The sequence below is a fragment of the Bombina bombina genome, chromosome 2 (genome assembly GCF_027579735.1).
Source record: "Bombina bombina isolate aBomBom1 chromosome 2, aBomBom1.pri, whole genome shotgun sequence".
NCBI lineage: Eukaryota > Metazoa > Chordata > Amphibia > Anura > Bombinatoridae > Bombina > Bombina bombina.
In genome coordinates, this window is record NC_069500.1 from 1125952759 (window position 1) to 1126024847 (window position 72089).

Consider the following 72089-nt stretch of genomic DNA (forward strand, 5'->3'; position numbering starts at 1 on the left):
CTCCGCTGATGGCATATCACTAATAACTGAAATTAAGGGGCCCAAGACAAACAATATCCCAGCTGACGGGCGCAATCTGCATATCGAGTAGCCTGCACCAGTACCGGAGCTTTTCAGGTGAAACCGCAACCGCTCTCTGCAGCAATCACGGAGGCTGGGGCTTAACAGGCTAGAACAACTCAGTAACATCTTATTTTAATACAACAGAGCAAATCACTCAGAGTGAAAATGCGATGTCAGGGACTGACCCCATGCACACAGAAGTATCTTTGGAAGCAGAACAGCTCATACAGGATTTAATACAGATTCCAGCAGATGTACTCTCATCCCTCCCATGTAAACAGGATATTGCAGACATTGTCCGGGCATGTGTGAGGGAAGAGTTAGCTGACTTAAAACAAAATGTCCACGCACTAGGATTTAGGGTGGGAGCATTGGAGGATGGTAATGATACCATGAGAGAGGAGTTTGACCAACTACAACTCAAATATGACGGCCAACAACACTCCATGGAAATGCTGTATGATAAAGTGGATGATTTAGAAAACAGGAGCCGCAGGAAAAACCTGCGCATCCGCAGTATCCCTGAATCTGTATTGCCAAAGGATCTACCTACTTACCTACCAGCCCTATTCCAACATTTGAAAGGGACTAACTCTTCAGAAATTATCCCTTGGGACAGGGCTCACAGAGCGCTGCGCCCAAAACCACCTGATTCAGCCCCTCCGAGGGACATCATTATTAAATTTAAAAACATTCGTGACAAGGAAGAAATATTGGGTCTCTCGTGGAAGAACCAGCCAATCAGATTCAGAGGCACAGTACTGCAGTTCTTTGCAAATCTTTCCCAGAGAACACTTCAACAAAGGAGATAATTTAGTCCCCTGACACAACTTTTTAGGCTTAAAAGGATCCCGTATCGATGGGGCTTCCCAACCCAACTTTTGGTTATACATGAAGACAGGAGACACACCTGCAGAGACGTCTTGGAGATAGGAGCCTTCTGCAAGATCCTAAATATAAAGACCCCCAGTTGCCACAGGGAGAAAGCGATCTACAACCCTCACAAGACATTGAATCCTCCAACAATACCCCACATAAATGGAAGCAAGTGAGCAACCAACAGAAAAGATCACTTCCATCTCAACAAACCCAGGATCCAAAGACTCAAAGGATAACACAACCTTGGTTCCTGAGACTGAGAACTGGACGCTGATTCCCGGAGACAATTTGGGCCTCCCAAACCACACTTGGAGCTACAGTGTGGTGCTGGTTAGTTAAACCATTTAAATTTATATAATTTGTATTGTTCTTTCTTACTCAGTTTACTATTTCAAGATAGATAATGTGCACTGATCTGCTGTATTTGAACTGCAGGGGTATTTGAACTGCAGGGTGGTGCTGGTCCGTTTAAATGTTTGAATATATACAATTGGTATTGTAATTCTTTACCCTGGTTACTATTCCCAGATAGATAGTGTGCACTGATCTGCTGTATTACTAATAACTTAAGCAAAGTTCGTATATGGGCCCCCGATATCATTGGCACTTAACTGTATTCAAATATGCTGCCATCATGTATTCCCCATTCCCCACGTGGTTGTGTCTGCCCACAATGCCACTACAGATCTTGAGGATCTGGTTCTGAAATGTTTGATTGTTTTTCATATACTAATGTTTATTGTTATGTTATGTTATATTCATGATTCCACATTCACTCCACATACAAGATTATTACAGAGATTTTGTAGTTTACATACTTATTATGAATTCAAAGGCTTGTACACTAACCTTAATTACACAAAATATTAAGGGTTTTAACTCTCCCAGTAAGCGTCACAAAGCAATGTCTGATTTGGCCAAGCGGGGGGGTGGATATCCTTTTTCTACAGGAAACCCATTTTAAAAAAAATAAAGAACCGGCATACTTCGGGTCCCAATATACTCAGCATTACCATAGTTCAGCGGATGTCAAGAAAAGGGGAGTTAGCATCCTTATTTGTAAAAATATAACAATTTATACTCCAAAAACTAGATAGAGATACGGATGGCAGATATGTGGGACTTTCAGGGCTACTGTTTGGTAGACAGGTAACTCTTTTAAACATATATGCCCCAAACTCCCAACATATCCCTTTCTTTAAATCACTTTTTCACAAATACCTAGATTTGTCACAGGGTGTAGTTTTTTTTAGGAAGTGACTTCAATTTCCCACTGGAACCAAAACTTGACACTTCTAACACAAAATCCATGACTTTTAGGAAAACCGCCAGTTTCCTTTGGAAAGCCCTTAAGGATAATAACTTATATGACATATGGAGATTTGTACACCCCACTAAAAGGGATTATACCTTCTTTTCAAATCCCAACCTTACCTATAGCAGAATAGATTACATTTTAACTAACCAGGAAGGTCTCTCACTAGTTACTACCTCTACTATTTTACCATGCTTCTGGTCAGACCACTCTATGGTGGAGGTAAGATTTAGATGGCCCGATACCCGACAAACTCCTTATATTTGGAGATTGGAAGATACCCTCCTAAATAACCCCCTAAATTTAGAAAAGATAACTAAATCCCTGACTGAATACTTTGAGAAGAATATACACTCTGTAGACACCAGCAATATTTTGTGGGAAGCTCACAAACGCACAATAAGGGGGAAATTCATTACATTAAAGTCTCACATTCGAAAAATAGCCAAACTACTTTATAATTCTCTCACCTCTAAATTGGCCCAAGCTGAATATGACCACAAACAAGACCCTTCCAACACTCAAATTCTAACAGATATTTAGACCCTCCGCACCCAGCTCAATGACTTTTTGTCAATTGAGCAACAGACATCCCACCTCCGCACCAAACAATTATTTTTTTGCGAAGGGCAGGCAAACCTTTAACTTGAGCCCTTAAACGGAAAAGACTGAAAGCTTACATACATAACCTCAAACTACCAGACAACACAAAGTTTCAGACAACACCTGAAATCTTACAACAATTCCATAATTATTACTCTACCTTATATAACATTAATACGCAAAAAAGAGGTAGATGTGGAAGATAGTAATTTGTCAGCATATATAGACACCTGTAAACTTCCTCAACTTACTGAGGATCAAATTGAAGATTTGAGCTCTCTGATAACACCTTCAGAGATTACTTTAGCTATAAAAAATTTGAACGCAGGGAAATGCCCTGGTCCTGATGGATTGACGTCCAGATATTATCAAGCTTTCCAACCAATTTTACTCCCACATATGCTGCATATGTTTAACCATGCAGAACATACTGCCTCTTTCCCTGAGTCCATGTTAGAGGCTCATATAATAGTTCTCCCCAAACCGGGGAAACCCCCGGACTGCAAATCTAACTTTACCTCCTATCTCACTCTTGAATGTAGATGTCAAGATTTATGTAAACATTCTAGCACATCGTCTGAATAAATTTCTCCCATCTTTGATTAATATAAATCAGGCTGGGTTCACCCCAGGCCGAGAGGCCCGAGATAATACCACTAAAATACCCACCCTGATAGACTATGCATTCACACACCACATCCCCATATTTGCGTCCATGGACGCGGAAAAGGCCTTTGATAGGCTACATTGGGCTTTTCTTAGACAGGCCCTTAAAAAATTTGGATTCCCAACCACATTCACCAACAAAATATTCGCTCTCTACAGTTACCCCAGTGCCAACATTATATTAAATAATGACATTTCCCCTTCACTCCCCATACGGAATGGTACGAGACAGGGGTTCCCGCTGTCAGTGCTACTATATGTACTAGCGATGGAGATTTTGGCCACCAGAGTTAGACAAAATACAAAAATCAAAGGCATTCGCATAGGCCCCCAAGAATATAAGATTACTTTATATGCAGACAACATATTCTTAACATTGTTAACCCCAAAATGCTCTGTCCAAACTTTTATGGATGAGCTCACACTTTATGGCTCATACTCTAACTTTAAAGTAAATGTCAACAAGTCAGAGTTCTTAAGTATTGGTCTCACACAGGCTGATATTAAAACCATAGTGGGGATCCACAAATTCAAATATCAAAAAACATCTACAAAATATTTAGGGATTCACTTAACTACAATACCGTACTCCCTGGTTACACTTAAATACTCCCCTTTAATTAAAAGTATACAGCAGGAATTACGCTCCTGGCAAAACAAAGTACTTTCTTAGATAGGCAGAATAAATGCGATCAAAATGTCCATATTACCAAAGATACTATACATACTCCAAGCACTTCCTATAAATATCCTGGCTCTACAATTACATATACTGGAAAACACTATCAACGCATTTATCTAGCAAAACAAAAGACAGTGAATAGCTAAGGCCACTATGTACCGTACAAAGGAAAATGGAGGGCTGGGTGTTCCATGCTTGCAATTTTATAGATGGGCGGTGTATCTCACATGCATAACCGATTGGTGTAAAAACTTCCAAAGTAAAGAATGGGTCTCTCTAGAACACACCCTAGCAGGTGTTCTACAGTTAGGTAGCCATTGCTGGCTCACTCCCCAGAATAGACAGCTCACCCAAAACACTTCTAAATTAACTCTGGAGACATACAAACTATGGGATAAATACTTTACGAAAATACCCTACATCTTTTCTACTACCTCACCACTGACCCCCCTGCTAAATAATCCGAGTTTACCATTGCAGCTTATTTCCCCTCCGAATACAGTTACAACTTTACCTAATGTAGTCTTGTGTTACGATGTACTGCAAAATAGGGTAATAAAACCAAGGCAAGACCTTCAAGATATCAAGGGGGGATATTCTACCACTGGTTCTGTTATCAACGACTCACACACTATATTAAGAGTCATAAAGAGAGGGAAAATATTCTTAGACCCCTTACACCCTGTGAAACCCTATGTTACAAGGATCTCCCTAGAAGAGGTTTATTATCTTTGACCTACAAACTACTACTGACGCACCATTCCAGGAAACTTCGCTCCTACATAAATAGGTGGGAAGAGGATTTACACCATCCCCTTCCACAGAAAGAGTGGTTACAGATATTCCAAAATATGAACAGATACACCTCCTCGGTATTAATACAAGAGATGGATGTTAAGCTTCAATGTAGATGGTACTTTACACCAGCCTGACTAGCTACAATATTTAAGAATACTTCATCAGAGTGTTGGAGGGAGTGTGGGAATCCGGGCACCTTTATACACATTTGGTAGCAATGTCCTAAAATTGACCCTTTTTGGACCAATATTATAGGGTAAATCAACAAACTCATTGAAATCAAAATGCCCTTAGACCCGTTGATAATATTGTTTAATAAATTCCCAAAGGTTAGATGTAAACTTAGACTCCAATTACTGTATATAATGATTAATAGTGCCAAAAGACTAATACCGCAACATTGGAAGCAAATAAATCCACCCACGGCAGAGAAATGGAGAGCTTTAGTATCCACTACAATACTGTTAGAAAAATATAATTTGGTTATCTCCAAAAGATTGGATGATTACCTGTCCATTTCCTTTTTGTGGGAGGAGTATAGGTCATTACTTACCCATTAGTATTACATTTTAATTGAATAGAGCCAATTTACTGCTGGAATGGTGGGGATTCTATCCTGGGAGTGTGCGTTTGTGAGAAGATATGTCAAAAGAGCATTTATTTTGAGTCATAGAATGTCTTGTGGAGATAAATAATGCTGTGTATTAACTGTTCCCAGAGATTATACATGAATGTGGAGTCTCTGATCCAAGTTTTCCCCTTCCCTTTATTTGTGTACAATGAGCATATTTGCTCTGTGAAGCAATTGACGGAATAATGTAATATCAATTATGTTGTATAAGTTTATCACTCAATAAAAAACATTATTTAAAAAAAAAATACTTTAACTTGCTATTGTGCTTTTTAATAGTTTTGAAAGTGCTATAGAAATTAAGGCCTAGATTTGGAGTTTGGCGGTAGATGGGCTGTTAACGCTCCGCGGGCTTTTTTCTGGCCGCAGCATAAAATTAACTCTGGTATCGAGAGTTCAAAAAAATGCTGCGTTAGGCTCCAAAAAAGGAGCGTAGAGCATTTTTACCGCAAATGCAACTCTCGATACCAGAGTTGCTTACGGACGCGGCCAGCCTCAAAAACGTGCTTGTGCACGATTCTCCCATAGGAAACAATGGGGCTGTTTGAGCTGAAAAAAAAACCTAACACCTGCAAAAAAGCAGCGTTCAGCTCCTAACGCAGCCCCATTGTTTCCTATGGGCAAACACTTCCTACGTCTGCACCTAACACCCTAACATGTACCCCGAGTCTAAACACCCCTAACCTTACACTTATTAACCCCTAATCTGCCGCCCCCGCTATCGCTGACCCCTGCATATTATTTTTAACCCCTAATCTTCCGCTCCGTACACCGCCGCAACCTACGTTATCCCTATGTACCCCTAATCTGCTGCCCCTAACACCGCCGACCCCTATATTATATTTATTAACCCCTAATCTGCCCCCCTCAACGTCGCCGACACCTGCCTACACTTATTAACCCCTAATCTGCCGAGCGGACCTGAGCGCTACTATAATAAAGTTATTAACCCCTAATCCGCCTCACTAACCCTATAATAAATAGTATTAACCCCTAATCTGCCCTCCCTAACATCGCCGACACCTAACTTCAATTATTAACCCCTAATCTGACGACCGGAGCTCATCGCTACTATAATAAATGGATTAACCCCTAAAGCTAAGTCTAACCCTAACACTAACACCCCCCCTAAGTTAAATATAATTTAAATCTAACGAAATTAATTAACTCTTATTAAATAAATTATTCCTATTTAAAGCTAAATACTTACCTGTAAAATAAACCCTAATATAGCTACAATATAAATTATAATTATATTATAGCTATTTTAGGATTAATATTTATTTTACAGGCAACTTTGTATTTATTTTAACCAGGTACAATAGCTATGAAATAGTTAAGAACTATTTAATAGTTACCTAGTTAAAATAATAACAAAATTACCTGTAAAATAAGTCCTAACCTAAGTTATAATTAAACCTAACACTACCCTATCAATAAATTAATTAAATAAAATACCTACAATTACCTACAATAAAACCTAACACTACACTATCAATAAATAAATTAAATACAATTTCTACAAATAACTACAATTACATAAACTAACTAAAGTACAAAAAATAAAAAAGAACTAAGTTACAAAAAATAAAAAAATATTTACAAACATAAGAAAAATATTACAACAATTTTAAACTAATTACACCTACTCTAAGCCCCCTAATAAAATAACAAAGACCCCCAAAATAAAAAATTCCCTACCCTATTCTAAATTAATAAATGTAAAAGCTCTTTTACCTTACCAGCCCTGAACAGGGCCCTTTGCGGGGCATGCCCCAAGAAAATCAGCTCTTTTGCCTGTAAAAAAAACATACAATACCCCCCCCAACATTACAACCCACCACCCACATACCCCTAATCTAACCCAAACCCCCCTTAAATAAACCTAACACTAAGCCCCTGAAGATCTTCCTACCTTGTCTTCACCATCCAGGTATCACCAATCCGTCCTGGCATCCGGTGCTGAAGAGGTCCAGAAGAGGATCCAAAGTCTTCCTCCTATCCGGCAAGAAGAGGACATCCGGACCGGCAAACACCTTCTCCAAGCGGCATCTTCGATCTTCTTCCATCCGGTGCGGAGCGGGTCCATCTTGAATCAGCCGACGCGGATCCATCCTCTTCTTTCTGTGTCTCCCGACGAATGACGGTTCCTTTAAGGGACGTCATCCAAGATGGCGTCCCTCGAATTCCGATTGGCTGATAGGATTCTATCAGCCAATCGGAATTAAGGTAGGAATATTCTGATTGGCTGATGGAATCAGCCAATCAGAATCAAGTTCAATCCGATTGGCTGATCCAATCAGCCAATCAGATTGAGCTCGCATTCTATTGGCTGATTTGAAAACGCTGGTTTTCACGGCTACCGCCGAACTCTAAATCTGGCCGAAAGTAAATTAGATATAATTGAGTATTAATAAAGGGGCAATAACTGATAAAAAGAAAACTAAAAAGTTGAGGTGTTGGGGAAGAGGTATGGGGAAAAAGGTATGTGACAAGTGGAGGGTGGGAAGGTAAAGGGTCAAGGGTGAGATATTTGTGAACTGTGCCTTAACTCTATGATTGTGAACCTAGTGCATATCTATGTGCGCTAAATCTAATTTATACAAGTAAACTATTATGGAAAGCATAGCAGAGAAATAAGCTAAAAATATAATCACTCGAGGAGAAATAGCATTCTATAACAGCTTAGTATACAGGCCAGAATGGATTTATTTTAGCACTCCCAAAAAAGAAATCTTACTGCATAATACCAAGTGCATCATAAACTCTTACAACTTACATTTGAGTACATGGTTGTTGTGGATAATACTAAAGTCACTTACATTTGAGTGACAAATGCAACTGTTATGGATAATGCTAAAGCCTTAGTAGCTCACCTTGTATTCTTGTATTTTTACTCTTATCTTGAAATTTGTTCCTTAATGTTTCACCTCCAAAATAGTTTTACCAGGTAACATACTCTGTGGAGCTTTGTTTGGTCTATAAAACTACAAAGTCATACCATTTTGGCTGCCCTTTACAGTTCTGTGGATAAATCTTGAATTATTAATTTAAACACAAATATATATATATATATATATATATATATATATATATATATATATATATATTTATATATATATATATATATATATAATTATATATAGGTATATATGTATAAAGATATATGTAGGAATATCTATTGAGATGTGAAAATATGTGAAATATTTACAGTACACACACAGTTAAATACTTTATTAAAGGGACAGTCTATTTTTTTCAGAATTTTTATTGGTTTAAAAGATAATCCCTTTATTACCCATTTCCCAGTTTTGCATAACTAACACATTTATAATAATATACTTTTAACCTCTGTGATTATCTTGTATCTAAGCCTCTGCAAACTGCCCCTTTTTTCAGTTCTTTTGACAGACTTGCAGTCTAGCCAATCAGTGCCTGCTCCCAGATAACTTCTCGTGCACGAGCACAGTGTTATCTATATGAAATACGTGAACTAACACCCTCTAGTGGTGAAAACCTGTTAAAATGCAATCTGAAAGAGGTGGGCTTCAAGGTCTAATAAATTAGCATATGAACCTCCTAAGTTAAGCTTTCAACTAAGAATACCAAGAGAACAAAGCAAAATTGGTGATAAAAGTAAATTGGAAAATTGTTTAAAATTACATGCTCTATCTGAATCATGAAAGTTTATTTTGGCCTAGACTGTCCCTTTAAATATGAATATTGCATAAATGTGATTTAAAATGTTTTCAGCTACTTAACTGCAAAGGGCTCTAATGCACTTATATATATGTCTAGATTTGTATACATATGTATTTATGTATCACATATATAGAAATATATATTTAATAATAAAAAGTACATTATTTTCTATGCAATGAACATTGGAATGTAAAATATGTGTTTTGCACATTACGTTCCTCAATTTAGATTTTAATGCAGTTGGGTTATTGCACATGAAAAAAGGATTCTGAAGGCGCATTATTGAAATATTACATATAAAACATTGAATACAAATTAATATAAATTATTAAAAATGAATAAACATGCTGTAAAATAGTCTAAATAATTTATAGAATATATCTAAATATTTTACAGTATGCAATATAATAATTCATATTCATTTTTATTAATATTTTATATATATAAAATTTCAATAATGCACCTTAAGAATCCTAAATTCTGATGTGCGCTAATCCGACCGAGTTGCAATCTAAATTGAGAAATGTGCAAAACACATATTTATTATTAAATATATATTTCTATATCTATCTGATACATAAATGCATTTGTGCACACATGTATACATATATATATATATATATATATATATATATAAAACACGGAAGGGGACTGCACTCTCAAGCTACACTAGGTACACATCCTATGACTGTGCAACATGCTCAGCCCTGGGTGCTCAATGGCACTCACAGGAAGCTGTGCTGTCACCAGAGTAACAGGCAGTTAACCCCAGACAGGTCTGGGTGCAAGCCCCATAGGGAAAATTACAAAACAAATTAATACAACACACAGAGAAAGTCCAGCCCTAACTTACAAGCTCTCAGCTAAGATAAAAAAAATGGAAGGGTTAGTTACCACATCTGGCCAAATGGGGCAAGCCCAGGTACCACATCAAGTTCCCTTCCAAAACCTGGGTCCCTAAACCAGCCAAACAATGCAAGTTCTTAAGCAAACAAACTGGGAACAAGTGAAGGGTGCACAGGCTTATGTTATCACCCTAGACATTTACAAAACACGGAAGGGGACTGCACTCTCAGAGTGGACTGGGTATACATCCCATGACTGTGCAACATGCTCAGCCCTGGGTTCTCAGTGGTACTCACAGGAAGCTGTGCTGTCCCCATAGTCACAGGCAGTAAGCCCCAAACAGGTCTGAGTGCAAGGCCCATAGGGAAAGTTACAAAACAAATTAATACAACACACAGAGAAAGTCCAGTACTCACTTACAAGCTCTCAGCAAAGATAAAAAGCAAAAATGGAAGGGTTAGTTACCGCATCTGGCCAAATGGGACAAGCCCAGGTACCACGTCAAGGTCCCTTCCAAACACTGGGTCCCTAAACCAGCCATACAATGCAAGCTCTCAATCAAACACACTGAGAAAAAGTGAAGAATGCACAGCCTTATGTAATCACCCTAGACATATACGAAACACAGAAGGGGACTGCACTCTCAGACTGAACTGGGTACACATCCCATGACCGTGCAAGATGCTCAGCCCTGGGTGCTCAATGGCACTCACAGGAAGCTGTGCTGTGCCCAGAGTCACAGGCAGTAAACCCCATAAAGGTCTGGGTTCAATACTCATAGGGAAAATTACAAAACAAATTAATACAACACACAGAGAAAGTCCAGCACTCACTTACAAGCTCTCAGCTAAGATAAAAAGCAAACATGGAAGGGTTATTTACTGCATCTGTCCAAATGGGACAAGCCCAGGTACCACGCCAAGGTCCCTTCCAAAACCTGGGTCCCTAAAACAGACTGCACTCTCAGACTGGACTGGGTACACATCCCATGATCCTGCAACATGCCCAGCTCTGGATGTTCAATGTCACTCACAGGAAGCTGTGCTGTCTCCAGAATCACAGGCAGTTAACCCCAGACAGGTCTGGATGCAATGCCCATAGTGAAAATGACAAAACAAATTAATACCACACACAGAGAAAGTCCAGCACTAACATACAAGCTCTCAGCTAAGATTTTCTTAGCTGAGAGCTTGCAAGTATATGCTGGACTTTCTCTCTGAAACGTTCCATTAAAGATTTTTTCTGTCTCAAAAAGACCTGAGAGTGCATCCGTTTATCCAGGAGTATATATATATATATATATATATATATATATATATATATATATATATATACTGTACATATACATATATCTTCAGACATGTATTTCTATGTATCTCTATGTTAAGCACTTTGCATGCCTTTTTTTCCCCTAACAACTGAGACCTCATATCTTTAAGCCCTTATAACTTTTTATTGCAAGTTTTTTAAAATAATTTTTATTGTGAGTGTAATGTTAAATGTATTTTTGTCAGTTTTTTGTGACACTTTGTATTCAAGTGCAACAGTTAACTAGAGCTCTGTGGTTGCGATAACCCACGCGCGTATAATGCAATTGCACTCGAGCGAACAAGATTACTTTCAACTTGTAATACACGTGCTACTTCAGATGTGTGCAAACACCCGTGATAAACCCCTTAACGATCATGTAGCGCTCCACTTGTAATCTGACCATAAATGTATAATATCTGTTCGATTTCTAAAACACTTTTGCAGAATAATATCCTTACAGAAGCACAAAGATATATACAGAACATTACAAAAATACAAATGCAGAGTATGCAATCCTCTTATCTTGTAATATTTTTTTGTTCTGTTCATAATATTTTCCATGAGTTGAAACTGTTCTAATCTATTTCAAACATCTCTCTAATTAAATGAATTCTCATTCTACTTGCTATAAAGTATGATTAGTGTCCTAATCCAGTCATATCTCTCTGCAGGTTTAACACCATATTTTAATGTGAAATCACTTCTCAACACATCTGCTGACAATTATTAATATCAAGAGAAAATCTGTCACATAGTTAAGATATCCCTTGATTCTTTGAGGCAGGCATTAAAGTCTTAGGCTAGGACTTTTATATAATAAAGGTGCCCTGTGTGATGACAGTGTGTAGTAAGTTCTCTGTACAATTTATGCTTTTGTTTTAATAGAAGAAAATATTTTTTATTGTTAAAAGGCATTTTTTTGTTTCCTAAAAAAAAGTAAAATAAAACTTTCTCAAAAATGTAAACAAATGAATTGGAGATCTGAAATTATGAAAACTAACTTGATTTATTTTTATTTAAGGTAATATCTGTAGAATATACTTCAACAAAAGCTAATATACAGCTAATTTTTGGCTTAATTGACACTGAACATTTGTAGTACCGTAATGGAAAATCTTTAATTATATGTAGTAAAACAACTTTGCAATGTATTCTTAAAATGTTGGGCTTTCCAATTCCTGTTAAAAGTGCAGGAATTAACAATTCTATTTTCCACAGTCTGGCTGCACCTTTATTTAGAGAAACCTATTTGGCCCAAGCAGAGAAGGAAACCTAGCTTGCAATATGGTGGCTACGTTGCTTTATGGAAACATTAAAAAAATATATATATTTTTTAAATATTAAAATAATTAATATATAATTTGTTTTTGATTAATATATAAAAACAATTTATTTTACTAAGTCAAAGCAAGCAGTTCTTGATAACTCCCTTGATATGCAATCTCTATTTCCCCACAAAAGCAGCGTTAATAATTGATAATGGTTGTCGATCACCCAAAGTGAAATGATACAGCTGTCCTCCAGACTGCTGCTTTCACCAACTGACCAGGCCACTTCTCCTTCTGCTGGTTCAGCATTTTGTCCTCCTCTGACAGTCTCCTCTCTTTGCATGTCACATCTGTCATTGTCTTGTAGATATGATAAATATCCCTTTAATAAAAAGTCATATTCAAATGTGTATCCAAATAAAATGTTTATTGTAGTTTTAAAGGGTATTTTTATGGTATTGAAAATAAACAGCATTTGTTACATGTAACATTAGAACCATTTTTGCAACATTCCTATTTTGCACATGTGCATCAACTCTTCTTCAGATACCTACATTAGCTTCCATAATGGCAGCACCCATGATTAGAGGGAGGTGCATGAAATGTATTTAGTGTCCCTTTATAAAACATTTAAATAATAAAAACATTACTTGCCAGTATCAATGACAAATGGAACTGCTAGCCAAAATTGCCTGCAACATAATATTTTTGATACCAGCTCCAAGGTGCTGCTTTCTTACAAATGCTATGTTAATGTACAGTGATGTAACCTTAGAAGCAGATATTTCTATGTAAACATCATGGGTAGCAACTTGAGATGTTTAAGAAACATCTTATAGGATGCTAGATTACAAGTGAAGTGTAATTTATAGTGCAGGGTGTCTTTTGTGCAACCTCACACAAAGAATAACACAGAATCTGTTAATGCAAGTGGCAGGTTAAATATTTTAACCAAAGCATCTTTGTGGCTGAATCATTTTTAGCACGCCCTATACTTTTAACAGTAGGGTCAGAGAGTGCTGTTAGCATACTTATTGTGCTTGTATTACAATTGGTAAGACTACTACAGTTTTTCACAGCTAGACAGTGCTAGTTCACGTATGCCATATATATATATAACATTGTGCTAACTTGTCAGCAATGATTGGCAAAAATGCAAGTCTGTCAAAAGAACTGAAATAAGGGGGCAGTCTGCAGAGGCTTAGATACAAGGTTTATCACAGAGGTAAAACGTATATTAATATAACTGTATTGGTTATGCAAAACAGGGGAATGGGTAATAAAGGGATTATAAATATTTTTAAACAATAAAAATTCTGGAGTTAACTGTCCCTTTAAGAATTACTCTTGAGTACAATCCAAAATACTGATGTATAATTTAGTGCCGTTTCAACCTGATTTATTTAGTATTAATAGTATAGCACAGAGTTTCTTGAAGAACTACACTAATTACACATCATCGACTGACAGCACTGTGATATCCGATATGAATTTTACTACTTACCACTATAGTTGTCAATTATGTGAAGAATTAGCACACTCATACTATCTGACATGGAGATTTTAGTCTGCCATAGCTATCGCATGGGCATTAAAAAGTTACTTTGGACTTGTACAAAAATAGAAGTGATGTTAATGCACAATGGTGCTAATATGTTTGCTCTCTTATTGAATTGTAGTTCAGAATGCTTACAATGATTGGTTTCGTGGTGCGCGTTAAATTTATATTGGGTAGTCATTGATTGATTAAAATATTGAGATCTTTTATTATGATTCAAATCAGTTAAATTTAGATTATCTATAACAGTGCTATGGAACTTCAATGGTGATTTTGATTCTGAGACAAATTCTGGAATATTTTGTCAGTGTTATTCTCTGAGCCAGTCTGTCACATTCTTGTTCAAGGTTTACATTGTTTTCAAGATCAGGTGCATTTTTATGGAAGTATTCTTACATTACATATGTGTCTTTCTAAAATAGGAACAGAACCTCTTTTTACTTGTGTATAGTGATCTTATGTGTTGACAATACCTTTTAAATTACTAGTATGGTAAAACTACAGATGTTTTCTTTCATAAAGGGGGTGAGAGCCCATGACTCATTACTCCTGGGAATTCTACTCCTGACCACTAGAAGGAGGCAAAGATTTAAAAAACTACAAGAGCATTTAAACCCTCCCACCTCACTGGAAATCCAGTCTTACCTTTGTCTCCACATGAGGAATGTGGAAAATTTAGATGCTCCAGATTCTCCATTGAGAGGGGTCAGCTGACCAATTGAAGGGCCATTTCCCCCTCTCAGAGAGCTACTGTTTGAGACAGAGGGGGATTTTAGTATTGGATTGTTACAGAATCACTCCCAGTGAGGAATTAGTCACAGGCCCTGCTACAGGTGTGGCAGAGACTTAGTCTCCTCCTGTTGGTTTGTCAGTATACTCTAAACTTGGATCCTCAGCTGTTTTTGCAAACAGCACTGGATGGACTTTACTGGGAACAGTTTTTCACTGCAGCTGGTAAGCTCAGTAGAGTGGGTGCTTTCAGGTAAGAGGATATTTCTCTTGCTCTCATATAGCCCACAGGCTATTAGCAGGTACACTCATCTTAAAGTAAATCATAGCTAGGGGACATCTTCTAATTTATTTTTTGTGTTCTGTTTGAGTTGAGGATTTGTGAAAACAATATGTTTGTTCTTTTCTTGTCCATTTGTATTCATTTTTCGGGGACAGTTTAGATTGTGGACTCTCACCACCATGAATTTTGTTAATGTATCAGATAAGGAAAAAATGTATTTTCATCCAAAATTTTCATTTTGTTAAAATTAACATAATTTATGCTTCCATGATAAATTCATTTATTTCATGGTGGTGAGAGTCCATGATAATTCACCCTGTGTGTTTTTTTGTGTTGGATATTTTTTTGGTAGCACATCTTTCTTCCCAGCACCTATTATTTTGTACTATTCTAATTATGCATACTATTTGACACATGCTGTGGAGAAATAGAAACAATAATAAAAAAAAACATTTTTTGAAAGATTTTTAAGACTCGAATGCTGGTATTTATTGATTTATTATTAGTTTGGAGTAAGGGACCAGACTCTATCCCGTACATGAGCATATTATTAGTAAGGTCCCTTCTGCAAGGTAGTGCGGTCACTTGCTGTTAATATTGATTATTATTATTGGTCTGTGATGTGCCCACCATTATTGGATCACTAGAATTGAGGGTTCTAAAATGTTTGCCTATTCAGATTTGGATGCCTCACGAATAGCCACATTATGTGTAGGAAATAGAGATTTTTTAAATACAGAATCTGACAATGAGGAACCCATGAGTTTAGAACAAATGATTAAACAAAAGATTGTATATGACCTTCACTCTGTCACTTTGGCTGAATATTTCAGACAGAAACGTATCCCAAAGGGCCTCAGAAGTCACCTACATCCTACATTATTTAGAGACAATACAGAGTATTGTGACAAATTTGAGGGCATATTAGATAAGTGTTCATATGATATCATAATTCTAACGATTGAGTATATACAGAAGGAGCTACCTAGAATGCAAAAAGAAATTGACACAGTGGAATTGTCCATTAAAGAATTGAAAACAGAAACAGAATTCTTAAACTATAAATCCAAATTAGATAATGATTTAGCGACATTTAGAAAGAGTTTGGAAAGTAAAAAATATAAAAAATTTCAGAGAGACCTAGCAGTGTATAGGTGGCGGAATCCTGACTTTGTACCATTTAGAAGGATGAGAAGAGGTCCACAATTTAATAGCTTTCTAGGAGAATCATCATCAGATAGCGAATTTAGTGACTCCTCTGTCCCTTTTCCTATGAGAGAGCGTGGCACCAGAAACAGAAGAAGAGGCATAGGAAAGGTGGGAGGAAACATAGGAGACACCGCTTACCAGATATCAACGAGACAAAACAGGAGATGAAAGATAGTAGTCTTGTGGTGAATATCTCAGGTATTGAGATTGGGGATGATGCTTTGAGAGTACTGCAGAAGGGATTATCTTTTGTTCCCACTACTCTTCCTGATTTTTTTTACTATTGAATGTGATTTACAGAGATTTTTCAGAAATCTGTGACTGAAAAGTTTTTTGTGAATAAGGAAGAACCCAGTAGGGGAGAGATGACTGGTCCTCTCCAGTTTCACACTCAGAATATCAAACCAAAAAGCAATTGAAACCCCCTCATACTAATGCATCTATAGAAGCTTATATTACACTAGTTAAAAAGGACTTTGAGAAATTAAGAAAGAATTTTAAAACGAGGGTAAAATGTAATATGTTCCAAAAAGAAAGGAAATTAATAGTAGAAATTCAGAACCACAATGAGCTGATTCTGAAGCCTGCTGACAAGGGCGGGGCGCTTGTTATTATGAACAAAATCAAATATAAAGAGGAGGTGTTACTACAGCTGCATGATGTTGACAATTATGTAAAAGTCATTGGGGATCCTACCACAAGATTAAAAATTGAAATACAAAAGATTGTCAAGGATGCTATATCCTCTAATATTATTACTAAAAGACAAGCTAAATTTCTAATTAAAGAGAATCCAATCTTGCCAGTTTTTTATGTACTACCAAAGATACATAAGACACTGCATGATCATCTAGGATGCCCGATTGTAGCAGGCACTGAATCAATTTTTCAACCAATTGCTATATTTATTGATCAATTGATTAGACCCTTGCTGGGATACCTAGAGTCTTATTTACAGGATACAACAGACTTCCTATGTAAGATTGCATCTCAAGTGATTCTTCCCAACAGTTTTTTGGTTGCTATAGATATTGCAAGCCTCTATACCTCTATCCCTCATCACTTAGGCATCGCAAGTGTTTTCTATTTTTTGGACAAGGACAGACTATACTCCCCAAATGAAAGAAGATTCATTAAAGATCTCTTTGAGATCATTCTATATGAGAATTTCTTTTTATTTGAAGATACTTTTTATGTCCAGAGAAAGGGAACGGCAATGGACTCAAATGTAGCGCCCACTTATGCTAACTTGTTTGTTGGCAAATTTGATGTTGTGTTCAGGGATCAGGGGTATAGAGACTTTGTGAAAGGCTGGTATAGATATATAGACAATATTTTTTTCATTTTGGACAGGGGGCGAGGATGAATTGATACAATTCTTCACATGATTCTTTGAAATTCACTATAGAATTTAGTGCAAAACAGGTGAGCTTCCTAGATACTATGGTATCAATTGAAGGCAATAGATTGAGGAGTGATCTATATATGAAAGAAACAGATAGAAACAATACATTACTTACTCATTGATTAAGAATTTACCATTGGGTCAGCTGTTGAGAACAAAAAGAATTGTAGATGACCCTCTGATCTGTCAAAAAAGACTGGATGAGATGGCAAAGAAGTTTGTAGAAAGAGGCTATCCGACTGAAATCATAGTTAAAAATCTGAATAAGGTAGCAAATATTGAAAGGAAGAGTCTTCTAACAAAAAAATCTGTGAATCCAAAAAGATTCTCTGTACCCTTTGTATGCCACTATGGTCTTCATAGTAGAAATCTTAAAAAAATGATTTTAAAACATTGGCACCTTCTGAAGGAGGATACCAAAGTCAGTAGTCTATTTAATGACACTCCACTTTTTTTGCACAGGAGGAACAGGAATGTAAGAGATGAACTGATTCGAGCAGATTGGGGCCCCACAAGGAAACCCAGTGAAATAATGAAAAAAGGTTCCTTTGCTTTCATGAATTGTGCTTTGTGCCATTCTATGCAACAAGGAGATTATGTCACTCATCCACACTCAGGGAAGTGGATCCCCATTAAAGGCAGATTCTCCTGCACTTCCAAATTCATAATTTATGGGATTAAATGCCCATATGGTCTTGTGTATGTAGGAGAGACCACCCAGATGGTCAAGGATAGGATACTTCAACACAAGGTAGCAATAGGTAAAGATGATGAGGATGCCCCGGTGGCACATCATTTCACGAGAGCGTCACATAATAAAAGTCAGCTTAAGTTTCAGATAGTGGATGGGGTACCCCCTGTCAGGGTTTTTTTCCCTGTTGTTTGCTATGTGCTGCTGGCAGCCATTTTACTCACCTCTCTTCCTGACTATGGTGCATTGTGGGGGTTGCTGCTCATTTCCTACACTTCCTTTTATGGCCAGACTGGTGTGCATCATCCATGTGAGACAGGATGCAGTCTCAGAATTGTGATGTCATCAATTATTATTTAAAGGGCCTCTGTTCAGTATGCTTTGTGTTTGCGTTGTCTCAGACCTGTTTGTGAGAGTTCCTGTGTATTACCTGGCTGCCCGACATCCTTCCTGGTTCCTGATCCCTGGCTTGTTCCTGACTCTGCTGTTTTCCTTGTTTCTGATTCCTGGCACCCTGACATTACGCAAAGGCCATGAATCCTGATAGTGCTAATAATCCACCTTTACCTGTCATCATTTCCAGGATGGATGAACAGGATCACTGCTTGGATCATTTTGCACTAGCCCTGCAAACCCTGCTGACTCGCACTGCACATTTGGACCAAAGTGTCCCGCAAGTTATGGCTGCTCCTGTTTCCGCTGCTGTACCTATGCCTACCAGGAGCATGTCCAGTTCTGCACCTCTACCTCAGTGATATGGAGGCGATCCTATTCAGTGCAGAGGGTTTTTGAACCAAGTGGGCATTTAATTTGAGATGTTACCTCAGGCGTTTCCCTCTGACAGAGCTAAGGTGGGATTTCTCATCTTGTTACTCTCTGACACAGCTCTTGTCTGGGCTAATCCCTTGTGGGAGACTAATAAACCTGTGATTTTAAATTACCCTAAATTTGTGGCCTCCTTTCGAAGGGTATTTGATGTTCTGGCTCACTCCTCCTCTGCTGCTAAACGACTCATGTCCATTCAGCAAGGTACAAGATCTGTTGCTCAGTATGCTATTGAGTTCCGTACACTTGGCGCAGAGGTAGGTTGGAACAATGAAGCCCTTGTTGCCGCCTTCTTTCATGGGCTCTCTGATGCGATTAAAGACGAAGTTGCTGCGAGAGATTTACCAGAGGATCTCGAGGCATTGGTGTCTTTTTTGATCCTAATTGACATCAGACTCAGAGAGAGGCCCTCTTTCAAGGAGTGCCTGCGGAAGCTTCCTGTTCCATTGTCTACTACGTGTTCATTCCCACCCATGCCTCCCTCTCCTCCCATGCCTCCTGGTCCCGAGTCACCAGGTACTGCTGAGCCAATGCAATTGGGATTCATGCGTCTCTCCACGATGGAGAGGGCCTTTAGGAGGAGGGAGGGGCTCTGTCTCTATTGTGGGTTACAAGACCACCTTTTGAAGTCTTGTCCTACACAGCCAGAAAACGCTCACACCTAAGGTCCTGTCGGGGGCAGACCTTGGGTAGTTTATCCTCGTCCCTGGAACCGCTTAAGGAGAAACCTTTTGTTACGGTTGTCCTTTCCTGGATGGACTCTTCCATAGTCACTCAGGCTCTTGTTGACTCCGGTGCTGCGGGCTATTTCATTGACAGTGCTTTTGTATCAAAGCACTCCATTCCTGATTTGCCTCGGTCCATTCCACTTGCTATTGAGGCCATTGATGGCAGGCCCCTTCAGCTCGCACTCGTTACTCACGAAACTGCTCCATTGTCCATGGCTGTTGGAGCTCTACATTTTGAAACCCTTCAGTTCCAGGTGATAAACTCTCTGCATTTTCCTGTTGTTCTGGGTTATCCCTGGCTCCAAAAGCACAATCCCAGTCTCAACTGGCGCAGGTCCGAAATTTTGTTGTGGTCCCCGCAATGTATTTCCACTTGTCTTTGGAAACCAGTTAAAGTCTTGTGCACTTCTTCAGTATCTCAATTGCCAGAAGAGTACCAAGAGTTCCTAGACGTGTTTGACAAGGTGCGTGCCGGTACGTTGCCTCAACACCGGTCTTTACTAAACTGGATTTGAGAAGAGCGTACAATCTCATTAGGATTAAGGAGGGTCATGAATGGAAAACAGGCATTATGAGTATCTTGTAATGCCCTTTGGCCTATGTAATGCTCCTGCTGTTTTTCAGGAATTTATTAATGATGTCCTACGAGATATGTTGCAACAGTGTGTTGTGGTGTACTTAGACGACATCCTCATACACTCACCCACACTTGAGGCTCATTGTTCTGATGTTACACAGGTTCTTCAGAGACTACGTGAGAACGACCTGTTTTGTAAACTCGAGAAATGTGAGTTCCATCAGACTCAAGTAACCCTCCTAGGTTATGTTATCTCCGTTGCAGGGTTCTCCATGGATCCTGACAAGTTATCTGCTGTTCTGCAGTGGCCTCGCCCAGTTGGTCTTCGGTCTATTCAACGTTTTTTGGGGTTTGCCAAATACTATAGAAAGTTTATTAAAAACTTTTCTTCCTTGGTCAAACCTATCACAGACATGACCCGTAAAGAGAATGATCCACTCCATTGGTCACCTACTGCCATTAAGGCCTTTGATAGTCTTAAGACTGCCTTTGCTGCCGCTCCAGTTCTGGCTCATCCTAACCCTGTCCTGCCTTTCATTCTTGAGGTCGATGCATCTGAGACTGGAGTAGGTGCCCTCTTGTCTCAACGTCCTATGCCTGACGGTTCCTTGCATCTGTGTGGTTTCTTCTCTAAGAAATTGTCTCCAGCGGAGTGCAATTATGAAATTGGCGACAGGGAATTACTGGCCATAATTTTGGCACTCTAGGAATGGAGGCATCTTCTCGAGGGTACTAGCGTGCCAGTGCTCATTCTTACTGATCACAAGAATTTAACTTATCTATCTGAATCAAAACGTTTGTCGCTCTGACAGGCCAGATGGGTGCTATTTTTGTCTTGGTTTAATTATTTGGTCTCCTACCTGTCTGGTAGTAAGAATGTTAGGGCTGATGCCCTCTACCGACAATTTTCGCCTCTGTCCAAGGAGGAGTCTGTACCTACTCCTGTTATACCTCCTGACCATATTTTGGCTACCATACGTACTAATTTGACTTCTCCCTTGGGGGAGGAGATCCTGGCTGCACAAACCAATGCACCTCCTGAGAAACCTAGTGGTAAGTATTTTGTTCCTGAGAATCTTCAAACTAAACTTTTGCACACTTACCACTATCCTAAAGCCGCAGGTCACCCAGGCAAGAACCAAATGATTTGGTCTGTCACTCGACAATTCTGGTGGCCAGGTCTTCGTTCTGATATTGCTGCGTATGTTGCCTCCTGCTCAGTTTGTGCACAGAATAAGACTCCTCGATGTCTTCCTGTGGGTCTTCTTCAACCTATTGCTAATGGTGAGCATCCTTGGACACATCTTTCCATGGACTTCATTGTCGAGCTCCCTGTTTCCAATGGCAATACTGTTATCCTTATGGAAATTGACCGTTTTTCTAAAATGTCACATTGCATTCCCTTGATGAAGCTGCCTACCGCTCAGGAGCTTGCTTAGATTTTTGCCCGGGAGGTCTTCCGTTTACATGGGTTACCCAAGGAGATAGTGTCGGACCGGGGTAGCCAGTTAGTCTTCCGATTTTGGTGTTCCATTTGTGCTCAAATGGGGATCGAGCTTTCCTTCTCCTCGGCATATCACCCTCAATCCAATGGGACTGCGGAACGGTCTAATCAAGCTCTGGAACAGTTCCTCCATTGCTATGTCTCAGATCACCACAATAATTGGTCTGAACTGTTACCTTGGGCAGAGTTTGCTCATAATAGTGCTATTAATGCTTCCTCCAAGTTATCCCCTTTCATGGTGAATTATGGGTTTCAACCATCCTTATTGCCAAATTCATTCATGTCTCAGGGTATTCTGGCTTTGGAGGAGCATCTCCGGCAACTCCTTTCCACGTGGGTGCAGATTCAGGATTGCCTTCATCGTTCTATGCAGCGCCAAAAGTTCCAGGCTGATCGTAGGCGTCTGCCCGCACCTTCCTACCAGGTTGGTGAGACAGTTTGGCTGTCCTCCCGCAACTTGAACCTTCATGTGCCTTCCAATAAATTGGCTCCCCGTTATGTTGGTCCTTTTTGAATACTCTGATGGGTTAATCCTGTGGCCTACGCTCTTGACCTTCCTCCTGCTATGTGCATCTCCAATGTTTTTCATGTCTCCCTCTTGAAACCATTGGTTTGTAATTGGTTTACCACTGTGTTGCCTCGTCCCCGTCCTATCTTTGTTGACAACCATGAGAAGTATGAGGTCAGCAGCATTATTGACTCTCGTATGTCCAGGGGCTGTGTACAGTATTTGGTTCACTGGAGGGGCTACGGTCCAGAGGAGCGTTCTTGGATTCCCTCCTCTGTGCCTTCCATGCTTATTTCCCCAATAAGCCTTTTGCCCATTGAGGGGAGGGTACTGTCAGGGTTTTTTCACTGTTGTTTGCCATGTGCTGCTTGCAGCCATTTTACTCACCTCTCTTTCTGACTATGGTGCATTGTGGGGGATGCTGCTCATTTCCTACACTTCCTTTTATGGCCAGATTGGTGTGCATCATCCATGTGAGACAGGATGCAGTCTCAGAATTGTGATGTCATCACTTATTATTTAAAGGGCCTCTGTTCAGTATGCTTTGCCTTTGCATTGTCTCAGACCTGTTTGTGAGAGTTCCTGTGTATTACCTGGCTGCCTGACGTCCTTCCTGGTTCCTGATCCCTGGCTTGTTCCTGACTCTGCTGTTTTCCTTGTTTCTGATTCCTGGCACCCTGACACCCCCATTACGTTGTGGAGGAGATAGACAGAAATTATTATTTAGGAAGGAGGCACAATGGATTAGGAGATTAGACACTATGGTACCTAGGGATCTCAATAGAGATATATCTTGGGGAAACTTTATTTAAAGATTTTGTTAGAAAGATTCTAAAAAGATAGATTTTTACTAGGTATGAACATGTTGGCAGCATATGTGGGTATCTTCTAGATTGGATGTTGTTTCCAATATCGTGTTTTCTATCAACTCTGTATATATAGGACTAATTGGGAATTTCTCTCTGAGATCACAAGTGTGGAGATATTAGGGTCTATGATACATAATTGAGATATAAAGCTATGCTGTACTGTTGTTTTAAGAGATAGTCTTTTATAAATATAATCTGAATTAAAGAAATTAGTGATTTTTTTGCAAAGAAACATGTTGTGATAGAAATCTTCATCCCTTAGGTGTTCTCAGAGATTAGTTTTCCGTTAATAGTTTGATGCAAGAAGATAGACAAAACATACCTTTAGGACTCCCTATACAATGGCATAGAGTGATATGTCTATGCATAGTGTTCATTTTTGAATATCCAAATGTGATTGAGTGGAAGGTTGCAAATTAGCAAAATATATGCAGATTATAAATTTTTAGAGGCTTTTTTCATCTGATTAAAGTTATTTCCTCTTTTTAATTATGTGAAGAACCATAGCTCTAAAATTCATAACACATCATTGAGATATCTACATATGTGAACATTACATGTACTATCCCTTTAAAATTCAGTCATCATCTAATTTTATTTAGATTATTCTCTTTTTCTCTATAAAGCAGTATGTTGCTATTAGAGATATAAACATTAGGGCTGTATAGTTGTGGGTGACTCCATGGGGTATCCTGGGGGGGGTGTTGGGAAGATGCAGATATAGTTATTATACGATTTTCTTTTTCCAGGACTCAGTATGGGAAATATAATCTGAGAGTTAATGCAATGTTGATAATATACAACATCCTGAGAGTAAGAATATTTTCTCTATGCAGATCAACAGTTAGTTAGATGAACAAGTATGTTTATTGTGAAATATTCGTGGGCTTCATACAAATCTGCGATCAAATGTAAATTGTTAGTTCACTAATATGAATGTCACTTTAGAATGTTGTGTGATGTAACAGAGGTGTGTATGGAAGTATTCAATCTAAATTGAGCACTAGCTGTTCAAATAGCACCTTGTACTGACACACCTGCATATTCCTTGATAAAGGGCGGAGTCCTGAAACGCGCATCGGAATCACTAGATGCCATCACCTGTTATTATCCTGTGTTGGTTGAACTACAGATTCAAGCTGTTGCAGCGCTGCATGACAGTGAGGTATGAGACCAGAGGGGTCTGAAGTTTTCCATTTCCACACCGAAGAGGACAATGGTGATAAGTCTCACAGTGGCACTAGGTAGCAAGCGGACGAAGACTCAGGTAACACTGTTACATGTTGGATACTGTGTACAAATTGCTGGAATAAGTTCCACATGATACTTTTAAAGTTCTGAGCTACACCATGCATTAGGAGTGTGAACTCTCTATCAGGTCGAGGTATAGACCATTAAATTCAATTATACAATGCTGGTTATTATGTGCACTGTGAGTGAAGTTTAATGGTGTGAGGTTGGATCATTATTTGAGCAATGTTTTCCTCTGTCATAGCCGATTGAGATCGGATATTGTGGTCAACACACGGCAGTCTATTTTTGATGATTACACATATATGCAGCACATATGTGAAATGTGAAAATGTGAAAATATAACAACTATTGCAAGCTTGCAGTTATGAAGTAAAGAACTGGTATACAGATATACGGTTCCTTGTGAGTCACGCAAGTAGAGCCAATCAAGATAATCTACATTTACTGTCATAAAGACGATTCTATCATATGAGTTGCATTGCTTGCGCAAGTAGAGCCAATCAAGATAATCTACATGTATTGTCATAAAGACAATTCTATCATATGAGTTGCATTGCTTGGAAGGAATATTGATAATCCATACAGGATTCTTTTGTTAAGGCTGAGAGACTTATTTTGCTTTTGTTTTTTTTTTCCTTTTTTAAAAAAATGTTGGTGCAGGTGGTGCCGGTCATCACCCCTTGGGTTCGCCTTGGGGGTGTTAAGAAAATAGATATATATTTTTCTAGTTCAATTGAGCGGATTTGAATGGTGGTTGGGGTATGTGTGAATGAGAATGGATTAGCATTTGTACTCTTCTAATTATAGAATGCATACTATTTGACACATGCTGTGGAGAAATAGAAACAATAAAAAAAAAATTTGAAAGATTCTTAAGGCTCGAATGCTGGGATTTATTGATTTATATACATAATCGTATATATATATATATATATATATATATATATGGCATAGTGTAATATATACATATATAAGTGGCAATATTTCATTATTTGCCAAAAATACATAAGAGCTTGCATAATCCACCTGGATGCCCAATAGTGACTGGGATTGGTTGTTTGATTGAACCACTGTCAGAAATTATTGATGCCTATCTTCAACAATTAGTTGTAAATTTGAGGAGTTATATACTAGTGATGTGATCAGACGAATTGAAACATTAAAGTGTAAGGAAGTGTTTTCATTTATATGCGTAGATGTTGTCTTCCTATATACATCAATTCCCCATGACAAAGGAATAAAAGCTGTTGATTTTTTTTTTTGAATAATCACTAAACACAGTAAAGGGGTGAGGGAGTTTATCCTAAGGTCCATTGCTTTTCTTTTGACACACAATTATTTTTATGTTTGAAGGGGATTATTACCTCCAAAGGCACGGAACAGATATGGGAGCAAATATTTGCTCCCTCATATGCCAACCTGTATTTGGGTTGGTGGGAGCTTTACCGTGTCTTTGTGGATGCTAACCCCTTCAGAGAGAATATTCTTTATTTCGGTCACTATATTGACCACTTATTATTTGTATGGAGAGGAACTGAGGCAGAGATTCCTTCATTGTTGGGATATCTGCATGATAATGATTTGAATTTGAAATTCACCTTTACACACAGTAAAGAGTGTATTTCCTATTTGGACATCAATTTGATTTCTAATAACATTAAACACTATATAGAAGTAGAATTGTACTGTAAAGAAATAGCGGGCAATACTATCTTGAATGCTAAATCTTGTCATCCCAGGCATACAGTGAATGTTATTCCGATTAGTCAGTACATGAGAGTAAAGCACAACTGTACTGACCCTATTAAATATGAATATCATGCTAATGAATTAACTGATAGATTCATTGAAAGAGGATACAAGAAAGAAAATATTGAGCATGTTAAAAGACAAGTAGATGCCTTAGATCCGGTTTCCTTATTTAACCCGAAGAGAAAGTTAAATTCAAAAGAAAGGAAACCCAAATTTATCGCTACATATAGTAATGAATATCACAAGATTTCTAACATTATACGTACTTCATTACCTATTTTGGAAACAGATGATAAACTTAGAGAAATAATTAATAAGGGTTGTAATTTTGTATCTAGGAAGGTAAAGACATTGGGTAACTTACTTTCACCTTCCATGTTACCTGGATGTAAATAAGAAAATTGGCTATCATTAAAGCCAGGTTTTTTCAAATGCAATAGCAGTAGCTGTAAATCCTGCTCATATGCCATATTTGGTTCCGAATTCACATCCCAGGTGATTGGAAAAGTATATCAAATAAGATAATATTCAACATGTAATACTTGTTATGTAATATATCTTATGACATGTAGGGGGTGCTATAAGCAGTATGTAGGTTTAACTACCAGACCCCTTAAAGTGACATGAAACTCAAAAATGTTATTTTGTGATTCAGATAGAGAATACAATTTTTAACAACTTTCCAATTTACTTCTATTATTTAATTTGATTCCTTCTTTTGTTATCCTTTGTTGAAAGGTTTATCTAGGACAGCTCAGGAGCAGCAAAGAACCTAGGTTCTAGCTGCTGATTGGTGGCTGCATATATATACATATTGTCATTGTCTCACCCATGTGTTCAGTTAGAAACCAGAAGTGCATTGCTGTTCCTTCAACAAAGGATACCAAGAGAACAAAACAAATGAGATAATATAAGTAAATTGGAAAGTTGTTTAAAATCACATGTTCTATCTGAATCATGAAATAAAATATTTGTGTTTCATGTCCCTTTAAGGATCGTTTTCTGTAGCATTTTAGAGCAATTGAGGATCCTGAGTCAACAACCCAGATATCATTACATTTTAAAAGGGAACATCATTCATATAGTTCTCTTTTGACATTCCAGTGTATCCAAGTGGTTCCCAGACACCCTAGAGGGGGAAATAGGGAGAAAGTCTTAAGACAGCGTGAGGTCTTTTGGATATTCCAATTAGACAAAAGAGTGCCAAAAAGTCTAAATTCAGAATGGGATGTCAAATTATATCTGTCATGTGACTTTTTGTTTATATTAAAAATAGTAGGAGTCACTGTATATAATTAAAGGGATAGGCAAGTCAAAATTAAACTCGCAAGAATCAGAAAGAGCATGTAATTGTAAGACACTTTTAAATTCAAGTCTATTTTTAAATGTGCTTTATTCTCTTGGTATCCCTTGTTGAAAAAGAATATGTACATATCCTGCACTAGTGGGAGCTAGCTGCTGATTGGTGCCTGCACACATTTTTCTCTTGTGATTGGCTAACTAGATGTGCTCAGCTAGCTGCCAGTAGTGCAATGCTGTTTCTTCAGCAAATTATAACAAGATAGTGAAGCAAATTTGATAATAGAAGTAAATTGGAAAGTTGTTTAAAATCGTAGTTTCTATCCACATTTTGAAAGAAAATGTTGGGAGAGAGAGAAAATATGTATATGGATTAATAAGAACAATATCTAGAATTATAATATTGCTTTATTTCAAAACATTCTGAACTACCTATAAAAAAAATCAATACACATATTGTAGGTTCCATATCAAAAATAGAATTTCTGTGGATTATTCCATTTTAGAAAAAAGATTTATGAAAAAATATAGCCTATTTACATTATTCATGGTTCTGATTCATCTTTCCAAGTATATAAGAAATGTAGCAATATTTGCAAAAGGTCAACCAAATTGGATAGAATAGAAAATGAGAACCGAACTGCAAAGTATTATGACCGAAAAAAATATGAAAAGTAGAAAAAAAGCAAAAACAAACTAACAATCAAACAAAACAAAAAAAAAATAAACCTGAGAAGTAATATGTTACAGCCTTGGATTGTGAGGAAGGCATTATTATCAGTAATGATCGGGAAATGCAAAGATGCTAAGTTATTTTCTTTTATACACACAAGAGAGGAACACATAGGAGAAATAGTACAATAAAATATAGCTTCCAGTTCCTTACCACTGACTTACTTAAAGGGAGACTGAACCCAAATTCTTTCTTTCCTGATTCACATAGAGCATGCAAGCAACTTTCTAATTGACTCCTATTATGTACTTTTCTTCATTCTCTTTCTATATTTATTTGAAAAAGAAGGCATCTAAGCTAAGAAGCTAGCAATTTTGGGGTTCAGAACCATAGACAGCACTTGTTTATTGGCGCTGTCCAATCAGCAAGGACAACCCAGGTTGTTCACCAAAAAGGTGCCGGCATCTAAACTGACATTCTTGCTTTTCAAATAAACATACTAAGAGAATAAAGAAAAATTGATAAAAGGAGTAAATTAGAAAGTTGCTTAAAATTGCATGCTCTATCTGAATCACAAAAGAAAATTTGTGGGTTCAGTGTCCCTTTAACACTAGATATTATGGATATTATGGAATACTCTACATTTAAGGGTTATTTGGAAAATTAGATCAGTCCCCATTATTAGGCCCAGATATACCAAAGACTGTGCGAACAGGGACACACATCTTTGCCCCTGTCCGCCTGGTATCAATTCACGTGGGAAGCAATACGCTACCTGAATTTATCATTGAACACTATGGCTAGTGTAAAATACCGCCCCTGCTTGTGCATAGCCAATCGTGCACAAGCAGGGTCTGTCAATATCCCCAGTCAGAAAACTCTGGTGGTATTGAGATACACCACATAACAGGTGGCAAAGTGGGTTAAGAACCAATGGTCTTTTAACTGCTGCTTCTTAACTCTTTGCTCCGAAACTGCCATCGCAGCTTTATAATTGGAGCCCTTAATCATATATATCATGGTGCAAAATGACCGATATGAAGCTAATGTTGTGATAGTGGTAAAAAGATAGGGAACAAGTAGTTGCAGTAAATAGATCGTAGTTAAATTACACAATGAGGTCTAGATTACAAGTGGAGGGTGAAAATGGTAGTACTGTGGTGCACTAACATTGTGAAAGCACAATTCTATGGGGTGCACTACAAATTGTATATATAATATATATCTTAAGCATAGTACAGGCACTTATTGGATTTTATATCAATAAAAATTAACCCTATATTGAGCTTGTTTCTTTAATGTGTATTGCAATAGTGGTATGTGGCACTTATACGATCCTCACATATTGGTTCATATATAGGGGCATATGTTGAATATGGCGAGCATATTGCTCGCCATATTCAGCGAGGTCTGTCGGACCTGATCCGCACTGTCGGATCAGGTCCGACAGAACTTAATAACTAGAGGCCATAGTATCACACAGATACTATGAAAATAACCCTATACCTGGTTTGACGTATACCGGCTGTTTTATGCCATATTCTGTTCTGTAAGTGTGGATGATATTGCAATGGTGATGGATTTATCTGTTGCATTAATTTGGTTCATGTGCAATTTTGTGATATACAAAATTAATATGTTCAGTAGTGGATCCATCAAGTTTATTTTGTCTCTCATGGTTATTATGTTATTCATTTTTTCTTTATTTTTAAAATCATTGGGTATTGAATGGCAAAATAAGTACACCCAAGTTAGAAGATTTGTTATTATGTTGCATATATTTAAATGATCACAGTTAAGAGTCTTCAAATACTGTATTTATATTTGACACAAGATAATGTCTAATTACATTGATTAGTCTTTAATCACTGTGTGGCTATATAAATGTTTTGTGTACAAGAGTTACCATAATAGTTAGGAGGTCTTGCACTAGGGACAATAGTCCCGCTGTGTAAAATACAAACCTTTAATTTGTTTTGTCCCACTAAAACATAGTTATTTTAAAATTATAATTAGTCTAAACAGAGATGTTTGTTTCATGGTCAATGCTGAAAAAAGTAAAAATTGACAGTTAAAGGGATGGGAAATCAAAATTAAACTTGCATGATTTAGATAAAGCATGTAATCGTAAGACACTTTAAAATTAATTTCTATTTTCAAATGTGTTCTCTTGGCATTCCTTGATGAAAAAGAATATGCACATATCTTACACTAGTTGGAGCCAGCTGCTAATTGGCGCCTGTACACATTTGTTTCTTGTGATTGCTAACTAGATATGTTCAGCTAGCTGCCAGTAGTGCAATGCTATATATTCAGCAAAGAATAACAAGATAATAAAGCAAATTTCATAATAGAAGTAAATTGGAAAGTTGTGTAAAATTGTATGTTCTATCTAAATTATGAAAGAAAAAATTGAGGTTTCCTGTCTTTATAGTAAATATATATTTTTTTAGCTGAAACCACAATTGCAGACATTATTTCTCTGTAACACATATCTAGAGTATATTCATGGATGATAGCCATTTCTGTTTTAAAATGCATGACTCTTGCTTGTATAAATGACTTGAAGAACACAAGTAATGTTTTTCTTATAAATAACAGAAGCATGGACCTTGCACAGATATTTGGTGAGAAAAAAACCCACTGGTGCAAGGGTTGGTTTATATTCTACTTTTAGCTTTCTCCTAATGGAAATTTGAAAATGTGAAACTTAAAATGCACTTGACTCCAATATGCTGAGTGAGACTACAATATTATTGCTGCACCACACCCTGAAGCTGTTTTTTTAAAATAGACATGAGATTGTACACACTTTAAGAGAGAAATGAAACAAGGAGGTACCCTCTTTTTTCTTATTTGAGTGAGAACTTAGGCATTAAAATATGTTTTGCTATTGACTATCTCTAGTGTTTGGAAAATATATACATCTTTACTATAATTGCATTTGTAATTAGTGATGTCGCGAACCTAAAAATTTCGGTTTCGCGAACGGCGGACTCAAACTTCCGGTATTGTTCGCGAACCTGCAAACCGCCATTGACTTCAATAGGCAGGCGAACTTTAAAACCTACAAGGACTCTATCTGGCCACAATAGTGATGGAAAAGTTGTTTCAAGGGTACTAACACCTGGCCTGTGGCATGCTGGAGGGGGATCCCTGGCAAAACTCCCATGTAAAATTACATAGTTTATGCAGAGTCTGCTTTTAACCCATAAAGGGCCTAAATCAACTAAGATTCCCAAATTGTTTGCAATAACGTGCTTTAAAACATCAGTTATGATGTCGTATCTATCAGGTAGTGTAAGGGTTACGGCCGCATCACAGTGACAGAGCAAACTCCAAGTGCTACGCATTAAGAAAAATCAAAATCATTTTATGTTTAATTAGTAACAATACTGTGACAACAATTATGATTGGTGTAAATAGTTAACAAGACGGCCTGGCACACAGGCTGGCAGCCAGGAGGTAAATGCAATTCAAGGACACTAGGAGACTGAGTACTGACAGTCAAAACAGTGATGATTGACAATTCTTGCAATACTGTTCAAAGAAATATGATTGCTGGGAATAATTGGCTAGGTGGGCCTTGCACACAGGCTGCAAGGCAGGAGGAAAGTGCAATTCAATGGCACGAGCAAACTGAGAATTCAGATAAACAATTACCAAAAATTTTAATTCTGAAGAATACTGTGACAACAAGTATGATTGGTATAAATATTTTGAAAGTCGGCCTGGCACACAGGCTGGCAGGCAGGAGGAAAATGCAATTCAAGGGCACTAGGAGACTGAATATTTGCAGTCCAAAAAAATTATAATTTTTAATTTTTTATATACTGTTACAAGAATTATGATTGGTGCCACTAATTGGCTAGTTGAGCCTGGAAAAAAGGCTGGCAGGCAGGAGGAAAGTGCAATTCTATGGCACGAGCAAACTGAGGATTCAGAACAACAATTACCAAAAATTTTAATTTTTAATTATTAAAAATACTGTGACAACAAATATGATTGGTGTAAATATTTTGAAAGTCAGCCTGGCACACAGGCTGGCAGGCAGGAGAAAAGTGCAATTCAGTGGCACGAGCAATAGGAGGATTACGAACAACAATCTTTTTTTAATTTTTTTTTAATTTTTATTAGTAACAATACTGTGACAACTATTATGATTGGTGTAAATAGTTGGCAAGACGGCCTGGCACACAGGCTGGCAGGCAGGAGGTAAATGCAATTCAAGGACACTAGGAGACTGAATACTGACAGTCAAAACAGTGATGATTGAGAATTTTTGCAATACTGTTAAAAGAAATATGATTGCTGGCAATAATTGGTTAGGTGGGCCTGGCACACAGGCTGCAAGGCAGGAGGAAAGTGCAATTCAATGGCACGAGCAAACTGAGGATTCAGAACAACAATTACCAAAACATTTTAATTTTTAATTATTAAAAATACTGTGACAACAAATATGATTGGTGTAAATATTTTGAAAGTCGGCCTGGCACACAGGCTGGCAGGCAGGAGGAAAATGCAATTCAATGGCACTAGGAGATTTTTAAATTTTTAGATACTGTTACAAGAATTATGATTGGTGCCACTAATTGGCTAGTTGGGCCTGGAAAACACGCTGGCAGGCAGGAGGAAAGTGCAATTCAATGGCACAAGCAAACTAATGAATCACAAGCGATCAATTTGGAATTTTAAAGATTAACAATACTTTTACAACAACTAGAATTGGTGGCACTAATTAGCTAGTTTGTGACTGGCACACAGACTGGCAGGCAGGAGGAAACTGCAATTCAATGGCACTAGTAGACTGAATATTTGCACTCCAAACAATTATGAATTTTAATTTTTTTGATACTGTTACAAGAATTATGATTGGTGCCACTAATTGGCTAGTTGGGCCTGGCACACAGGCTGGCAGATATGAGTCGTGGATGGTAGGTAGGGCAGCAATTTAACACAGTATGCTGTGTAAGTGACAAAAACACAGGCCTGATAGAAAATTAAGTTAGATTACACTAGCAAAATATTTAAAAATTTTAGATTTTAATATTAAAATAATGTTAAGAAGTGCAATGCACATATGAGTGGTCGCACTGGCTGGCTGCTACGTAGGGCAGCAATTAACAACAGTATGCTGTGTAAGTCAGATAGACAGTTAGACACAGGCCTGATAGAAAATAAAAATAGATTACACTAGCATAATGATTTAAATACTTTTTTTTGGCAATTTAAAGAAAAAGGTTAAGCACATACATATGAGTCGTGGCTGATAGCCTTGGAAGGGCGGCTATTAAAAACAGTAGGATCTGTAAGTCAGATAAACACACACGCCTGATAGAAAATACTATTAGATTACACTAGAAAAATGATTTAAATTATTTTTATGGGGGGGAATTAAAAAAAGGTTAAACACATATGAGTCGTGGCTCTGTATGTCAGCAAAACACACAGGCCTGATAGGAAATTATATTAGATTAGACTATCAAAAAAATTTAAACTTTTTTTTTTATAATTAAATTAAGGTGAAGAAGATATGAGTGGTGGCTGCCTGGCACAGACCAATTAACCAAAAGACTGAAAAAAATGAGGTATATTAATGCTGTTGAGCCTGACAGACACAGGCCTGATAGAAAATGTAATTAGATTACACTAGCAAAATATTTTTTTATTTTTTTTTAAATTGAAAATAATGTTATAAACGGATATTAACACTGGTGGCTGGCACAGAGCAATGAACCAGTGTATATGCTGTGTGACACAGGCCTGATAGAAAATGAAAAAAAATTACACTAGCAAAATAATTAAAATTTTTGGTTAGTTAAATTTAAACTAATGTTGTTAGGGAGATATCAGTGGTGGCAGTAATCACAGCATATGTGGTGAGCCTTAAACACACCGGCTGAAAGCCAGGCAAATGCTAATAAAAAAATTTCGAGAAAAAAAAAATGGCACGAAATATAGCCCTAAAAAGGGCTTTTTGGGGTGCTGTCCTTGCAGCAGAGATGAGTGGAGTCCTTCTGGACTGTAGTGGGCACTAAATACACTAGCCTAGCTATGTTTTTCCTATTAATGTCAGGAGCAAAAACACAACACGTCCTCTCATTAAGAAAGCAAGGTCGTTATGAGTCTAAAATGTCGGATTCCGAGTAGCTGGGAGGGTCTGTGAGGGAGTGTCTGATGTTGATTGGCTTTAATGTGTCAGACGGCTCTGACATACAGGGTCAAAGTTTCCTCAATGATGACACATAGGGGCGGATCAAACATCGCCATGTGTTCGCCCGCAGACGCGAACGCGAATAAGCTATGTTCGCTGGGAAACATTCGCGGGTGAACAGTTCGGGACATCACTATTTGTAATGCGTCCGTCGCCATTGGCAGTTGCGCACACATCCTCAAATGAATGTTGGCAGCGTGAGGCAGCCTACAGAATGTTGGCTGTGTGTGCAGCCAAAACAATTTACCTGGATCCACTTTCACCACCCTGCCATTTTCGGAATCCACCGGGATGCAGCGAAGGCAAATGAAGCATTACAAAAATATAAAATAACCGACTGCAATAAGTATTAAAAAAAAACCTAACCGTCCGCAATAAGTAGTATAAACAAACTAACCGTCCGCAATAAGTAGTAAAAAAAACCTAACCGCCAGCAATAACTTTTTTTTTAAAAAAAACAAAACGAACCGCCCATAAAATCTATTAAGAAAAAAATAAACTAACCTCTCACACGAAGTTTTAAGGAAAAAAAAAACAATAACATTATTAACCCCTAAATCTGCCAACCACAACATTGCAAACTACCTAATACGTCTATTAACCCCTAATCTGCCAACCCCCCACCATGCATTAAACCTAATTAACCTGTTAATTTCTAATCTGCCAACCCTCACAACGCAAAAAAACTAATTTAATGACTAATCCCCCTAACCTAACACCCCTAAATTAACCCCTTAATTACATTTAAAAAATACTACATTACAGTTAAAATAAAAAAAATAAAAAATTACATTACATTAATCTAAAATTACAGAAAATAATAAACAACACTATCCAAAAAAATAATTAAACCTAATCCCTATGAAAATAAAAAAGCCCCCCCAAAATAAAAACACCCACATCTAAGAATAAACTACCAATAGCCTTTAAAAAGGCTTTTTGTGGGGCATTGCCCTAAAGAAATCAACTCTTTTACATTAAAAATAAACAAAGTCCCCCCTAACAGTAAAACCCCCCACCCAACAAACCCCCAAAATAAAAAAAAAATAACATTAATAAACCTAAACTACCCATTGCCCCTAAAAGGGCATTCATATTTGCATTTAGCTCTTTTTGAAATTGCCCAATGAACCCTAATCTAAAAAAAAAAAAAAACTAACACTATAAGCCCCAAATAGGTACTCACAGTTTCAGAAGTCCGGCGGAGAAGGTCTTCCTCCAGGAGGGTCCGTCATCTTCATCCACAGCAAAGGCATCGCGGAGCAGAGTGGGGAGTTTGTTGGGTGGGGGGTTTTACTGTTAGGGGGAATTTGTTTATTTTCAATGTAAAAGAGCTGATTTCTTTAGGGCAATGCCCTATAATAAGCCCTTTTAAGGGCTATTGGTAGTTTAGTATTAGATTAGGGGGTGTTTTTATTTTGGTGTGGAATTTTTATTTTTATAGGAGTATTAGTTTAGGTTTAATTTTATTATTTTGGATAGCTTTGTTTTTTTTTTTCTGTATTTTTACTTTTTTATTTTTTGTAGCTTGGGGGTTGCATTTTTAACACATAGACTGCCATCTGAGCAGGCTTATCAACTAGTAATACTATAAAAAGAATCCTTAATTTATTTGTAGCAGGAATTTTCTATATATAAACCCTATAACTACATGATCTGTAAACTGCTTTGTAAGCCTTAGTCATTTCAGTTGAGCTCTAATACAAGAAAAAACTATGAATTTCATCATACAATGTGGTTATTTAATGTCCTGAATTATCAAGACTCTTGATAAATCATTTAGCAGCTTCACATATAATAATAAAGCATTACCCATAGTAGGAAAAACTTTGTGTACCCCCAACAAACTAGATACAATGCACATTTTTTTCTACTTAAAGGGACAGTCTACACCAACATTTTTATTGTTTCAAAAGATAGATAATCCATTTATTACCCATTCCAAAGTTTTGCATAACCAACAGTTATAATAATACACTTTTTACCTCTGTGATTATCTTGTCTCTAACCCTCTACAGACTGCCCCCTTATTTTAGTTTGTTTGACAGAATTGCATTTTAACCAATCAGTGCTTACTCCTAGGTAACTCCACGTGCGTTAGAACAGTGTTATCTATATGATTCCCATGAACTAACACCCTCTAGTTTTGAAAAACTGTCAAAATGCATTCAGCTTAAAGGCGACCTTAAAGGTCTAAGACAGTAGCATATGAACCTCCTAGGTTTAGCTTTCAACTAAGAATACCAAGAGAACAAAGCAAAATTGGTGATAAAAGTAAATTGGAAAGATGTTTAAAATTACATGCCCAATCAGTATTTACTCTTAGGAAACTCCACGTGCGTGAGCACAGTGTTATCTATATGACTCCAATGAACTAACACCCTTTAGTGGTGAAAAACGTTCAAAATACATTCAGCTTAGAGGCGGCCTTCAAGGTCTAAGAAATTAGCATATGAACCTCTTAGGTTTAGCTTTCAACTAAGAATACCAAGAGAACAAAGCAAAATTGGTGCTAAAAGTACATTTTAAAGATGTTTAAAATTACATGCCCTATCTGAATCATGAAAGTTTATTTTAGACTAGACTGTCCTTTTAAACCAAGCACACAAAATGAACGCCACGAGTTAACAATATTTCCATCTCATCTCTAATGAATTATTATCATTTTTATTATTGATAATGATATTAATAATTATAATAACAACAATATAACAAATATTAGGGATGTGCAAAAATTCAGAACTCAGCAATTGTTAGAAAAACAGATATTTGTGTGCTGCAATTTTACTCTAATAAATCTGTTACCCAAATATGTTGAATGCAGCAGACTATGGCTAATTTTTGCATTTACACATCTCTTATTCTTTTAATTTTTTTTTATTTAGTAACCAAGAAATAATTAACATTATGATTTTGAAAAAAAAAAAGAGAATAATAAAAAAGATAGCAGTATACAGGCGCGATTGCAACACTACAAAAGACAGTATATCATACTAATTAACAAATATCATTAATGCAGACACTATAGGCCCCAAATAGGTACTCACAGTTTCAGAAGTCCGGCGGAGAAAGTCTTCTTCCAGGAGGGTCCGTCATCTTCATCCACAGCAAAGGCATCGCGGAGCAGAGTGGGCGGTTTGGTGGGTTGGGGGTTTTACTGTTAGGGGGAATTTGTTTATTTTTAATGTAAAAGAGCTGATTTATTTAGGGCAATGCCCTATAATAAGCCCTTTTAAGGGCTATTGGTAGTTTAGTATTAGATTAGGGGGTGTTTTTATTTTGGTGTGGAATTTTTATTTTTATAGGAGTATTAGTTTAGGTTTAATTTTATTATTTTGGATAGCTTTGTTTTTTTTTGTATTTTTACTTTTTTATTTTTTGTAGCTTGGGGGTTGCATTTTTAACACATAGACTGCCATCTGAGCAGGCTTATCAACTAGTAATACTATAAAAAGAATCCTTAATTTATTTGTAGCAGGAATTTTCTATATATAAACCCTATAACTACATGATCTGTAAACTGCTTTGTAAGCCTTAGTCATTTCAGTTGAGCTCTAATACAAGAAAAAACTATGAATTTCATCATACAATGTGGTTATTTAATGTCCTGAATTATCAAGACTCTTGATAAATCATTTAGCAGCTTCACATATAATAATAAAGCATTACCCATAGTAGGAAAAACTTTGTGTACCCCCAACAAACTAGATACAATGCACATTTTTTTCTACTTAAAGGGACAGTCTACACCAACATTTTTATTGTTTCAAAAGATAGATAATCCATTTATTACCCATTCCAAAGTTTTGCATAACCAACAGTTATAATAATACACTTTTTACCTCTGTGATTATCTTGTCTCTAACCCTCTACAGACTGCCCCCTTATTTTAGTTTGTTTGACAGAATTGCATTTTAACCAATCAGTGCTTACTCCTAGGTAACTCCATGTGCGTTAGCACAGTGTTATCTATATGACTCCCATGAACTAACACCCTCTAGTTTTGAAAAACTGTCAAAATGCATTCAGCTTAAAGGCGACCTTAAAGGTCTAAGACAGTAGCATATGAACCTCCTAGGTTTAGCTTTCAACTAAGAATACCAAGAGAACAAAGCAAAATTGGTGATAAAAGTAAATTGGAAAGATGTTTAAAATTACATGCCCAATCAGTATTTACTCTTAGGTAACTCCACGTGCGTGAGCACAGTGTTCTCTATATGACTCCAATGAACTAACACCCTCTAGTGGTGAAAAACTTTCAAAATACATTCAGCTTAGAGGCGGCCTTCAAGGTCTAAGAAATTAGCATATGAACCTCTTAGGTTTAGCTTTCAACTAAGAATACCAAGAGAACAAAGCAAAATTGGTGCTAAAAGTAAATTTTAAAGATGTTTAAAATTACATGCCCTATCTGAATCATGAAAGTTTATTTTAGACTAGACTGTCCTTTTAAACCAAGCACACAAAATGAACGCCACGAGTTAACAATATTTCCATCTCATCTCTAATGAATTATTATCATTTTTATTATTGATAATGATATTAATAATTATAATAACAACAATATAACAAATAATAGGGATGTGCAAAAATTCAGAACTCAGCAATTGTTAGAAAAACAGATATTTGTGTGCTGCAATTTTACTCTAATAAATCTGTTACCCAAATATGTTGAATGCAGCAGACTATGGCTAATTTTTGCATTTACACATCTCTTATTCTTTTAATTTTTTTTATTTAGTAGCCAAGAAATAATTAACATTATGATTTTGCAAAAAAAAAAAAAGAGAATAATAAAAAAGATAGCAGTATACAGGTGCGATTGCAACACTACAAAAGACAGTATATCATACTAATTAACAAATATCATTAATGCAGACTTTGGTATCGCAATCTGCTAAATCTTATGATCAGCTTGAAACAGTAAAAATGACTAACTTTTCCCCTTTAAACATTACAAGTTCTGTATTGGCATTTTTCCTCTAACTAAAACCTAATACAAGACCAAAACACATAAAATAGTATACCCAACGTCCAGGACAAACAAAAACAAACAAACTAAAACAAAAAAGGGGGAAATCCCCCCCCTACTCACATCTGATATATCCTCTCAAATATATTGCCACTCTCCTCTTAGATTAGCTTCTAATATGAAAAGAGAGTTCTTAAAGGGTTGAAGGACCAGTTTTTGGGTTTCCTGTTCTAATGTCTTGATGAATATCCCCCACTTATTAACAAAAGACTTGATATTATTATCTATCTGTATCTGTACTGAGGCCTGTTCTGAGAACATTTGATATAATATCCATTTTTAAATTCAGAATGTTTAGGTTCTTTATTGGACTGCCAGTGTTTTAATATGAGTTTCCTACCAATCAAAACTGCCGTGTTTATAAATAAATAGTTTGGAACTGCTTCCTCCAGTCAGCAAGAAAAATACTGCATATTTATCTACGTGAAAATATTGTTCCAAAATGTTAGTGGCCCAAAATGAAATTTTCCCCCAAAATCTTTGTATTACTGGGCATGACCAGAGGAGGTGGATCATATCTGCTGCGTAATATTTACATTTATTACATACTGTTTTCCTACTAAATGTATCCCAGCGGGCATGCCATCCAGGTGTGTAATAACATTGGAAGAGGATCTTCACCTGTTGTTCCCTAAAGTATTCTCCTCTCATCGCTTTTGCCACCCTGGTCCCTGAATTCTTCATTAGATCTAGTTCAACTTGGTTTCTACAGAATTGGTGCCATTTTAGTTCCAAATACCTCATGTTACTTTGTTCTTGTATCGCTAATAAAGTTTGATATGAGTATGATATGGAGAATTTCCCTGCCTGGAAGATACTAATTATCAGACAGAGTATATCATTATCCCACTCTATTGCCTTTATTTTCTTACACTGTTCAGCATAGTGTCGTAATTGCATATAGGAGAAGAAGAGATAGTTTGGCATATTAAACTCTGATTTACTGTCATCAAAGGTTTTAATAGAGTTGTCTTCTCTTTTAAAAAGCTGCGAAATATAATTTATCCCCAAAATCTGACCATGCTTTGAATCTAGCAGAGTCAAACCCTCCTCAAATTCAGGGTTACCTCTGATCGTTAAAAGGGTGACCCTCTATAATTTGTCCCTATCTTAAGACAGAATTTGCGCCACGCCCGTATTGGTTGATCTATAATTAACATCTCTTTAATTTCTCTGGGGATTAATTTTGGGGGCATATGTGTCAAAGCTTTAAGAGTATAAGGGGCTACTAAAGCTCCTTCTATCTCAGGAAAAGAGAAATTACCCTTATCCGAATACCAGTCCCAGACAAACTTTAGATTAGATGCTAAGTTATATAATTAAAAATCTGGTACAGCCATACCTACAGCCTCTTTCCTTGCAAACAGTCGCTTAAGCGCTATCCGTGGCTTTTTATTTCCCCAAATAAATTGTGTTATCAGTTTGTTCATTAGCACTTGATCTTTCCTCAATAATAATAATGGTAAAGCCTGGAATAAATAGATACATTTTGTCAGGGAGACCATTTTGATTAAATGAATTCGGCCTGAAAGTGATAGGGGCAGTTTCCTCCACCTCTCTAAATCTTCCTTAAATGATGAGATAGCTGGTGCAAAATTTAAGCTGTATCATCTCTTTGAGTTGGATGAAAATGTTATCCCTAGATATGTAATATGGTCTTTAGCCTCCTTAAATGGAATTGTTTGTGAGTTTTTAAATTTAATAAGCCACATAAGTTCAGATTTTTCTTTGTTAATTGCAAAGCCGGTAAAGGCTTGGAAGGAGTCTAAGGCCTCTATATTTATGGGTAGATTATACTTAAGGTTTTGAACAAAAATAAGAAGATCGTCAGCATAGATAGCCTGATTAATTCTATGTCATTCAATATCAATCAATGCCAATTTTTGCCTGAAGAATATTGCTAGGGGCTCTAGGGCCAAATTAAAAAGAAGAGGGGATAATGGTCATCCTTGTCTTATCCCTCGCAAAAAGAATACATTTCTCTGACATTAGAAAATTAACACTTAAGATCGCCCCTGGGTTTGAGTAGAGCAAAGCAATGGTCTGTGAAAATTTGCCGTAAGTACCAAAATTGGTAATAGTCGTAAACATATGATCCCATATTAAAGTGTCAAACGCTTTTTGTGTATCTATCGAAATAACCGCGGCGTCTTCTGTTATCTCTACTCCCCTTTCCTTCTTTTATTCACAATAGTTGATCGCTGTCTCTAATTTCCTAAGATTTTTAATGAGTGTCCTTCCTTTAATAAATACAGTTTGGTCTGGGCGGATCAGTGTACCTATCACTGTTTGAAGTCGATTCGCTAATATATGAGTGAACATTTTGTAATCAACGTTTAACAGCGAGATAGGCCTATATGAGTCCATTGATTCTCTATTTTTACCTTGTTTATAAATTAATATTATTCTAGATTTCATAAAGTAATTTAAAGGTGTTTTATTTTCCTGGAAAAAATAATTAAAAACCTTATAAAGTGTAGGGGTGATCTCATTGGCGAGAATTTTATAAAGTTCACCTGGGAAGTCATCCGGTCCTGGAGCTTTATTTAACTTCAATTTGGTTATAGAATTTTTAATTTCCTCTTCCGTTATTGGGAGATTTAAAGAATCGAGATCCTCTTTAGATATTTGAGGGAGTTTAACCCTATTCCAAAACAAATCTTTCTTTTGCTGGTCTATAGGTTGGTCCTGATATAACCGTTTAAAATATTGCGAGAATTCCTCTAAAATATCTTGGGGAAGTGTACATGTTTTGTATTTAGTTTTAATTATAGATATGATACTATTCGCTTTCCGTGTGTTTATGTTTACCAATCTGGCCAAAAATTTTCCTATTTTATTTCCAAATTGCATATGATTACTATTTCTCTTTTAGAATATGCCTACTATCTCTTTGTTTTTTAGCTTCTAAGTATTCTCGCCAATTACTTTCGCTGTTATCAATAGCATATTTTTGATACTTATTTATAATTTGTTTAGTGAGTTGGATCCAATAGGAGTCATTTTTCCTTTTTACTTTTGTTACATACGCAAGGATCTCACCTCTTATTACCACTTTAAAAGCTTGCCAAATAGTTTCTATATTTGATACTGAACCTTTATTCCTGTTATAATAAACACTCCATTTATCTATCAAAAATCTTTGAAATTTTAAATCTTTATATAAATAAGTTGGGAAAATATAGTCTGTTATTCAGCGGTTTTGCTTCATAATTAGCATGGAGAGCATATTTGGGGCATGGTCTGAAATAGTAATTGGCATAATTTCTGCTTTTTTGTTAAAGAGAAAAGTTTATCACTAATTAAAAACATATCAATTCATGATAGAGATTTATGCGCTTTGGATAAGCAAGTAAATTCTTTGCTGTCTGGATAAATATTCCTCCAACTGTCCAATAAACCTAAATTAAAGCAAAATTTCTTAAAAATTTTGGTGTCTTTACACCCTAATAGAGCCTCTTTCCCCTTTCGGTTCCTATCTAGAGCTCTAGAAGCTACCAGATTCAGATCACCTCCCAAGATTATATTTTGATTATAGTCCAAAAGTTTAGCTTGTAAGAGCTCCCAGAATGAGTTTTCTTTGTGTTCGGGCCATAAACATTACATTATACTATTCTTTTTTAACCTAAATCTAACTCAAGTATAATATATCTCCCTTGTTTGTCAATTTCCCGTTTCAAAATTTTCTAAAGACTATAGCTACTCCTCTCTTCCGCTGTAAACCTGCAGAATATATTACTTCATCTACCCAGCCCCATTTAAGTTTTTGACTTTCCAGCTCATTTAAATGAGTCTCTTGCAATAGACCAATATCTATTTTAAGATTATTTAGATGTTGTAATATTGCTTTTCTTTTAACTGGGGAAGTGAACCCTCCTACATTCCATGATCCAAATCTACATGCCTCCACCATTATTAGTCTTTATTTTCCTATAACTAGCATATAGATAGTAACAAAATAGGGGGGGGGGAAGAAAAGGGTGCCCGACACATAATACAAAACATGGCCTTCCTTATTCTCACCCCAAATGTCATAGCATTTATGATTATATTTATTAACAACCCCTAATAATACCATTCATTTCCTAATATACCTGCCTATAGTGATAATCTCAAATCCACCACCTGAGCACCTTATCTTTGCTCAATACTTAAGAAATTTTCTAGATCCTGAGGATTCTCAAAAATCCTGAACCCTTCCTTGGTCTGGATACTGATTCTGGCTGGATATAGAAGCCTGACTACCCTCCGTTCCTGAATCAGACATGAGCATATTGGGGCACAGAGCTTCCTCTTATTTGAGGTCTCATATGCAAAATCTTGAAAAATTAGTATTTTCTTACTTTGAAAAAACACTTCTTTCTGTGCTCTAAATGCTTGTAGGATCTTAACTTTTTCTTGAAAATTTAAGTATTTATTAATAATTGGTCTTGGTCTGTTTTTATCATCATCTTGATTCCTTAGAGTGCCTATCCTATGTGCTCTCTCTACTGTGAAAGTGTAGTTTGACTCAGTAATATTTAATAAAGAGGGTAGTTGGATTGATGCGAACTGTATTAACTCCTTTTGAGATATTGCTTCGGAAACTCCAATCACTCTTACATTGTTCCTCATTGACCTGTTCTCTAGATCCTCAACCTTCTCAGTTAAAAATTTAACTTGTTTCTGAATATATACTAAGTCTTTATATTTCAACAGAAAAAATCTAAATTAGGCGTGTATATACAGATATATGGCGGTCAACAAAGATAGTCTTCCTTGTAGAAAACAAAAGTCCCATCCAGTTTATATCATTAAAATGTAACTTTTATTAAATTATATTGTAAAAAACAAAATTGTACAGACCTGGATAGAGTTCTAATAGTTGTACTTTGTACTATAGTAAATACCTCCGACTCACACTGTTGCGTTACTAGACGCGTTTCGACAAAGCTTTCTCAATAGTGACTTATAGAGAAAGCTAAACCGGCAACCTTTTAACACCCCTCTGATCACATGACGACCATTTACAAAAAACGGAAGCCTCGTTTCAATTAATATTTTAGCCAATAGTAAGAAAACAATGTTATTGCTCAATTGTTGCTAGGTAGATTTTCTATCAACATAGTTGAATTTTTTCCAATATCTATCGCAACATTGTGTCTACAATTCTATTCACAAAATATACAACAGAATAGTATATAGAATAGTTAACATATATAAGAGCAAAACTATCCGCTTTTCTATTAGTGATTTTAAAAACTATAGATACAATATACAATTTAAAATAAGATAAATAGAGAGGATGTGGAATAGTGAGAGTCAATGAACAAAAGGCAAAAACACTTTGTCATTTATGATGGGGCAACGACAAATGATCATTTATCATGCAGATAGAGATAGAGATATTGTATCCATGTTGGGAATATATTTTCATATGTCTAAATATATAGCAGATTATAAAAATAACCACATTGATCTACTTCTGTTAATCCACTTTCTCCAAAGAAGGAAAAGTAAAAGCATGATTACACTAGGATACAAATTTTGCCACTAATGCGCCAAAAGGATGATCGCTATATCTAGTTCTCAATTAGATGATCGATATTTTAGACTTTTGAGTTTTATAATGTTTTATAATTCTCTAATGTATATAGATTTCTACCTTTAGATTAGTTTTTGTTTTTTGGATGTTTACAGATTTTTTAGTTTCATGGTCTTAACTTTATATATAATTATCCTAGGAAAAGATTGACATCCCATCTGGCATTTATGCCTTTGGGTTCTTTTTTTTGTAGGAAAAATATCCACTTAGTCTCCTTGAATAGTAAATTTTTAAATATGTTACCTCCTCTTGGAGAGCTGTGTATATAATCAATTGCCTGTATCTGAAAAACTGCTTCAGGATTGGGATGCATACAAAAATGTTTCGCTACTCTAGTCCTTGGCGGATCTGCCTGTATGTCATTTAAGTGCTGTCTAGCCCTATCTTTTAACATATGACTAGAGCACCCTATGTACTGCTTGTTACATAATGAACATGTAATAAGATATACTATGAACCTTGATGTGCTATCTAAACGATACCTAATTTGGTAGGTCTTTTGTGTACTTGTAGAGCTGAAAGAATCTCCTGCCTTTATGAATTTGCATGTTAGACATGGATGATGTCCACATTTAAAACAGCCCTTTTTACTAAGCCAATGTTCTTTTGTAAGTTTTTTATCAGGTCCTGTATATACATATTCGATCAATCTATCACCCAATGTGGGAGATCTTCTAGCTATATAGCGACAACCTTCAGAAACAATTTCATTAAGTTTAGTATCTGTTTGTAATATGTTTAGATTATATTTCACTATATTTGTAATTTTTCTAAACTGCTTACTATATGTCCTAATGAAATTAATGCCTATATATTTATTAGACTGTTGGTTTCTGTGGTTGTGTTTTTTGTTTCTATTTCTGGTCTTAAGTAATGGTTTCCTATTTATGCTTCGTACTTCACTCTGAATCTTTTTGAGCTTATTGATATTATATCCTCTATCCACCAATCTTGATATCAATTCATCTGAATGTTTATCATCGGCTTGTAATGTTAAACAGTTGCGCCTGATGCGTATAAGTTGACCATTTGGTATTCCAGCCGTAACATGTGTTGGGTGGCTAGAATCTGCACGAAGGATGGTATTCCCAGTTATTTCTTTTCTATATAACTCTGTTACAACCTTTTTCTGTGTCTCAACAAATTGTCTATATACCTAGTATACATGACAATGCAACTTAAGAAAGGATTGTTAATGGAAAATATATATTGTGATTCAAACCATCCTAAAAATATATTCGCGTACGATGGGGCAAATTTTGCCCCCATCACCGTACCACATTGCTGCATGAAATATTCCCTGTTGAATTGAAAGAAATTGTTAGTTAGTAAAAAACTTAAGACCTCTACAATGTAGTCTATTAGACCTTCTGGATATGTGATGTATATACCTAAGATGTAACGTACAGCCTTTAGGCCTAACTCATGCGGTATACATGAATATAAGGAACTGACATCTACAGTCAGCCATGCCTGCTCATCTTTCATTTTTCAACTTGTTCAATAAATATATTTTTAGCATGGTTTGAATCACAATATATATTTTCCATTAACAATCCTTTCTTAAGTTGCATTGTCATGTATACTAGGTATATAGACAATTTGTTGTTCATATGGAGAGGAAAGAAAGAAATAGCACAGGAATTTCTCTCCTATTTAAATAATGACTATAATCTCAAATTCACCTGGGAGTATCAGAAGAACACTATTAAATATCTAGATATTAGTTTATCATCAGATGAGACACAGTAAAAGGTTGTAACGGAGTTATATAGAAAAGAATAGTGTTCTTCTGATACTCCCAGGTGAATTTGAGATTATAGTCATTATTATTTAAATAGGAGAGAAATTCCTGTGCTATTTCTTTCTTTCCTCTCCATATGAACAACAAATCGTCTATATACCTAGTATACATGACAATGCAACTTAAGAAAGGATTGTTATTGGAAAATATATATTGTGAATCAAACCATCCTAAAAATATATTCGCGTACAATGAGGCAAATTTTGCCCCCATCAACGTACCATATTGATGCATGAAATATTCCCCATTGAATTGAAAGAAATTGTTAATTAGTAAAAAACTTAAGAGCTCTACAATGTAGTCTATTAGACCTTCTGGATATTTGCTGTATATGCCTAAGATGTAACGTACAGCCTTTAGGCCTAACTCATGCGGTATACATGAATATAAGGAACTGACATCTACAGTCAGCCATGCCTGCTCATCTCCCCAACTTTCATTTTTCAACTTGTTCAATAAATATATTTTTAGCATGGTTTGAATCACAATATATATTTTCCATTAACAATCCTTTCTTAAGTTGCATTGTCATGTATACTAGGTATATAGACGATTTGTTGTTCATATGGAGAGGAAAGAAAGAAATAGCGCAGGAATTTCTATCCTATTTAAATAATAATGACTATAATCTCATATTCACATGGGAGTATCAGAAGAACACTATTAAATATCTAGATATTAGTTTGTCATCAGATGAGACACAGAAAAAGGTTGTAACGGAGTTATATAGAAAATAAATAACTGGGAATACCATCCTTCGTGCAGATTCTAGCCACCCAACACATGTTACGGCTGGAATACCAAAGGGTCAACTTATACGCATCAGGCGCAACTGTTCAACATTACAAGCCTATGATAAACATTCAGATGAATTGATATCAAGATTGGTGGATAGAGGATATAATATCAATAAGCTCCAAAAGATTCAGAGTGAAATATGAGGCATAAATAGGAAATCATTACTTAAGACCAGAAATAGAAACAAAAAACACTACCACAGAAACCAACAGTCTAATAAATATAAAGGCATTAATTTCATTACAACATATAGTAAGCAGTTTAGAAAAATTACAAATATAGTGAAAAATAATCTAAACATATTACAAACAGATACTAAACTTAATGAAGTTGTGTCTGAAGGTTGTCGCTATATAGCTAGAAGATCTCCCACATTGGGTGATAGATTGATCAAATATGTATATACAGGACCTGATAAAAAACTTACAAAAGAACATTGGCTTAGTAAAAAGGGCTGTTTTAAATGTGAACATCATCCATGTCTAACATGCAAATTCATAAAGACAAGAGATTCTTTCAGCTCTACAAGTACACAAAAGACCTACCAAATTAGGTATCGTTTAGATTGCACATCAAGGTTCATAGTATATCTTATTACATGTTCATTATGTAACAAGCAGTACGTAGGGTGCTCTAGTTGTATGTTAAAAGATAGGGCTAGTGAGCACTTAAATGACATACAGGCAGATCCGCAAAGGTCTAGAGTAGCTAAACATTTTTGAATGCATCCTAATCCTGAAGCAGTTTTTTCAGATACAGGCAATTGATTATATACACAGCTCTCCAAGAGGAGGTAACAGGTTTAAAAATGTACTATTCAAGGAGACTAAGTGGATATTACTCCTACAAACAAAAGAACCCAAAGGCATAAATGCCAGATGGGATGTCGATCTTTTCCTAGGATAATTATATATAAAGTTAAGACCATGAAACTAAAAAATCTGTAAACATCCAAAAAACAAAAACTAATCTAAAGGTAGAAATCTATGTACATTAGAGAATTAAAAAAATTATAAAACTCAAAAGTCTAAAATATTGATCATCTAATTGAGAACTAGATATAGCTATCATCATTTTGGTGCATTAGTGGCAAAATTTGCATCCTGGTGTAATCATGCTTTTACTTTTTCTTCTTTGGAGAAAGCGGATTAACAGAAGTAGATCAATGTGGTTATTTTTATAATCTGCTATATATTTAGACATATGGAAATATATTCCCATCATGGATACAATATCTCTATCTCTATCTGCATGATAAATGATCATTTGTCGTTGACCCATCATAAATGACAAAGTGTTTTTGCCATTTGTTCATTGACTCTCACTATTCCACATCCTCTCTATTTATCTTATTTTAAATTGTATATTGTATCTATAGTTTTTAAAATCACTAAGAGAAAAGCGGATAGTTTTGCTCTTATATATGTTAACGATTCTATATACTATTCTGTTGTATACTTTGTGAATAGAATTGTAGACACAATGTTGCGATAGATATTGGAAAAAATTCAACTATGTTGATAGAAAATCTACCTAGCAACAATTGAGCAATAACATTATTTTTTTACTATTGGCTAAAATATTAACTGAAACGAGGCTTCCGTTTTTTGTAAATGGTCGTCACGTGATCAGAGGGGTGTTTAAAGGTTGGCGGTTTAGCTTAGTCTGTAAGACACTATTGAGAAAGCTTAGTCGAAACGCGTCTAGTGACGCAACAGTGGGAGTCGGAGGTATTTACTATAGTACAAAGTACAACTATTAGAACTCTATCCAGGTTGGTACAATTTTGTTTTTTACAATATCATTTAATAAAAGTTACATTTTAATGATATAAACTGGATGGGACTTTTGTTTTCTACAATGAAGACTATCTTTGTTGACCGCCATATATCTGTATATACACGCCTAATTTTGATTTTTTTTCTGTTGCCTGATAACACACACCTGTATTAGAAGGATACAGGTAGTCATTTTTGGTTATCATACGCTGTGCTAATTTTAAGGGTTAAGAACTGGCGTGTTATATACACTGCTGCACCAGAGAGCCCCTGGATTTTTTAAAGTCTTTATCTTTGTCTATGTCCCTATCCTCTAAATCTGAGATTCGCTGTTCTGCTAATCCAATTCTAGTTACCATCTGCTTAATCTCTTGTGATAATGTATCTACACTCGTCTGAATTGCATCAAATTTAGGTAAGAATAGCTCATTCATTTGTTTCAATAATTCAGAGCTGTTAACTACATCTGCCGCACTATCCTGCGATGACTCCTGGCTATTTTCAATGCTAAGCTTAACTGTCCTTTTGTCTTGCTGCCTTCTACCCGCCATATTTACTGTTCTGTTATTTGAGGGGGGGGGAAAGAGAAATGTATCCATAAAGGATGATTGTAAAGGAATTTAATCCTTCTGTTTTAACCCAATAGCTTAATTCTAATAACTTAGCCTTAAATATGCGGTTAGGGTTTGATTATACCCCACTACTAAACTAAGGAGACTAGGAGGTCTAGCCCCTATTGAGCAGTTTTAGATGAAAATACATGCATCAGATCACTTAAGACTCTATCTAAGTATATAAATTGGTAAATATCGGATTTTACTAAAAGAGGGTAAAACAAATAGCAAAGAGTCAACAAAATACTCAAGTGAGTTAATTTAGAAAGCTCCAAATCCTGCTGTTATTTGATTCTCTCCAAGCTTATTTCCAAAGTAACGAAGGGTAAGAGTCCAATTCTACTTGACTCTTTCCTTTGACAACAGCTCTGCAGATAAGGTGTAGATCCTTATGAAGCCAGGCCCCAGATATAAAGACTATATAAAAAGGAGACAAGAGACCGCCACATGTGTGTATCTGCAACTACCCACTCCGCCCCAGTATTACAATACCCAGGGTACTCACATATTTGTTAGGCGCTCTGTCGTGCCACTAGTTACAGGCTGGACCTTCAGCAGCAGCCCAGCTTGCTGTTTCCCTCAGGTTTTCCTGGTCCCAGCTCACGTCAGACGGAGATGATGGAGGGGAGCCATATATATATATATAAAAAGGAGCAAAAGATACAAAATACATGTGTGAATCTGTTTATACACGTCTGTTGTTTAGATTTGAGCTAACACAGGGTACTCACAAAAGTAGCGGCACCTTGATGTGCCTAATGAGGCAGGCTGGACCTTTAACAGCAGTCCAGCTCGCTGTTCCCCGGATAAACGCCGCTTAACCTCATAAAAGATCTCTTATAAATACCACTGATGTATAGTACAGCAGCAAATTGGTGTATAGTTTGTGCTATCTAGCAACTTGAAAACAATAGATATTCTTATTGTAAAAAGAAAAAGGTCCACCATAGGATTAAACACAACTGGATAACCTTATCTTGAGAATGTTAAGGTGGGGATGGCATATACTATCATTTCAGTAAATGCTTGAATAGAATTGTACTCAACATTGGTGTTCTTGTTGGCTTATACACAAATAGGATCATGTATATTATCATAAAAACACAGAATTTATGTTGTCTGTATTTAAAACTATAAATTTACCAGCTTCCATGTTTTTAATTAGCAAATTAACTATTTCTTTCCTTCTGTTTTAAATCTTTGAGAATTAAAAAATGTATAATTAATGTTTCTACGTAATTCACAATAATTGTATGTTAAAGTCCTTTAATGGAACAGTAAAATATTAATAGGCGCATCTATAGGTGACAAATAATGTTAGATTACAAAAGTGCATCAGCAAAATTACAGTGTTTTGAAAAATTATTTATGCATGTAAGCCATTTTAGCTACATATTTGTCATATATGTATTTTTATTTGATAATCATTTATTCTGTAACTGCCATTGTATTAAAATGTCAACAATGCCCAAAAATGATCAAATTATTAAAATAAATGCACGTTGTAAATTATTTTTTTATAGTTTGAACATTCTTATTATTTCGTTTTAAAACCATTTAGCATTAAAGTTTTATAAGAATTTGACAAACTCCATTAACTAAGCCACAAGCGTTGACCTTAATAGCATCAACAAACTTTTTCATTTTCTATGTGTGAAATGTTTGTTAACTTAAAGTGTGTCGGTATTCTTTCATTACTAACATTACACCTTTTTATTGTCACAGCAGTAACTAGGTTATTTTATTTCACATATCTTTTTATACTAAAAGAATGCTGTTTGAATTGTGCTATATGTGGATGTTTTAAATCATATTCTAAGGGGAAATTTAAATTATTCTGCTGTTCTTTTCATCTTTATTCAGCAAATAAGAAATAAATAAAATATTGTCATCTAAAAGATATTAAGAGCTACATTACAAGTGTAGTGCTACTTTATCGTGCACCGGTAAATGGGCAAATTCACCCGTTTATGGGCGTGCGATAAATAACCAGCCATTACAAGTGGCTAGTTCTTGCTACTGCAAGCTTGTGGTAGCAATTAGTGCTCAAAAAATTAACCATAGGTCAGACCTCTGTTTAATTTTTAAAATGACAGAGTCCAGTGACAGAGTCCAGGACCATGTACATATCTACCATATCCCTTTTAACCATTCCCTTTTAACCATATCTATCTATCTATCTATCATCTAAGTATATATAATCTGTATATATTCATTTAGATATATAGCTGTAGATATATATTTGACAAAACAATATACAGATATACAGCTATATAATATTAAATATTTAAAAATAAAACTAAGATTTTCTTCTAAGTGAAGAAGTTAGAAATTTCAAGTATTTTTTTTTTATTATAATTTTTTATTGAGATTTGTAGTTATTACAACATATTAAATGTGTTCATACACAACAGTAAAAACCAAGTTACAGGAATAAGTAAACCACTACTAACAATTACAACATATTGAATGTGTTTATGAACAAGGTATATAGAATAGCAGATAAATCAATACTCTAGAGAAGGATAGTCATAAAATGAATACTTTGGTCTGTAAGATAAATGGTCCACTTAGCCAAGGAAATTGTTTATTTTGAGTCAGATGAATATTATGGAATATATACATAGGGACAGTTGTGCTGAACTGGTTGAAATGAAATGCCATTTTTCTAATACATAGAACCTCATGTGAGTGTAGAGGCCACGTTTGGGCCTGGAAATATATATTTATAGTATTCTGGAGGTGAGTTTATATGAAATATAAGAAATCAGCGGACAAGAGCCGCTCTGGTATAATTGTTAAGATAGAATCTCATTGTAGAAGGTCTACCATCATTGAGAAAGATGGGAAAATATATAAGCTAATTTTTGGGAGCCTTAGTGTATAAGAGTAGTTTGAGTAGCTTTAATTAATAGGAGGAGATATGTGAAATTTATCAGGAGCTATTATATGAATGTAGAATTGAATCTGATGGAAGAAAAACTCTCTTGATTATGACTTATGCCTTGTTGTGTTAGAGTGCTGGCAGAAAAATTACTAAATGAGGTGGTTAATTATTACATAGTGAGGAATGGTGATTAGAACAAGTTTATGTTTGCCTGACTGTGCAGGGACTATGAGCTATTTGGGGAAAGATATGGCGTGTTGTGATTTACTGGCTTAGCCCACCTGGTCTAAGATAATTCTAGTTTCATAACTCAAAAGGTCACATCTTAAAATGAACACATGGGGATAGTTCTATACTGGATATAAAAATGCTAAGTCTGCTCGTATATTCTCGCTAGACAACATAAATATATAAGCTGTAAGAACCGGGTAAAGGATTCCTTAATATAAGTAATTCAGGTGCAATCTCTGTAGTAGCTCAAATGCTGGTGAATAGTCAGTCTCACTATCTATAGTTCAAAAGTAACGTTATCGGTATAAGAAAAGCTAAGTCCTTCCACATATTAGCTATATATAGAGTTGTATATGGTCATAGCTGCTAAAATAGTATGTAAGCTACATTTTAAGGTTAGCTTAAGAAGACTCTGCATACAGATATGGGTAAAATAGTAAATATGCAAATGTTTGTTTGCTCAGCATGTAGAGGTAAAAAATCAGGGTATCGGTATAAGAAAAGCTAAGTCCTTCCACATATTAGTTATAGCTTCTACAGTAGTAGGTGAGCTATATTTTAAGATTAGCTTAAGGAGTCTCTACATACAGATATGTAGTAACAACAGAAGTCCACAGCATCAATAATTTGAAGGAAAAAGGTTTTTCAAACTTTATAGCATTTATTTATCCTTTACAGCTTCATACAGCATAGACACCCAGCAGCAAATGCAACGTTTCGGGCGTTAACCCTTACTCATGCTAATACAGAACACCTGTGAGCTGCTCCTTAAATACCATATGATTTAACCATTACCTCACCTTGGTACAAAAACACACATTTAAAAACACAGTATACCACCACCTGGTGGTCAAAAACATAATACATTTATATATAGATAGACAAAGTATCATTAAAACCAAACTGCTGTTACTTATACCTTTTGTATATTTTTCATATGATAAATTCATTTATACTGCATGTAACTTATAAACAGAGAACTGAACATTGTCTGCAATATATTGAAATTTACAAAAAGACTGTCATGTCTATTTCCCTGTTTATGCCTCTAGGGGCTAAAGTTTCCAATTTATGTATCCAAAAGGATTCTTTCCTCTTGAGTTGTAATTCCCTATTGCCCCCCCTCCTAAGGGGTTCAACGCTGTCTATGATTTGCCACCTAAGCTGGGAGATATTGTGACCTGCTTCAAGAAAGTGACAGGCTACCGGGGCATTTTTGTCCCCACATCTAATATTTGATCTGTGCTGACTGAGGCGGTCACGTATCTTCCTAACTGTCTCCCCTAAATAGATTTTAGAGCATGGACATTTTATTAAATATATGACGTGTGTAGAATCACACGTAAAAAAAACCTTTGATTTTCAACTTTCTACCTGTATGGGGATGCACAAACTCCTTACCCTTAATCACTGAGTTACAACTGGCACAATTTAGGCATGGATATGTACCATATGATTTAGCTGATATGTATGTTTGCAATTTCATTCTATTGCCAATATCATTTTTGACTACCAGATCTTTAATATTAGGTACTCTCCTATATGCCATAAGAGGATAATTATGAAATTGTATTATATCAGTATTGCATTGTTTCAATACATGCCAGTGTTTCTTCAGACTTTGAGCTATTTCAGTGCTGTATGGGTTATACTGTATGACACACACTAGTCTATCTTGCTTATCCTTAGGTTTAACACTTTTATCATACATGCTAGTGGCTTTGTGCCTCTCAGTCTCAACTAACTTAGGAGGATAGCCTCTTTGGACAAATCTCTCAGTCATTTCATTAAGTCTCACTTCCTTTTTTGAACTGTCACTGACTATTTTATGAACTCTCACCATCTGGCTCTTAGGAAGGGAATTTTTAAGGGACTCATGGTGGAAACCGTCAAATTTAAGCAGGGAATTTCTACCTATACTCTTTCTATATAAATCTATATTAATGCTACCCGTCAATACATCCTTGTGTACTTCAGTATCCAGGAATACAATATTGGTTTCACTAAAGCTTAGTGTAAATTTTAGACCCTGCACTGCACCATTCAACTGGTCGACAAATGCCAAATTAGCACTATGTGCAGAATTATATAACATTAATTTTAAGGTTTACTGTCCCTTTAATATTTCGATAGGAACTAGGGCAAGTTGAGCTGGGTGTAATTGTTTTCAATTTATCGACAGCCACCAACAGTGTTTAACTATTTGCATTTTCAGTGAAAACCTGGTGTAATGTAGCATTTTATAGCTTCTAATATTTTCTATGGGATGCGTTGTTATTTTCTGGAGCCGGCGTTCTGTTGATTTTTGCTACCCGTTGAATTTTGCTACCCTCTCATTGCGCATGCGCACACATTACATCACTGCATTCCATAAATGTTGTAAAGCATGTGTGGAATGAGGTGATGTATGTACGCTCATGCACACTGAGAGGGGTAGCAAAATTTGACGGCTAGATAGCAAATCTTCATGCTTTGCCTGCACATGCGCGTCGCCCGCACCCTTGATATGTAAATAAAATTAAGTAAACAGTTTCTCCAACAGTAATTTGCAGCTCCATATATTATCACAATTAAAGGTTACTTCTGAATGCATTGTTACAGTTAATGAATTTAGAAGTAACCTTTAATTGTAATGATATATGGAGCTGCAAATACATATTAAAGGTGCGCGTGACGCACATGTGCACACAAAGCATCAAGATTTGCTATCTACTCTTCAAATTTTGCTACCCTCTCAGTGCACATGACCGTCGATAAGCGTAATCGGTTCCAAATAAATATTTTTTTTAGTTTGCGATTTCGCAAAAACCCAATCACGGCTCAATGGAAATGAGCCCTTGGTTGTCATGTTTCTCGAGTGATCACAATGCAAAATTTCATTCTATGTTAAAAGCCCGCAGCTGCAAATGCCTTTTCAACAGAAAAGTTAAAGAAAAGGCCTCATGTGTTATGTACCTGTTCTCGAAATAGAAACTGGGAGTTCAACCAAAACTGACTGAAACAATAACCCATTTACACCTTTTAAGAATACAGTAAAGTCTATTCTATTAACCCTTTTTTACTGTGCTAGGGAACTACTCATTTATATGCGTGACATTAACCTATTGTTTCCATCTTTATCATCATCACAAAGGTGCATTCCAGTTTAGGAGTTCAATAATGTAGGCACAGGCACTGTGAAGCACACTGGGCCAGATTACAAGTGGAGCTCAAGTGCTAATGCTGCCGAAAGTTAACTTGTAACATGCTTGTAACATAGCATGCATATTTCAAGTTGAAAGCAAAAAGTTAGTTCAGGAGAAAAATCCAATACGTGCTAACTACAGGAGTACGGATACAGCAACTGCATAAACTTCTTCTCCCCATAGACTTCAATGGAGCATATTTTTTAAAAAACCCGACCACGTTTGACCAAGTGCGCTATGCCCAAAATTAGTCATACATATTTTACATTCCAGTGTTCTACAGATAGCAGAAAATGAGTTGAGATGCAAATGAGTTGTGGTGCGAACCCTCTAATTGAATAGAAACTAAGGAAAAGAGAGAAAAAAATCCGAATTCATGAGAAAATCCTGATATAAAGAGAGGGGCTTTAGCACTCTTAGGACCCCACTTTCATAATGAATATAATAAGACAGAATAACCCCTAAGGAAATACCACAACAGGCACAGGTCAGGACATCAAATGGTTTTAATTAAGAAACACACAAAGAAAAAAAACACATTTAGAAAATCAATAAAATGCTGCCTCCCTAAGTGTGCTGCACACTACTGAGCTAGACTGCTGCGGTATACTGAAAAGTATGGCAAGCTTGCAAATGGAAAGTCTGCAAACAACGTTCTGTGGCCAGAAACAGTCCATGAGACACAAAGACAATGCAATTCAGACTGGAATTCACAGGATATCAGTACGTCTTTAGAAACAGCTATGTATACAACTATAGACAGATAGGAATGTTAAATACAAGTTGGAAGATGAATAGCCAATAATACAACCTGTGTATGGCACGCTCTTATCATGTGCAGTGTTCTGTGACTCCAATGCAGATAGCAGATGACTAAGGTAAGGATCTGGCTTGCTTCGGCTTTGTCAGCAAGAAGGTTAAGGTTAGAACATCCTCTTTTCCTTAGCAATCATACACGTCTGTGTATGTATGAAGAAAGCTTCTCATTAATTCCAGTGCAGCCCGGACAGGTAGCATGCAGACACATCTTTCAGGTGCAGCAACTTGTACACCAGTTGCGGCTTGTTTGCTTCTCTTGCTCATAGATTCCCACTATGGAGATTTGAACAGGTACATCCGAGGTCTCATTGCTAGCCAGGATACTTTCCACCACCTCGTCTTGCTCGACAAATGAGTTGCCCGGTCAGGGAAGCAAGAGAACGGAACAAAATAGTTCAGAGACAAATCACCAACTGGAGTAGTTCAGTTGACGCACATTTCGTCCCACAATGCTGAGCGAAGGCCAGGGCCTTATCAGGACTGGAAACAGGTGTGAATTCAGCACTTATTTTTGCTAAAGCAGGTAGATAGGCAAGGTTCACTGATTGCGGTAAGCATCTGTTAGCAATGGTTCAGATGGCCAAGCCTCTATAACTAAAGTTATCTATACAAATATTTAGAGGGCTAGAAATCACATTACTATGTGTATCTAGGGCTGACTCGTGAGTGCGTGGCACTTAAGTGACCATGTCCAAAAAACCTAAATAAGTATATACATTTACTATCTTAAATTTCATGTGTCTAGCAAGAATTTTTTTTTCCATTGTTACAATGTTTCAACACTGGTGATTACTCCGACAAAAGTTACATGTCTGGCAAGGGGAAAGATATCAATAGAAAAAAAATAGGTTTTTTTTTTAGAGGTAATGTCAACTAGATCATGCCTCCTTATTAACTGGATGGCAAGAATACATGAGAAAAATATATAAATCTTAGCTTTTCAACAGGTATATCTCTCAATAAACAATTAAATGATTTTTACACTGACATTTAACCCAGAAAGGATGCATATTCTATTCTTTTGTTAAGGCCATTAGGTGACACAGTGTTTAAGAGGTAAGTCTAATGGGCTTCTTTCCTGAGAAAACATTTATTTTCATCCCCTCCACTCCCATTTTGGATTCCCATATCAATGCCAGTAATACAGTAAACCATTGTGGTACTGCGTAAATTGCCTAGCTACACTTGTGTCTCTAGAGTAAAGGAAATCATCGAGATGTACTTGTATCCTGTCCTTAAAGAGTCTCTTAGTTTTTCCAACATAGAATTGGGGACAAGAACATTGCAACAAATAAACCACTCCTACAGAGTTGCAGTTGGAAAAAGTTCTTATTTGGTAGTCTCTACTGCTATTCCCAGAAAATCAAATACCTGAAGATTGGATCCCTGTTGACACTCTGTGCCCTAAGGAAAGACAATCTCTTAGGGAGCTGAGTGAAGCAAAAAATGTCATAATTAAGCCTGCGGACAAGGGAGGCAATTTGGTGCTCCTTGATTAGCCTTTTTACCTGAATGAATTCAAAAGACAATTAAACGACAGACAACAATATGAGAAACTACCCCGTAACCCCATCACCTCCATTCAATCTAAATTGAAAACAATTCTCCTTAAAGCCAAATCAGAATGCCTAATATCTCTGAAAGAATTTCAGTATATGTATCCCATCTGCCCAGCAATGCCAACCTTTTACATTATTCCGAAACTACATAAGAGCATGTCCCATCCCCCTGGGAGACCAATAGTCTCAGGGATTGGTAGCATCAGTGAGCATATAGGAACTTATGTAGACTTTTTTCTACACCCTTTCTTGACTTCCCTCCCTTCCTACGTAAAAGACACTCCTGACTTGTTACAGAAACTAGGTGGCCTAACGGTCAACTCTGACATGGTTCTTGTTTAATTGGATGTTGAGGGCCTATACTCCTCCATCCCACATGATGTAGGGATAGAGGCTTGCAGACATTTTCTTGAAACTTGAGGGCCAGGATGTGATAAACACACTGATTTCATCCTAGAACTGTTGTGATTTATTTTTGAAAATAATATCTTTCATTTTGATAACATTACATACAGACAAATAAGAAGGACTGCGATGGGCACTGTGTGCATCCCCACATATGCATGTCTCCACTTGGGAACATGGGAATTCTTTGATGTCTTTGAACATTTTGGATAAATATTAGAATCCCACATCTCCCTGTGGATTAGATATGTAGATGACATTCTGATGTTCTGGGGTGGACCTCTTGTCTCTTTGCAACAATTTGTATCAAACTTGAATCAAACTAATCACAATATTCTGCTAACATATGCCCATAACACACATTAACTACCCTTCCTAGACATTTTAATCAAGAAGGAAGGAATTTAAATTTCATTTGAAATATTTAGCTATGAACAGCCTTTTAGAGGTTTCCAGCAGTCATCCGGAACCTCTTAAGAAGGGGATCCCGTGTGGTCAGTTCCAGACTGAGAAGGAACTGTTTGTCCAGAACTAAATTCGAATCCCAAGCCAAAGAAATGAGTCAAAGGTTCATCAACAGGGGTCACTCTTAAAAACTTATTAAACATACCCTTAGTAAAGTAAGGAACTAGATAGGGATGAACTCCTCTATTCTAAAAGAACTAAAGCAACAAGTGATAAAATTAGATGTATCACTACATTCAATTGTCATTGGCAAAAGTTAAAAGAGACATTTTAACTCAAAACTGACACATTCTAACACTAGATGAGAAATTGAGAAACAATGTAGGGACAACCCACTCAAGACTGCTAAAATATCTCCTAGTTTGAGGTATAAACTGGTTACAAGCAGATTCACTAGGTCACAAAAATAAAGAAATTGGCTAACAAATTACAAGACGTTTATTGGAAATTACCCTTGTGGTCACTGCGTGTACTGCCCATACATGAAAAAGTGTAAAAACTTTTCTGGGAATAGCAGTAGAGACTACCAAATAAGAACTTTTTCCAGCTGCAACTCAGTAGGAGTGGTTTATTTGTTGCAATGTTCTTGTCCCAAATTCTATGTTGGAAAAACTAAGAGGCTCTTTAAGGACAGGATACAAGAACAGTGCGAAGATATCCTTAACTCCAGAGACACAAGTTTAGCTAGGCACTTCCCGCAGTACCACAATGGTTCTAAATCTTAAGTTTACTGGCATTAATGGGGAATCCAAAACTGGAGAGGAGGGAATGAAAATAAATGTCTTCTCAGGAAAGAAGCCTGTTGGACTTACCTCCTAAACACTGTATAACCTAATGGCCTTAACAAAAGAATAGAATATGCATCCTTTCTGTGTTGAATGTCAGTGTAAATAAACATTGAATTGTTTATTGAGAGATATACCCGCTAAAAAGCTAAGATTGATAAATTTTTCTCATGTATTCTTGCCATCCAGTTAATGAAGAGGCATGATCTATTTCACAATACTTCTATATATCTTTCCCCTCGCCAGACATGTTACTTTAGTCTGAGTCATCACCAGTGTTGAAACATTGTAACAATGGGAAATAAAATCTTGTTAGATACATGAAATGTAAGATACTAAATGTATATAATTATTTAGGTTTTTGACATGGTCACTTAAGTGCCACACACTAACCTGTCAGCACTAGATACACATAGTAATGTGATTTTTAGCCCTGTAAATATTTTTATAGATAGCTTTAGTTATAAAGGCTTGGCCATCTGAACCAATGCTAAGCGATGCTTACTGCAATCAGCGAACCACACCTATCTACCTGCTTTAGCAAATATAAATGCTGAATTCACACATATTTCCAGTCCTGACGAGGCCCCGGCTTTTGATCAGCATTGTGGGGCGAAACGCACGTCAACTGAACTACTCCAGTTGGTGAATAGTCTCTGAACTATTGGGATCCATTCTCTTGCTTCCCTGACAGGGCCACTCATTTGTCGAGCAAGATGAGGTGGTGGAAAAGTATTCTGGCTAGCAATGAGACCTCGGATGTACCTGTTCAAATTGCCATAGTTGGAATCTATGAGCGAGAGAAGCAATCAAGCCGCCACTGGTTTACAAGTTGCTGCACCTGAGAGATGTGTCTGCAGGCTAACTGTCTGGGCTGCACTGGATTTAATGAGGAGCTTTCTTCATACATACACAGACGTGTATGATCGATAAGGATAAGAGGACAATCTTACCTCAACCTTCTTGCTGACAAAGCCGAAGCAAGACAGATACTTACCTGAGTCATCTGCTCTCTATTGGAGTCACGGAACACTGCACATGATAAGAACGTGCCGTACACAGGTTGTAATATTTTATGTTCATCTTCCAACTTGTATAGTTGTATACATAGCCGTTTCTATAGGCGTACGGCTTACTCCTGTTATACCAATATCCTGTGACTTTGTGGAATTCCAGTCTGAATTGCATTGTCTTTGTGTCTCTTGGACTGCTACTGACCACAGAACGTTGTTTGCAGACTTTACATTTGCAAGCTTGCCATACTTGTCAGTATACCGCAGCGGTCTAGATCAGTGGTGTGCAGTACACTTAGGGAGGCAACATTTTATTGATTTTCTAACGGCTAGATTTAGAGTTTTGTCGGTAACGACCCGCGTATCTAATGCTGGCTTTTTTCTGGCCGCACCTTTAAAATAACTCTGGTATTGAGAGTCCACAGAATGGCTGCGTTAGGCTCCAAAAAAGGAGCGTAGAGCATATTTAACGCAGCTTCAACTCTCGATACCAGAGTTGCTTACGGACGCGGCCAGCCTCAAAAACGTGCTCGTGCACGATTCCCCCATAGGAAACAATGGGGCTGTTTGAGCTGAAAAAAACCTAACACCTGCAAAAAAGCCGCGTTCAGCTCCTAACGCAGCCCCATTGTTTGCTATGGGGAAACACTTCCTACGTCTGCACCTAACACTCTAACATGTACCCCGAGTCTAAACACCCCTAACCTTACACTTATTAACCCCTATTCTGCCGCCCCCGCTATCGCTGACCCCTGCATATTTTTTAACCCCTAATCTGCCGCTCCGTAAACCGCCGCTACTTACATTATCCCTATGTACCCCTAATCTGCTGCCCCTAACACCGCCAACCCCTATATTATATTTATTAACCCCTAATCTTCCCCCTACAATGTCGCCTCCACCTGCCTACACTTATTAACCCCTAATCTGCCGACCGGACCGCACCGCTATTATTATAAAGTTATTAACCCCTAATCCGCCTCACTAACCCTATAATAAATAGTATTAACCCCTAATCTGCCCTCCCTAACATCGCCGACACCTAACTTCAATTATTAACCCCTAATCTGCCGACTGGAGCTCACCGCTATTGTAATAAATGTATTAACCCCTAAAGCTAAGTCTAACACCCCCCTAAATTAAATATAATTTTAATCTAGCAAAATTAATTAACTCTTATTAAATAAATTATTCCTATTTAAAGCTAAATACTTACCTGTAAAATAAATCCTAATATAGCTACAATATAAATTATATTTATATTATAGCTATTTTAGGATTAATATTTATTTTACAGGTAACTTTGTATTTATTTTAACCAGGTACAATAGCTATTAAATAGTTAAGAACTATTTAATAGCTAAAATAGTTAAAATAATTACAAATTTACCTGTAAAATAAATCCTAACCTAAGTTACAATTAAACCTAACACTACACTATCAATAAATTAATTAAATACAATACCTACAATTACCTACAATTAAACCTAACACTACACTATCAATAAATTAATTAAATACAATATCTACAAATAAATACAATGAAATGAACTAAAGTACAAAAAATAAAAAAGAACTAAGTTACAAAAAATAAAAAAATATTTACAAACATTAGATATACATTACAACAATTTTAAACTAATTACACCTACTCTAAGCCCCCTAATAAAATAACAAAGCCCCCCAAAATAAAAAAAATGCCCTACCCTATTCTAAATTACAAAGTTCCGATCAGCCAATAGAATGCGAGCTCAATCTGATTGGCTGATTGGATCAGCCAATCGGATTGAACTTGATTCTGATTGGCTGACTCCAGTTGACTGGCTGGATCAGCCAATCAGAATATTCCTACCTTAATTCCGATTGGCTGATAGAATCCTATCAGCCAATTGGAATTCGAGGGACACCATCTTGGATGACGTCATTTAAAGGAACCGTCATTCGTCGTTCAGTCGTCGGCCAGGATGGATGTTCCGCGTCGGAGGTCTTCAGGATGCTGCCGCTCCGCTCCGGATGGATGACAATAGAAGATGCTGCTTGGATAAACACTTCAATCGGATGGAAGACCTCTTCTGCCCCGCTTGGATGAAGACTTCTACTGGATGGAGGACCTCTTCTTGCTCTGCTTGGATGAAGAATTTGGCTTGGTTGGGTGAAGACGACTCAAGGTAGGGAGATCTTCAGGGGCTTAGTGTTAGGTTTATTTAAGGGGGGTTTGGGTTAGATTAGGGGTATGTGGGTGGTGGGCTGTAATATTGGGGGGGGTATTGTATGTTTTTTTTTACAGGCAAAAAAGCTGAACTTCTTGGGGCATGCCCCGCAAAGGGCCCTGTTCAGGGCTAGTAAGGTATTTAGTAATTTAGAATAGGGTAGGGCATTTTTTTATTTTGGGGGGCTTTGTTATTTTATTAGGGGGCTTAGAGTAGGTGTAATTAGTTTAAAATTGTTGTAATATTTTTCTGATGTTTGTAAATATTTTTTTATTTTTTGTAACTTAGTTCTTTTTTATTTTTTGTACTTTAGTTAGTTTATTTCATTGTATTTATTTGTAGGAATTGTATTTAATTTATTTATTGATAGTGTAGTGTTAGGTTTAATTGTAGATAATTATAGGTATTTTATTTAATTTATTTATTGATAGTGTAGTGTTAGGTTAATTGTAACTTAGGTTAGGATTTATTTTACAGGTAAATTTGTAATTATTTTAACTATTTTAGCTATTAAATAGTTCTTAACTATTTAATAGCTATTGTACCTGGTTAAAATAAATACAAAGTTACCTGTAAAATAAATATTAATCCTAAAATAGTTATAATATAAATATAATTTTTATTGTAGCTATATTAGGATTTATTTTACAGGTAAGTATTTAGCTTTAAATAGGAATAATTTATTTAATAAGAGTTAATTAATTTCGTTAGATTAAAATTATATTTAATTTAAGGGGGTGTTAGTGTTAGGGTTAGACTTAGCTTTAGGGGTTAATACATTTATTACAATAGCGGTGAGCTCCAGTCGGCAGATTAGGGGTTAATAATTGAAGTTAGGTGTCGGCGATGTTAGGGAGGGCAGATTAGGGGTTAATACTATTTATTATAGGGTTAGTGAGGTGGATTAGGGGTTAATAACTTTATTATAGTAGCGGTGCGGTCCGCTCAGCAGATTAGGTGTTAATAAATATAATATAGGGGTCGGAGGTGTTAGGGGCAGCAGATTAGGGGTACATAAGTATAACGTAGGTGGCGGTCGGCAGATTAGGGGTTAAAAAATTTAATCGAGTGGCGGCGATGTGGGGGGACCTCGGTTTAGGGGTACATAGGTAGTTTATGGGTGTTAGTGTACTTTAGAGCACAGCAGTTAAGAGCTTTATGAACCGGCGTTAGCCCAGAAAGCTCTTAACTACTGACTTTTTTCTGCGGCTGGAGTTTTGTCGTTAGAATTCTAACGCTCACTTCAGACACAACTCTAAATACCGGAGTTAGAAAGATCCCATTGAAAAGATAGGATACGCAATTAACGTAAGGGGATCTGCGGTATGGAAAAGTCGCGGCTGAAAAGTGAGCGTTAGACCCTTTTTTCAATGACTCCAAATACCGGCGGTAGCCTAAAACCAGCGTTAGGAGCCTCTAACACTGGTTTTCACGGCTACCGCCAAACTCCAAATCTAGGCCTAAGTGTGTTTTTTTCTTTGTGTGTTCCTTGATTAAAACCTTTTTATGTGCTGACCTGTGCCTGTTTTGGTATTTCCTTAGGGGGTATTCTATCTTATTATATTCATCATGAAAGTGGGGTCCTAAGAGTGCTGAAGTCCCTCTCTTTATATTAGGATTTTCTCATGAATCCAGATTTTTTTCTCCCTTTTCTTACGGCTAGATTTAGAGTTGGGCGGTAGCCGTGAAAACCAGCGTTAGAGGCTCCTAACGCTGGTTTTTACCGCCCTCTGGTATTTGGAGTCAGTCAGGAAAGGCTCTAACGCACTTTTCCATACCGCAGATCCCCCTACGCCATTTGCGTATCCTATTTTTTCAATGGGATCTTTCTAACGCCGGTATTTAGAGTCTTGGCTGAAGTGAGCGTTAGAAATCTAACGACAAAACTCCAGCCGCAGAAAAAAGTCAGTAGTTAAGAGCTTTCTGGGCTAACGCTGGTTTATAAAGCTCTTAACTACTGTGCTCTAAAGTACACTAACACCCATAAACTACCTATGTACCCCTAAACCAAGGTCCCCCCACATCGCAGCAACTCTATTAAAAATTTTTAACCCCTAATCTGCCGACCGCACGCCGCTGCCACCTACGTTATCCCTATGAACCGCTAATCTGCTGCCCCTAACACCGCCGACCCCTATATTATATTTATTAACCCCTAATCTGCCCCCCTCAACATCGCCTCCACCTGCCTACACTTATTAACCCCTAATCTGCCGACTGGACCGCGCCGCTATTATAATAAAGTTATTAACCCCTAATCCGCCTCACTCCCGCCTCAATAACCCTATAATAAATAGTATTAACCCCTAATCTGCCCTCCCTAACATCGCCGACACCTAACTTCAAGCATTAACCCCTAATCTGCCGACTGGAGCTCACCACTACTATAATAAATGTATAAACCCCTAAAGCTAAGTCTAACCCTAACCCTAACACCCTCCTAACTTAAATATAATTTAAATCTAACGAAATAAATTAACTCTTATTAAATAAATTATTCCTATTTAAAGTTAAATACTTACCTTTAAAATAAACCCTAATATAGCTACAATATAAATTATAATTATATTGTAGCTATTTTAGGATTTATATTTATTTTACAGGTAACTTTGTAATTATTTTAACCAGGTACAATAGCTATTAAATAGTTAATAACTATTTAATAGTTACCTAGTTAAAATAATTACAAAATTACCTGTAAAATAAATCCTAACCTAGGTTACAATAAAACCTTACACTACTCTATCAATAAATAAATTAAATTAAATACCTACAATTAAACCTAACACTACACTATCAATAAATTAATTAAATACAATACCTACAAATAAATACATTTAAATAAACAAACTAAAGTACAAAAAATAAAAAAGAACTAAGTTACAAAAAATAAAAAAATATTTACAAACATTAGAAAAATATTGCAACCATTTTAAACTAATTACACCTACTCTAAGCCCCATAATAAAATAACAAAGCCCCCCAAAATAATAAAATGCCCTACCCTATGCTAAATTTAAAAAAAATCAGCTCTTTTGCCTGTAAAAGAAAAAAACAACCCCCCCAACATTAAAACCCACCACCCACATACCCCTAATCTAACCCAAACCCCCCTTAAATAAACCTAACACTACCCCCCTGAAGATCATCCTACCTTGTCTTCATCACACCGATCCATCCTGGCTCCAAAGTCTTCATCCAAGCCCAAGCAGGGGCTGGCGATCCATAATCCGGCTGAAGTCTTCTATCAAGCGTCGGCTGAAGAGGTCCAGAAGAGGCTCCAAAGTCTTCATCCTATCCGGGAAGAAGAGGAGATCCGGACCGGCAACCATCTTGATCCAAGCGGCATCTTCTATCTTCATCCGATGAATGGCTCCATCCTGAAGACCTCCAGCGCGGATCTATCCTCTTCTTCCGACGTACAACTGAAGAATGAAGGTTCCTTTAAGGGACGTCATCCAAGATGGCGTCCCTCGATATTCCGATTGGCTGATAGGATTCTATCAGCCAATCGGAATTAAGGTAGGAAAATTCTGATTGGCTGATGGAATCAGCCAATCAGATTCAAGTTCAATCCGATTGGCTGATTGGATCAGCCAATCAGATTGAGCTTGCATTCTATTGGCTGTTCCGATCATTCGGCGAGTAGGCGTCGCTTGAAGAGGTTGGATCCACGTCGGCTGGGAAGAAGATGGCTCCGCTCCGCTCTGGAAGAAAGAAGATAGAAGATGCGGCTTGATAGAAGACTTCATCCCGATGATGGACTTCCGACTTCAGCCCCATGATGGAGTTCTTCAGCCGCCGCTTGGATCAAGACTTCGGACCCTCTTCTGGACCGATCACTGAACCCGGTGAGGTGAAGACAAGGTAGGGAGATCTTCAGGGGCTTAGTGTTAAGTTTATTTAAGGGGGGTTTGGGTTAGATTAGGGGTATGTGGGTGGAGGGTTGTAATGTTGGGGGGGGTATTGTATGGGTTTTTTTTACAGGCAAAAGAGCTGAATTCTTTGGGGCATGCCCCGCAAAGAGCCCTTTTCAGGGCTGGTAAGGTAAAAGAGCTTTTCTATTTTAATTTTAGAATAGGGTAGGGCATTTTTTATTTTGGGGGGCTTTGTTATTTTATTAGGGGGCTTAGAGTAGGTGTAATTAGTTTAAAATTGTTGTAATATTTTTCTAATGTTTGTAAATATTTTTTTATTTTTTGTAACTTAGTTATTTTTTATTTTTTGTACTTTAGTTAGTTAATTTCATTGTAGTTATTTGTAGGTATTTTATTTAATTAATTTATTGATAGTGTAGTGTTAGGTTTAATTGTAGGTAATTGTAGATATTTTATTTACTTAATTTATTGATAGTGTAGTGTTAGGTTTAATTGTAACTTAGGTTAGGATTTATTTTACAGGTAATTTTGTAATTATTTTAACTAGGTAACTATTAAATAGTTATTAACTATTTAATAGCTATTGTACCTGTTTAAAATAATTACAAAGTTGCCTGTAAAATAAATATTAATCCTAAAATAGCTACAATATAATTATAATTTATATTGTAGTTATATTAGGGTTTATTTTACAGGTAAGTATTTAGCTTTAAATAGGAATAATTTATTTAATAAAAGTTAATTTATTTAGTTAGATTTAAATTATATTTAACTTAGGGGGGTGTTAGTGTTAGGGTTAGACTTAGCTTTAGGGGTTAATCCATTTATTAGACTAGCGGCGAGATCCGATCGGCAGATATACTGGTTAATTATTGTAGGTAGCTGGCGGCGACGTTGTGAGAGGCAGATTAGGGGTTAATAAATATAATATAGGGGTCGGCGGTGTTAGGGGCAGCAGATTAGGGGTACATAACTATAATGTATGTTGCGGCGGTATACGGAGCGGCAGATTAGGGGTTAAAAATAATATGCAGGGGTCAGCGATAGCGGGGGCGGCATATTAGGGGTTAATAAGTGTAAGGTTAGGGGTGTTTAGACTCGGGGTACATGTTAGAGTGTTAGGTGCAGACGTAGGAAGTGTTTCCCCATAGAAAACAATATAGCTGCGTTAGGAGCTGAACGCTGCTTTTTTGCAGGTGTTAGGTTTTTTTTCAGCTCAAACTGCCCCATTGTTTTCTATGGGGGAATCGTGCACAAGCACGTTTTTGAAGCTGGCCGCGTCCGTAAGCAACGCTGGTATTTAGAGTTGCAGTGGCGGTAAATATGCTCTACGCTCCTTTTTAGGAGCCTAACGCAGCCATTCTGTGAACTCTAAATACCAGCGGTATTTAAAAGGTGCGGGGGAAAAAAGCATGCGTATCTAACGCACCCCTTTGGCCGCAGAACTCTAAATCTAGCCGTTAGTTTCTATTTAATTAGAGGGTCGGCGCCACAACTCATTTGCAGCCTAACTCCCTGCTGAGTTTTCCCATACAGTACTTTTTACTTATCTTCCACATATTTGTCCATTTGGATACGTTTGATTTATCTCTCCCTATTTTCCATGATATATATATATATATATATATATATATATATATATAAATCCAGATCAGGTGCACTCACTGTTACAGAGCCACAACCGCCGGGGTGCTGCGTGCAGTATACACAACCATAACAGTTTATCCTACAAAGAGAATAAAGCGCTGCACTCATCGGTCTTCATGAGAAAGTTCAAATTTTAATTTCATCAATGAGATTGAGAAAGGTGCTAGTTTGGTACCGAAACGTTTGGGACTATGATATCATGATTATGCTGATGTGATGAAATTAAAATTTGAACTTGCTCATGAAGACCGATGAGTGCAGCGCTTTATTCTCTTTGTAGGATAAACTGTTATGGTTATATATATATATATATATATATATATATATATATATATATATATTTAATGTTTTGTAAAATATATCTATATATATCTATATGAATACATATAAGTAAAGATATATATATATATATATATATATATAAATACAAAGAACATTTCCCCTATGTGAAGAACATTGGAATGTCAATTTTACAGTAAATATACAGACATTATTAAATATTAATAGTGAATACAAAAAAAACAAAACAAATCAAGAAAAAAATATATATTTTATTTACCTTTAAGTGTGATTCCCCTTGTTCTCTTACCCATAAATGTTTGTCTTTATGAATGGCTCCAAAAATAACCTTATCTGAAAAGCAACACTCTTTCTTTATTTATATAGACCTCATTTATTTCTCCATGAGAAAGAGAGATCAGAAGAGTGTTTGTTCTGCAGAGCAGGTGTGTATAAAGAATTGAGCACATTTCAAGAGTACCTATATCACTAAAGCTCAGACTGTGCTTCAAGAGCACCATTTTAATACACCAGGAACTACATCAAATAATTCTACTGATTTCAAGAGCATAAGTATTACTCTTTTGGCCACTTCAAATGTTGGGAGGTATGCCATCATGTTATAACAGGGTAGAATGATTAAAGGCCATTTTAAATATAAGCTGCATAATTTATAAAAGTTACAATTATGTTGCAGTTCAGTTAAGGTGATCTATGATATTTCTTGTCTAAAACGTGAGACAAATAAAGTAAACAATTAATTCAATTTCTAATATTTATATATAATATTGCAAAGATACACATTTAAAGTGACACTTAAAACTGTGGGATTGCTACTTATAAGCTCACTAATAACTAGACTTTTACATTAAGATTTAATCAAATGCAAAAAATAATAATAATAATTTTGCTCTATTCTTTTCAATGATTTGAAAAGGAAAAACAAGCTGCCCTTTTAATGAATTGATAAACAATGTGATACATGTGATTTTATTTTAATTATCCATGCTTTAATCTTCTTTTTGTGCTGCTGCTGGCTTGTAGCAGTTACACTAGCTACTGCTTCTCTTCTGCTCTTTATTATCTTATAGAAACTACAACTTCATGCTTATTTATTCTCAGGCTAATCTTTGATTGAATATATCATTATATCTAGCATTTATTTAGCAATTAATGTCCCTTTAAATTACACATAATACCGCATATAACAATATACGTACAGTACTTTTGTCAAATTATTTATGTTTTGCCAATAAATATGCACATGATTAGAAAGGAAACAATCCTTAGGGGGACATTAACCTAATTTTTATATGTTGGATCCAAAAAACAAAAGTAAAATGTTTTCTTGTTTCTTGATTTTTAATTACATCTCTCTGTACCAAATAAATGTACTTTTTATATGTGTGGGATATGTAAGTAAATAACAGTAGAGTTTGGCATTTATCCTTATAAACCAAATGTAAGGGACAGTTCTTAAATGAGCCACGGTGATGCTCATCACCAGATTTCTGATGATTGCCGCTGGCCATCTTTGTCTTCCTCCTGCTTCTGACCTTTTTAATTAGTGCTACGTGTGATGATTTTCACACTCTTAAAGGTGCAGTACCTAGTTGTGATGTATTGCATCAAAGATTACAAATACTACTGGAACTTATAGAAGCAAGGAATACACTCACAAGAGCTACCTGAGCTACCTGGGGCAGCACTTGTGTCTTTACTTTACCTGTACAAAACTTATCTCACATCTGTACCTATACCTGTGGTATCTGTACCTGAGTCTGTACCTGTGCGACCTAATCCTGCATCTGTACATGTGCCTGTATCTGAGCCTGTGCTACCTAAACCTGTAACTGAGCCTGTACTTGTGCAACCTAATCCTGCATCTGTACCTGTGCCTGTACCTGAACCTGTGCTACCTAAACCTGTACCTGAACCTTTACCTGTGCAACTTAATCCTGCATTTACACCTGTACCTGTGCTATCTGTACCTGTAGTAATAATAATATAGTCCAGCACAGAGCCCAATCCAAAAAAGAGGGTAATCCTTGGAGTGACTGCCACACTCAATAATGAATATCCTAGAAATAATAAGGATGACTCCTCTGTAGTTAAAATCCCAATTTTATTAGTCATACCGGATCAGACAAAAAAACCACAACGTTTCGGGGTCAATACCCCTTAATCATGTGATAAAAAAGCATTCATAACACACCTGTTTAAATAGGCTAACCAGGTAATTAACCCCTTATAAACTTATCAAGTGAAATAAAT